At 39.6% G+C, this 72,089-nt stretch overlaps 3 protein-coding genes across 3 annotated transcripts; 2 read left to right on the plus strand and 1 right to left on the minus strand.

Annotated features, from left to right (window-relative positions):
* The first annotated feature begins 2,567 nt into the window (after positions 1-2,567).
* tspan1 (tetraspanin 1) lies at positions 2,568-17,737 on the plus strand. Its single transcript, XM_087830999.1, has 7 exons — positions 2,568-2,624; positions 7,939-8,145; positions 9,161-9,235; positions 14,759-14,857; positions 16,206-16,349; positions 17,515-17,598; positions 17,678-17,737. Exons 1-7 carry the CDS (start codon positions 2,568-2,570, stop codon positions 17,735-17,737), a joined length of 726 nt encoding a protein of 241 aa, XP_087687125.1.
* A 3,880-nt stretch (positions 17,738-21,617) lies between these two features.
* On the minus strand, positions 21,618-38,421 carry pomgnt1 (protein O-linked mannose N-acetylglucosaminyltransferase 1 (beta 1,2-)). The gene is made up of 21 exons (XM_006803619.3): positions 37,914-38,421; positions 36,979-37,081; positions 36,078-36,193; positions 35,293-35,358; positions 34,893-35,006; positions 34,670-34,787; positions 33,940-34,038; positions 32,519-32,646; positions 31,671-31,741; positions 31,507-31,582; positions 30,305-30,388; positions 30,102-30,143; positions 29,567-29,625; positions 26,674-26,746; positions 26,398-26,526; positions 25,910-26,035; positions 25,685-25,749; positions 25,551-25,595; positions 25,321-25,456; positions 25,123-25,232; positions 21,618-23,528 (listed from the first exon to the last, which is right to left on the minus strand). The coding sequence occupies exons 1-21, from the start codon at positions 38,031-38,033 to the stop codon at positions 23,447-23,449; spliced, it is 1,962 nt and encodes a 653-aa protein (XP_006803682.2). The 5' UTR covers positions 38,034-38,421; the 3' UTR covers positions 21,618-23,446.
* Positions 38,422-40,179: 1,758 nt separating this feature from the next.
* Positions 40,180-41,599, plus strand: LOC102786102 (interferon-induced protein with tetratricopeptide repeats 2-like). The gene is made up of 2 exons (XM_006803651.1): positions 40,180-40,184; positions 40,300-41,599. The coding sequence occupies exons 1-2, from the start codon at positions 40,180-40,182 to the stop codon at positions 41,597-41,599; spliced, it is 1,305 nt and encodes a 434-aa protein (XP_006803714.1).
* Positions 41,600-72,089: the final 30,490 nt, after the last annotated feature.

Genomic DNA, 72,089 nt, shown 5'->3' on the forward strand with positions numbered 1-72,089 from the left:
AATGAAACTCCATCGAGGAATCTGAGAACTTTTAATGATCATAAGATCACATACTGGCTGATATTACATCGATTTTAAAATCAAGGTAAAAGATGAGTCGGTGCTCACATGGGATTTATAAGGTATGCATGTATATAACTGTGGTGGCTGCCCTGGAGGGCCACTGATAATACTCAGTCTAAATGACCTCATTAAGAGACCTTTGTTTTTTACCTTTTTCATCTCAGTGAGACATCTACAAAGCTGCCACTTCTTTCATCAGAGGTGATGAAAAATCACCATTTCTTTTTCCACACACAGTGGCTGCAGAGTACGTGCGTTCTTGGACGTGAGCAGAGATTATTAACAGTTTAATGGCTAACAAAGCCTGACAGGTGCTTTACTCACTGAGATTAAGGACCAGTGGGTTAACGACCCTGTGGGTGAGATTGTCATAACTCATAATAAGACCATTAAAGTGATATTACTGAGAAAGACTTTGGCTGATATGGACTCAACTTCCCAACAAGGTGGCACTAGATGGAGGGTTCCTGTCATTTTGCTTCCCTCCCTTCGCTGTAGCGCTGTAGAAATGTGTTTCAAATAAAGACTATCAGAAAGACACAAAGGGAGACAAGGAAGCTTTTGTTCTTTAAACATAAAAGACAATATGGGAAAACTGTCAACATACAACACTCCTAATTATATACTAGGTTTTATTTTGGAGAAGTATTATTTAGACAGTTACATTTGATTGGCTGCTAAAGGTGCACACGGCTAGTCAAAATGAAGAACAAAGACAAAGGGAGGCACATTCTTGTACTCAGAGAAAGACCAGTTAGCCAGTAAAAGTTGCAGGACAATAGAGACAAAGCTCTGACAGGTACCTCTGTAGTTCACTGCTCCCCTCTGGTGGTCAGGACGGGATGCTACAGTGCTTAGTAAGAAACAGAACAAAGAAAGCAGAGATGAACAATAGAGTTGACAGCAGGCAGCAGTAACAAAGATCAGATACTGCTGATCTGTGGCTCTGATAGTAACCATTAAACAGCAAAGACAAGGAGAGTGCCAACAAGTGTGGGCAACGTTTTAATGTGGTGACAGTAACTGAACATATGCAGAGTGTGGTTCATCATATAAAATAAGTGTACTTTGTTAAGTCCTGTAATAATATTTCCAAAAGATGCGAGAGAGAGGCTGTGTACAATGTAATGCTGAACAGGGCAGTTTGCAAATCAATTTGTAAATAATGCAAATCTATGAATGTTGAAAACATCAAAAACAAAAGTAATAAAAGAATAAAAACAATTATATCGTTTATTTGTTCTTTTATTAGGATTTACTGATTTCTTAAGACTCTGACCTATTTAGCTGTAGTAATGTAGGATGATGTATGCAACATATGTTGAGGTTGAGAAAACTTCTTTTATAGGGCAGGTCTTGCTTATACAGATGGACTCAAAAATATTGGATGTGGCTGAGGAGATGGAGCAAGTCATCTTGAAGGATCCTGGGGCAAGATAGTGAGCCCTAAGCTGGCCTGATGCATCTGTGCGTGTGCGTCAGCAGATTCACCTTGCTTATTATGCTCTGATTTCAAACACCAAGATGGGAACGGTAAAAATGTTCAGCTCGAGTACAAATGGGACCTCAGAGTTGGATGGTAAAGTATATGAACAGCTCAAACATCAACAAGTTTCACACAGCGTGACACAGCTGCAAGTTTTGACGAGCTAGAATTGAAAGGTTCCGTCTTCCAAAGTCGAATACTGCGCTACCTACAGCACCTTTCGGTCTTCACTTAATCTGTTGTCCTAGGATTTGTGGCTTGTTTTGATCTTTTCACAGGTTTAAAGGCCTATTGCAAATTCATTTTTCAATGCTGTGAAAAACCACAGACACATACATCAAGCCACAATCTAAAAAAAACAAACAAACTCAATAACAAATGAGTAAACAAGTTAATGACCTCTATCAGTCTGGAAAGGGTTCAAAAACATTTTTCTAAGGATTTGGGACTCTAGCAAACCACATGGACAGCCATATCCACAAATGAAGAAAATGTAAATGATATATGTAAGTGTGATGAATATGTAAAAATGGAAAAAAGGGAAAAAAGGAAATCCACTGCTTTGAATGTGTCCCTGTGCCTGCAGGGTTCACAACTGCCACCTAAGCAGCACCACACCTTCACCTGCAGTCACCTGTATCCTCCAAGACACACCCAGCACTCCTCTTGCTCCACCAAGAGGAAACAAATTTCAGATTTATGATCTCAGACATGCTCTTTTTACCTGCATCTCTGGAAGTTCCTGGAAAGAGATAAACTAAAGAGACAGATGATCATTTGTATTTAAGTTTCTGCTGCATTTTTAGCCACTATTTAATTCAGAAAGCCAACTGGTTTAATTTTTCTCTACTTTGGTTTTACAGAAAGAGGTAAGATTGCTGCCACTTTCGAACTTTATCTTTTCTCTAATTTTCCTTTTCATAACCTTCCAATAACATTTGCGTTTTGTGTTAGATAAGAGTCCTCAGTAATGTAAGTACAAAACCCTAAAATTAATTTCCTCCTATTGCAGATTAAAATGTGCTCCTTCATGTTTCTCAAATTCATGATGGTGTTATTCAACTTCTTTATCTTTGTAAGTATGCTTCCACTCTGATTACACATACAGCCTGACTAGGAAGAAGATGTTGTGGCATGGTTGTGAGACACTTATTTACTGAGTGACATTCGTACAAAAAAGTAAAAAAAACAACCTGGAAAATAATTTCCCTTTCCCATTCAGTGTAAAAAGAGATGTTACATAATCATCTCTGACCACTCTGAAGGCCTAAATAATACTCTTTCTATACCAAAGATTTTGCCTGGTTGTTGCAATTTTTACCTCATTAACTTTAAAGGCTGTACATTAATTATGCCACGTACATCTTCACCTCAGTCTTACCAATGTTAAGCTAAGTTTGCTTGGGGTCTGGGTTCCTGCTCTCCCAGGTGAGCTATAGATGAGATATAGCATGAGCCATTTTCCTCAAAATGGAAATCATCGGCTGAGTGCTGCTTGATAAATTTGGTGCTGCAGCTCTCAAGGTGCGGCGATTGTGATGTCCCTCTGAAATCTAAGACAGCACAGGAGAATGATGTAACAGTTATTTATTGGTCATGAAGATCTTGCTTTAATGTGAACGCTCAAACATATTTTTGCAACTGCAGCTCCCTTCAAAACACCTCTAAAGCAGACGCTTTTTCAAGAACTAAACCCTGTTGTTCATAGTGGCAGGAGAAAACTAAATAAGTGAGCACGTATAGGAACATTAAAGGATAGCAACTCAGACTGTGTTTCCTTATCTTTAGTTATAAATAAATAGTGTGAGTACATATGCATAAGTAATAAATGTAGTAAAAGCGAGAGCTATGAGCACACAAGCCCCTTCCTGCTGTTCAGGTGCATACAAGGTCCAGGTAATCAAATGCTAGTTAAAGAGAGATAAATCTCATAGGGAACAGGGAAGCAGCTAAAATATGTTACATCAGACAGAGAAGTGAAATGAGGGGCAGCTCAAAAGCCTAGTTATTTCAAAATGCTAATCATGCAAAACTACTATAGTAGAGTCCAAAAAAAAAATATGAATCTCACACTTAATCAAAGTGTTTAACTGTTCAAGATTATCTTAACATATGATTTGTACTTCTCCACTGAATCTTCTAATCTGTGAATGTGTTTCTCATGATCAAAACACTAGTAAGTGGCTTGAGAGTGTGCTAGGAGAAACGGCAAGCCTCCAGGATGGCACATCAATATGTTGCATTGCCAGGAGTTGGACTACCTGCCCAATGTCTGTAGGGTCCACATAACACCTTATGCTACCAGTAGTTACACCGGCCCTAAAAGGAAAATTTTATAAACACCAATGGAGCTGAAATGTATTAACAACCCTCTCTGCATCAGTACTGACTGATGGTATACTCTGAATAATAATTGAGATATTGCACACATGCAAAAATGCAGTCCTACATAATTGTTTAATGTGTGCATTGAAGGAGATATCCTGGTTAAAAATGACTCCAAGATTCCTGACAGTGTTACTGGAAGCCCATAATGCCATCCACCATGTGTACACCATGTTTTTATACACCAAGACTTTAGGGAAGAGTAGAATACTCATGGTTTTATCTGAATTTTGAAACAGGAAATTAGAGCATCTAGGTCTTTATGTCTTTAGGATATTCCTGTAGTTTAAGTATTTGATGTATGTCATTTGGCTTTATTGATAGATAAAGCTTTGCATCATCTGCATAGCAATGAAAATGTATGCTACATCCTCTAATGATACAGCCTAAGGGTCCTAGCACAGATACCTGTTAACCTCAGTGTGTGAAGAAAATGCTCCATTTACATGAAAAAACTGGAGTCTATAGATGGATATGATTCAAAACACTGCAGTGCAGCAACTTCATTACCTATGGCATGTTGTAATCTCTGTAATAAAATATTATGGTCAACAGTGGTGAAAGCTGCACTGAGCTCTAGCAGGACAAGCATAGAGATAAGTCCACTGTCAGAAGCCATAAGCAGATCATTTTTGATCTTCACTATTGCACTTTCTGTATGTGATGAGTTCGATCAAACCAGTTAGCTGTTTTACAACTACTCTATAATTTACCCTATAATTAGGCCAATATCCAAAATTATAACTCCTGGGTCAAGTGATGGCTTTTTAATACTGCCACCTTAAAGGCCTGTGGTACATAGCCCATTAATAAAGATAAATCTATCTGTCTATCCTTCTATCACTTTCCAAGCTTTTCAAAGTGAACTAATTCCCCTGAGGTTGTTCTCTTTTTCATTCCCACTCTCCCCTTATTGGAGCCTTTATTTCTCATTCTGCAGCCTGTTATTCAGTCACAGTCCACTAACTGTAAGACTCTTTCTGTCTCTATAGATGACAAAGACATTGTTTCTCTGCCACTAGCACCAATTCTCAGTCTCATAAAACCTGGTTTACTCCCAGTCCCTTTGCAATGTAGCTCCTGAAAAAGACATCCAAATGCATATAACACACCGTCAAAGGTCTCAAAAAAGGTGAAAACTGTGCCAGCTGTGATAAGTGTATTTATAGCTGGCACACTTTTCACCTTTTTGTAGATGGGGCATGATGGTGACAGAAATGGGGTTTGAGGGGAAATATGCTTCTTGCACCACATTTAGTCGACAATGCTATGATGTACTGAACAGGCTGAAGAGACACCCCAGGGTAAGAGGTGGAGAGTGAAAACAAGAATAAATGAGAGAGTCAAAAACAAAAAGAATGTGTAGGAAAGACAAAGACAGGAAGCAGGAGATTTTTCCCATAAGGGACATGTCAGTGTCTGAAAGAGTGCTGGAGTGTGGAGTGCTGGTTCCTGATGTGGAGCAAAAGAAGGTCCCATGACTGAAACCAGTCTGATAGAGCCTGACTGCTCATATGAGGCTTCAAAGTAGGGTGAGTGGAGGGTGAAATACACAGAGGGGATGGAGAAGGTTAAAAGGGTATAAAAGAAAGTGAAGAGAAAGTCAAAGATGGAGACATGAAGGAGGAGCCGGAGAGATCATGGCAATTACATTTTATTTATAGAGCACATTTCATCATACATACATATAGTTAGAGTCCTGCAAAGTGAACAGAAATTCACCAGAAAGTATCACGCAGCAGTGAAATCAGCAATTGAATAGACTACTGACTTATGACAGCAAGACATGATATAAAATGTGATCCAATTCTAAATTTGCCATGACTCTTTGTCATGTTAATGAAAATGTATTAAATATTTTTTACATGATTAATACAGCAGCAGGACAACATCACATTTAGCCCTTATCATATTGACCTTTTTTCAATTGTTATCCATATTTATCTCGCTCACCAAACCTAGAGACTAATATTCACTGGGCTTCCCTTTGATGTTGTGTTGTAAAGCACCTGGAGATAACAGTTTCTGTGAAACAGCGCTGTTAACTACTAAGCTATTCGGTGAATGCCCATGGGGATACTGGACACATACGTAGTGTCCAGTTTTTGTAAAGCTGGAGATGGAAAAATTACACTACAGTCCATAAAATTAATGGAGGATAGTAACATTCTCTCTTTGTTACGGGCAAAGCCGTAATCCCGGAGCCTTCCTCCAGAAACCTGAAGGCTGGCTTTCTCAAACAGCATTGGATGGTTATTGAATCGGTTCCTGTTCAATGAGCCTGTGCGAAATAAAGGTAGTGACATAAAGATGCTGTCATTTTGTTCACACAGTTTTAAAAATGGTGAGGTTTTGACTTGACCCAAGTCCATAATAGGAAGCTCTGGCAACAGCAAAGTTAACAAAGACAACAACAACAAAAAACAGCAAATGCAGATGCCTTCACACAGGTCAGAGAAACCCTATTAATCCCAGAGGGAAACTGAGTTGTCATAGCAGCAAATATACACCAAACATCAAGCACTCACATAAAATGAGTGTAGAAACAGAGATATTGATAGAATAAATATTAAGAAATTTTAAGAATATTAAATATTAAGATAAATATACATATAAATAATAGCAGCGGGAAGGAACGACCTACTGTAACGTTCCCTCAACAGCGAGGTTGAAGGAACCTGTTCCTGAAACTGCTCTTCAGATTGTCCAGTGTGTTATGGGGGGGATGGGAGTCATTGTCCATCATTGCCTGCGGTCTTGCCAGCATTCTGTCACTGATCACCTCCTGCAGGGTGGCGAGCTTCATGGCAACAACAGACTCTGCCTTCTTGATGAGTTTGTTCAGTCTGTTTGTGTCCTGTGCTTTGATGCCTGCAACCCAGCACGCTACAGCAAAGAAGATGGTGCTTGCAACAACAGACTGATAAAACACATAGGGCAGCCTGCTGCAGACATTGAAGTTAATTGGGATTTTTATAAGATGGAAAGAGGAAAAGAACTTTTATTTTTACCCTCAGGGGCTACTGGCATGAAATCTAGACACAAAGACTACTACACTGTCTGGTGACACCTGACAGTGTCTGGATTCATAAGACATCATTAAATAGTCGAAAATTGTGGTTGAAAGAATTTATCTGTTGTCTGTAATGCTCATGCATCAATCTAATTGGTGCAGCATGTAATGTGATGTAATGTGGTTTCTTAAGTAACGGCAAAGGCTTGATTGTGGACCAGTGTGAGACACTACAGGTTGAAGACATCGTGAACCAAGCAGTTTTTTTATATTTTAAGCTGGTTTCCTTCTATTAGGCTACATAACCATTTTTCTCATTAGTGCAAAGAAATATCCAAGATACACATTTGGGTACTTATTTGACTACACTCTGTGTATTGGAAATATATGCAAATTAGTGCATAATAATGATGATGACCCCATTTGCCTTTTCAAACATAAAAAATGCAGGAAACATAAGGAATGCTACAAGTAAGTGTCATTGTAGTAGTTATTTCATAATTTCTTTTTACCTGTAAATACTACTTTACAGTAAACATTACAATGCATAGCTTAAGCTACAGTCACCCCGGGGAAAGCAGTAATCTGATATAACAACAAGATCAGTGTGAGGCTGTCTGTCTGAGATTATAACTTGTTTATTTGTCAGCTCTGTAAAAAAAAACAATGTAACCAATTAATGTATCCAATAATACAATTTAAATGATTCTGTACTAGTAGAATATATTGAAAATAACAGTGAGAGTGAGGGAAACAGAAACCGACATACTATGTTAAAATTGATGCACTGCTCTTGACGCATGGCAAAGTAAATGCAGAAGTCAATAAAGAAATAAAAAAGTGAACTGAACAGATCATCCCATTTTCAATTAAACAATTTAATTTACTTATTTTTGTCAAATGGGAATTACTTGCACATGCTTAACAGAAATTTGCAATGGACACAATTTTTTCCTAAGTGTACAGTATATGGATCTTGTTTCTCCTACAGATGGGTGGCCTCACTCTGCTGGCATTGGGGATCTGGGTGAGCAGTGATGGGGGTTCCTTGCTCCAGATCTTGAGACCTTTCTCCAAACAAAGTACCCAGGTGGTCAATGTTGGCTTCTTTTGCATTGTCATCGGGGCTGTGCTGATGCTGCTGGGAATCTTGGGCTGTTATGCAGCCCATAAGAAGAGCAAGTGTCTACTCCTTACAGTAAGTGGACAACTCCTGCTTTAGACCGTGGCTAATAAAGTACCTGAACACTGGCGTAACAAATGAGTGTGTAGCAAACAGTAACAAAAAGGAAAAGAACAAAGACTGGAAGGAAAACCATAGGGTGCACGCAGAGTCACTCCCTGTGTGCATTCAGATGGAGAAACTCACTTGGTGTGCAGAACTTTGAAGCTGACAATAAGTCACTAAAAGATTTTCCAGGCTCCGGGGGCCTAGACAATCTTCTAATATTTTTACTACCCTGTCACGTCAGTCACTGATTTCATGCACAGCTTCTGGTAGTCATTTCAGTCTGTCTTCAGAGTCAATAAAACTTTGTCACCTGTAATTGCTTAAATATTATTTCAGTGGAATCATATCTCAATGGAAAGTTTGAGCAACTAAAGAAATAAGACTAAATGTTAAATTTCAATTCATTAGATGGAATAAAACAGCAATCATGGATTAGCAATCTATATATATATTGCCTCACTGCTTTTAAATGAGGACACTGATATTAAGATCAAAAACACTAAAAATGATACTGTGTGGTTTCATGAAGTGGCCCACATTTTTTTGGTATTCCACCCATCCTTGCATTTACACTGGGTTCATCAGCCACCCTCCTTTCTCATCCATATCAGCAACACCACCAGCCCTTGTACAACACATTGTACATTATTACACTCATTAGTGAAGACGTTAACTACCTCTTAGCCCACTGCAGTGAGTAATGAGGAGCACAGGCAGCACATTTTGCCCCTGCAGAGCCCCCATCATGTCCACAGCTCCTGGTGAGTTGAATGACAGCAGAGGAGTATATTCTACAACTGGCATCACAGTTAACAGCACATATTTGGCCTATCTGAGAAACTGCTGTAATGAACTAAACATAAAAAATGAAGATGGATCATCACTGTCCATTGATTTTACAACAATACGACTATAGATGAGCTTTTTTTATCAGTATATTTGAAAAACCTTGACACATTCCCCTCTTCTTCTCTCCCTGCAGTTTGCCTCCATCATGCTCATCATATTCATTTCTGAAGTGGCTACTGGAGTCGTAGCTTTGACCTACACCTCGTTTGTAAGTTTTCATTTCCTGCATCCATCCTTTTTCTCTTTGTCCATTGCTCTCATTCCTTTTTCTTTTGTCTTTTTTTATTTTTCTCATCTAGTTCTGCTTTTTCTCCCACCCTTTCACCTCTTTGTGCCATTGTCTGGATTTTATCTCAATATAAATTTTCTATCTTACCAGTGGACTATTATTGAATTATGGGCTTTACGTCCACCTCACTACATTTCTGCTACTTAATGACTCTGGGGTAGCCTGGGGCTGTGTGCACTGTCTCTCACTTTGAACAATATATTACTCTGAAATATAAAACCTAAAGCATTTTATATGCAAAACAGCCTATTTAGATATGTGTTCCCCTCTGTCTGCCTTCTCTCTCTCTCTCTCTCTCTCTCTCTCTCTCTCTTTCACTCACATACACACACACTCACACACACACACCTGCATACATGCATGCTCCATTTTCATTTAGTGCCACAGCAAGTAAAAATTAAAAGGAATTCAAAGGCGCTGTGAAAAGGGAGGTTAGTGAAGACTGGGGTCCTAAGAGAAAATCGGTTGTGCCTGAAATTCCAGAGGCAAGAATGGTAATCTAATACTTGGCTTTCTGCAGCTGGGAAATGGGGAATAGAGCAGAAGGAACTCTGCAGTGCTTGGAAATTTCATTTCATTTGTTTGAACTTCTGCTGTTGATAAACCAGTTTAAGCTGCAGGTACACACTGCAAAAGGTATCACAAAAAAGGACAAAAACAAGCAAAAACAAACAAAACAAGCAAAAGAAAGTCCTGTAGATTATAACTGCTGAAATATTTCCCAAAACCAAAAACTGGAGGACATAAGACTTTTTGGTAGTCTTACATAGCTACAACACATGTACATCCTGATCAAATGATTGCTGGTTTGAACACAAAAAGTGATTAGATCTAAGAAGTGAGTACAGTGGAACCCTGGCTTACAAAGACCCCATTTAACGAAAAATTCAAGTTATGAAGGCACTTAACGGCAATATTTCTGCCCATGGTACGGCAAAATTCCCACATAACAAAATAGATAAAATAGAAAATGTAAAAAAATAAATACATTTAATTCCATAATGTTATGTACATGTACACGTACATATGTATGCATGCATACGTATGCTTTCTTCAACCTCCGCCAACTCTTCCACCAAGAACTTCGTCTTCAGCCAGCATCGCCTCACTCAAAAGGCGATGGAAAAAGGTGCTTTGACTTACAAACATTTTGACTTACGAAAGACCCTCTGGAACGAATTAATTTCGTAAGTCGTGGTTCCACTGTACTTAGTTCAGTTTGACTGGCTCATTATTATTTGCCAAGTGGCTGCTGCATTTATTTCTTTAACTTACTCTAAATTTCTACTGATTCTTCTTTACTAATTCACTCAGTCACATACACATTCATACAGCACTTACTACTCTATGACATAACATTCTCATACTCACACACACTGACTCCAATGAATGTGGTTGTAACTCAGAGGGCAACTCATTATTTTGCCCAAGGATACTTCAACATACAGACTGATCCATCCACTAGGCTCCAATTAGTTGATGACCTATTGTACCTCCTGAGACAGAGCTGCCCCATATCATTTGTATGATAATCCAGTGAAAACAACTATCTCATGTATAGGCCTACTGATGATGTCAAATGGTGTGCAACCTAACCTTTAGAATTGGTGACAAAGGGCATCTGTGGTGGAAACCAAACAGACTTAATGTTGGCCATTATAATTTACCATTAGCCCACCAGCAGGCCCATTTTACAAGCAGTTTTTAAATGTCCATAACTCTGTTACCGTTTGTGCTAGAGACAAAATGCTTTGGAAAGAAGAAAAAGTGAGCTTTACATGGATATTGTGTTGTCATGGTAGCAGAAGACATCCACAAGGTAGTACTGTCTGAACATGGACGTAAAAAGAAAATCAGGTCTGATTAGATTATTTCACATGCGCTTCACGTTTTCATATTCCTCAACCATTTTGGGCTAGAGAGAAAATTCAAATGGTTCCTAAAAGATGTTAATTATTTTTTCATTTTGCACCCAAAATAACAAAATAATCCATTGGACCTGTACAAATCTTGGCCAATAAAGGATAAACTACCTCAGTGATCTCGTCCCCAGACTCTGCTTCCTCTACAGAAGATGTGTCAGTGAGATTAAGGAGGTCCTCAAAGTATTCCTTCCACTGGTTGACTATATCCTCAGTTGAGGTCAGGAACACCCTCTGCACACCTGATTTTTTGGCTTCAGCTACTGCTGAGCCGCATTCTGTTTGGCTTGCCTGTACCCATGAGCTACCTCTGAAGTCCCACAGGGTAACCCGCTGTTCCGACCAGTTACACCCCTCTAGGTCTCACTGTTGTTGCCCACAGTGTTAAAGTCTCCCAGTAGGAGAAGGTTTGGTATTCTGAACTGCCATTCTGTGCATAAGCACAAATGACAGAACCCATTCTCCGACCCAAAAGGCAAAGGGAAGCGACCTTCTCGTTCACTGGTGTATGTGTGTGCAAATACTTTAAAACTGATGCTTTTGAATCAGCAGTTTTTGAACTAAATTGACATATATACATATATATATATATCAATTTTTTGTTGAGTGATTTTAATTTTTTATGCAGTTGCCCTGATGTTCTGTTAAAGATTATTTTTGCAGTGTCCAGGTTTGCATTTAACTTCTTTCTCTGGGTGGAATGTAATATATTATGTTGCTGTTCAATCCTGAGTGTGCCACCTATCAAACAAAGAAGCTATAGGCAAGTGTGTTGGTGGTTGTCCTTGGAGACTGAACATTGAGCTGCTCTCCTGCTGTCGTTCTCTGAGTTTGTTAAATTCAAACTCTCCACTCTCATTTCCAAAAGCTGAGCAAACCAAAGCCAGCCATGTAAACGGCAACTGGTGAGAGATGTTTTGAAAACAGAGAGCATGCTTGTCTAGAGAAAGTGAGGAGTGGGCCCAAGCTATTGCCTGAACCCCCATTAAATGTAAAATATAACTCAGCTTTGTTTTCATTAAAACAATTTAATGTGCTCTTTGTTATCTTTAGCATCATTTGTTCATTGCTAGCTCCATCGTGGATATTAATGTGTGAGACCAGCTTTCCATCTCCTGCTTTTCATAAGACACAATAAACACTATACCAGTGGAATAATGAAAATGGACAATATACATCTAATATGCATATATATAGCTGCCTGTGTAAATATGTAAAAGACAGAGGCGGGTACAAATAAAGGAGGATATAAATAAAGCCCTGATCCATCCTGTATTACTCATCTGCAGCATAAATCTGCCTTTTGGTTTCTGGGTCTCTGCTGCTCATCTAACCAGGAAGTCAATAACCTTCAGGTAGTCAGAGTAACTGAGATTTCCAGCATGTATTATGAGAAGCTGTCAGTGGTCGTTGTCATGGTTCTGTTTGTACAAAGTGACCAAAATGGAGATATATTACAGGGCTGATATGATATGAGTTTTGAGTACATTAGTGAACTAGATGTGCTGTGATGTTTAGTGACACAACAGTTGCGCCACTTTAATTCTTATCCTTACTTAGAAAATGTTTGAAAACCAAATGCCTTAAAAAACAAACAAAAAAAACCCCAAAAAACAAGAGGAATATAAATGTATGTTGTACTGATACATGTACAACAGATTTTTAAAAAAGTATTGAACATGCCTCCAATTTTCTAAGTAAATATATTTCTAAATGTGCTATTAACATGGAATTCTGATTAGATATTGGTAACATCCATTCTAACTCACACATGCAATAAACCAAAACATACATGTCCATGTTACTAAAAGACTTTTAGTAAAAGTATTGAGCGCAAGGGTAATTTCACCATAAACCAGCCATGGTCAGGTGTTCCCCACAAGATTTCACACAGAGCAGTGAACACAATTCTCAGAAGGGTTAGAAGAGTCAGAAGAGTTTTCCAAGAATCAAGGACCACTTCTGGAAAGCTACTTCTTGCTGGCACGTATGGACGTATCCAGTGGCACAGTGCTCCCAACTACCGTGCACCTTTTTGTGCATGGTAGTTGGGAGCACAGTGTTTTCATGTTTTTATGCCTTTTTATTGCGTCTTCCAGCAATGCACTGATCATTTTTAGACATCAACCTCAGACAGAACCCGGACTTTACTTTGGATTGGACAGACAGTATCCCACCTGAGTTTGTGAGACCACCGAGAGCTCTGTTGCTTTTTTTAGGAACAGAAGGCGACACATAGGTGGTGAAGCCACGTAGGTGGAGCCAAAGGCAAGATATGCTTCATCATATTTTCTAATCTTTGGCTTGGAAAGAAGTTGGTTTGGAAACATATTTGATGATGCTTCATCTCACTCCTATGAACAAAAGACTATATCACTTTCTTTGGAAGTAGTTGCTTTGATTTTTATTTATTGCTTTCTTCTTAACATGTAAGCCATACAAGAAAAGATACTGTTAATTATTTAAAAAACAGCAACATACTATAAAGCAAGAGATCAATAATTTAATAAAAAATGAAGGTGGAGATTTTGATCATGTGTAAATGTGTTCATACCACTCTACATTGATAGGTACAGTGCTAACATCTCCTGCATCACTGAACTGTGTATTACTTCAAGCTCTTTGTTGCTTATCCACTGTGTGTGTGTGTGTGTGTGTGTGTGTGTGTGTGTGCGCGCGCGCGCGCACGTGCATGCATCCAACAGAAAGTGACAAGGTGCAGGGCAATTGACAGTGTTGAATTAGCCTCCTAGTAATATATCTTTCTGATCTTAGCCTCACTTGGGGGGCATATTTAATTGTGACTTGTATCGCAGCATCCCCTTGGGATACCCCATGTATCCCATTCACTGTGCACGCATTCAAACATGTCCACCCACACAGAGAAGCTAAAAAGGAAAAAAAATAGGGCTGTACATGGCTACATGCATTTAGAGTACATTTCTGACCCTCCCTACCCATCAATTAGGTCTTTTTGACAGTACATGATAGGTTTATTTATCAAAACAGAAATAGCAATCTGCAAAGGAAAGGAAACAAAGAAGGGAGGACATGAGGGCAAGCTATCCTTGTCATGATGCGGCTCTGTGCAGGCAGGAAAGGCAGGCAGGACTCTATCGCAGACTACACGGAGGCAAGAAAGTGAACTCAAAAGGCAGCTTTATTGCTGACACAAGGGGAAAATGGTACAAAAGTAAACTGCGAAAATATAACCTAAACACATGGAGAGGCACACGAGGAAACACACAGCCATGGATCGCGACACGGAGCACAGGAAGACACAGGCACTAAATACAAGAGGGATAATGTGGGAAGTGAGGACACATCTGACACAGTTTACCTAGACATCACAAGACACTAAAACTAAACATAACAACCTAGGGAGTATAGAAAGAAAGGATTGTCACTGGGTAATTTTGACCCAGTGACTTTAGAAATAAAATATAAAATTCAGACTAGATGTGTCCAGTGAGGATATATTTGTTTATATATGATGTCAGTAAATCTTTTCTTTTCACAGGCTGAGGGGATCTTGAGAGCGTGGGCGACTCCTGCTCTACAGAATCAATATGGTAATGATCCTGCTGTCACTAAGCTCTGGAACAGCACCATGACACAGGTACAGGATATTGTGTTTTCATATTCTTGTTATATGTGTTTAGAACTTTATATATAAACTGTATATACATTCACCACCGATTTATGTATACCTGCTTAACTGCATATTAACATATATATCATGTTATAACATGTTCTGCCAATCACATGACAGAAACAAATGCATTTAGTCATGTACAAAAGTGGTTTAAGGGACTTGAACATGGCATAGGTGCTGATGCTAGACAGGCTGGTCTGAGTATTTCAGAAATCGCTGATCTACCTGTATTTTAGAACATAGTCATCCTACAGATAATGATCTTCAAAAGAGAATATATCCAGTGAGTGAAATTCCTTGTTAATGTTGGAAGTCAGACAAGGTTGGCTGGGATGCTTTGAGCTGGTAGGAAAGCAACACTAACTCAAATAACAGACAATTCCAAACACATTGTCTTGTCGGATGAGTCTGGATTTCTGCTGCCTGAACAGGATCTAGTAACCATCACAGTGGCAAACATCCAACAAAGAGTGTCAAGCATGAACAGCACCAGTTGGACAGTACCAGGCCCCACCATGATTCACAGCTGGTTGCTGAAGAACTAACTGCACTCCATGAGCACCTGGCAGCAGAAATGAACCGGTTGCTAATGGACAACACGTAGCTGGAATAGATAACTGAAGGCTGGACAGTGCTGATCCCCAATGTTCCCAGATCCTTGGGGATCAGAGGGGCAAAGCATCAGCTACTGCTAAACAGAGCAGTTGTTCAAGATGCTCTCCCCCACTGTTCTTTGTAGGCCTGAACTCTTTTATCCCAAGTGATTGACAAGACTGATTACACACACTACCTACAGAATAGAGCAATCGTTAGCCACCTCCTTTACATGGATGATATCAAGCTGTATGCCAGGAGTAAACAGGACATCGATTCACTTATCCATCCCACCAAGATCTACACCAGTGACATTGGAATGCTATTTGAACTGGAGAGGGAACAAACAAAGAGAGTGATGGTAGTCAGAACTGAGGGGATTGCAAAACCAAAAGGGAACATTGCAGACACTAAGAATAGCGAGAATTACCGGGCAATCTCACAAGGATGTGGGAATCATGAAGCGGTTGCCAGGAAAGTTGCAACCACCAAATACCTGCAGAGACTAAGGCAAGTCCGGAAGAGTTAGCTGAAAGAGAAGAATGAGATTCAGGCAAGTAACACCTACACCCTGCTGGAATATGTGTCCGAAAGAGGAGATAGAAACCACTAACATCATGACAAGACAGTGCCTTTAAGAAAGGATCATTATGTAGATAACCCTCTTCACATATTTTCCTGCGGCATGAATAACACAAGAATGTCATCCTTCTTTCAGCTACGTTGCTGTGGTTTCTCCAACTACACTGATTTCATAGGCTCTAACTTCCAAAATGCAACTGGAGGCAGCCTGCCTTCCATCTGCTGCAGGACCAACAACAACACTTGCACCCCAGCCCAGGCAGAGTACAGCAATGTGCAGGTGAAATTACCACATTATACATTGTGCAGCTTTGGCATGAAAACAATGGCAATTGAAACAAGCTAGTGTTTAGCAGGAATACTGTTTGCCATGCTCTGTGGCCTTCCAGGTCCAGTTCACTGATATGTAGCAGACAACTGCCAGCTACATATGTAGCTGTTAGTGACCACTAATTAGAATCAAAATAGAATCAAAAGAAGTGAAAACAAATATTCTGTCATGCTATGAAGTTGTCTGGGGACTGTGGGCCTGGAAGTAAAGCAGGTTGCCTACTAATTTGAAAGTTGGTAGTTTGATTGTCGGTTCCTCCGGTTTACATGTTGAAATATCCTCGGCCAAGATTCTGATGCCTTTTTATTAGAGTATGTGTGCTAGACAAGATGGTATGGCATAGAATAAAGCACTGTATGAATGTGTGAGTGATTGGGAGTATGAGGCTTGTATTATTAAACTGCATTTTGAGGGTTTAATTCTAGTACAAAAGTGCTATTTAAGTATGGTTGTTAGATAAGAACTAACTATAGAGACCAAAACCTGTAAAAGACCTTTTTAATGCTGTAATATTAAATATTTTTACATAGACATAAATGGTGTTAAGCATAAATAAAGTGTATATTCCCGGTATTGAAACCATGCCACCCACATTGTAGTTCATTACTGACACATGGAGTGGTGTGAAAATGTGTGGAACATCCTGCCCAATGACAACAATGTCCAGTAAAAACAATGAAAACTGTCTACTGCAACTATTTTTTTGTTTTTTGCCATGCGTTTTTAAGCTTTAACATTTTTTCAGGTTAACTTATCTTCAACTGAAGTCTCATTGTCGCTCCTGCATGGATTGAATTTCATCAGTCATTCTTTCTGCATAATCTCAGAGCTATGCAAACAAATGAAAAACACCAAAATGTCACTAAGATTTTAACAGTGGGGGACCATGTATGTCTAAATTCTATGACGGTAGCAACAGTTAAAATATTTGATTCTGGACCAAGTGTTGACTGCCCCAAGCATCTTGATTCTGGCCTAGAAATGTAGTGGATTTTGAGCCAATCATTATTTTGCAGTTTTGCGAATGTTATTTTTGCATTAGTGTCTGCATGAGTGTCAGCCATGCGTGTTATGTTAATGCATTAGGAATTAACCAGAGCCCATTTCCTATCAGGGCTGTTTTCAGCAGATCCTGATGATCATTAAAGAGAACGCTAGCACCATGGGAGGCACTGCTGCAGGAATTGGATTACTGGAGGTAAAAACTCACGCAAAGCTTAAGGATGCATTCGTGTTTATGTCATTCTGTTTGGACTCTTACACTTTTGTTTCTCCAGATTGCTGCCATATTGGTATCCATTAACTTGTACTGCCACCTGGATAACGAAGATAGCTGAGAGGTCTTCACTGAGAACATTTTGGGAGTGACAGATAATTTAATTAAAAACTATATTAACATCACTCTTATTCTTTTTATGCAATAATTAGCTATAAAGTCATATTTATTATGTAAAAAAAACATCATATATAAGTTTCTGTTAGAAGTAGTACACTTTTACCAATATCATCCTTGGTTTTCAATGTTGCCTTTTCAAAAAGAATGTATATATAAAATAAAATATTTCAAACATTTATTGAATGTGTTTCAGTGTTGGGTTATTTTTTTCAACACCTTTTGGGATTTGTTTTTTTTTATTATTCGCATTTAGTGGCCACAGTTTCAGATCCGCAACAAAAGTCAGAAAGTCAACTCAGTATAAGGACCTAAAGTTAGAAGCAAACGAAAAACTGTGAGCTGGAGAGGTTCAGTCAGCGAGCACCCAGAACAAAATGATTTAGTTTAACTAACAAAAACCTTTACCCATATTTAGTGGAGAGTTGAACAAAAGTCTGTTGTGGAAACAAATTGCTTCAGGTGACATATGCTAAATGTGGTGTGAAAGAAACGTAACATCATATTGATGATGAAAATGAAAATCTAAAGTACTGGAATTTACAATAAATGTTTTGTTGTTTTAAAACATATAGATGGTAATTGCTGCATGGGTAATCATGTTTGTGGAAGGTTTCATGCAGATCGCCTCTGTCAGTGCGCCCCAGGGTGGTTGTGGCTACAATGTAGCTTGCCATCACCAGTGTGTGAATGGGTGGAGGACTGGATGTATAAAGCGCTTTGGGTTTCTTAGGGACTAGTAAAGCGCAATATAAATACAGACCATTTACCATTTTACCATTAGCCAAGCTGTTAAGGAGTTCCAAGGGTACATACAGACATATGTACCTAAATATGCTACAATCATATATAGTAAGAAAATTAAGAAGTGTTTTGTTTGGAGAAGGGGAAGTACTGGATTCCTGCATAAAAACCTGATCCCATCTGTGACATACAGTGGTGGAAGAATGATAGCTTGAGCCTGTTTTGCTGTACAACACCAAGGACAGGTCAGTATGCTTGCTGGAATTGAAAAATATGTTGTTAATTGATCTTAAGAGCATATTTTAAGCAATGGATTCAGGGAAAAGTTTTTTACATGTGCTTTTAGATTTAACAGCTGCTTTTGACACAGTGGACCACAAAATTCTTATTACCAGACAGGAAGAGTGGGTGGGCATAACTGCCTCAGCTCTGCAATGGTTTAGGCCCTACTTCTCTGATCGGAGTTTCTGTGTCATGATGGATGATTTTCTTCCGCTGCTTCTGACTTCAACACAGCGTTTAATAATGCTGATCACAATAATTACATACATCTAGTAGAACATGATGTAGGTATTAAGGATACTGTGCTGCAGTGGTTTAAATAAAATCTATCTAAAAGGATTTTTAGATAGGACCAATACCATCTGCATTATATATGATTCTTCTATGCAGTATAATTAGAAGGCCTTGCATAAGAATGCCACAACACAAGAATGTGGATGACATATGCAGCTTGAATTGTTCATGAAACCACATAACACGCACCAATTATTTAAACTACAGGAATGTCTTAAGGAATGATGATTAAGATGATCATTAATGTCCTGCTTCTAAATTCAAGCCTTCAGCTGATCCAAAATGCTGCAGAGAGTACTGATGTAACTTTTTGGCTTCTTCTCACTGGGTCCCTGTTAAATCCAGAATCAAATTTCTAGATGACGACGTAGTCTGAATGTTTATGTTTTCTCTGTATTATTGTAATATTGTCACTTAACATTTTTACCTTTTTTAAGACATTTTTCCTCTATTTTAATTTCAACTGCTTATTCACTGCTCTTGAATTAATGCTTTCAAACATTATCCATTAGCCTTGTTCAAACAGTCATTTATAACAGAAAAATAACAGCAAGAAGTACAGACATGGCTGACTTTCAAATGAAAAAGAAACAGCATGTAAGATATTTGATCAAATGAGATCATGTTATATTTATTACACAGTTATACTACAAGTTGTAGAGTTCTGTATAAATTGATCGAGTTCCTTCTGTCATGGCTTCAGTTGTGTAGTGAAGTGAGAGTGAGGAGACCCTTAAATTTTTTAGCAGGCACACTAATCTATAATTTAGATGATGCATGAACAAAATGTCTTTGTATGCTATGAAACATGTCACACATAATGATGAATGCACAGAGAATTTCCATTCATCTCTGCAAGTGCTCTTGTTCCCACAGAACCCCCTCATCTGCACCAAGTTTAACAACTAACTGATCCGAGACCACAGGTGAAGATCCTTTTCTTTTGCTTTTGTTACAAAGTCAGTTGAAAATAATAATAATGATAATACATGAAAAATTAAAGAATATTATCACTGACATGCATGGACTCCACCATGCAATTCAGTCCAGATCCCCCTTGTCATGCCCAAATAATCTCAGTGTTTCAAAAAATTTCACAACGTTGAACAATGGTTCTTTAAAGAGGTGTATGTCCTCTGCGGCATCTACAAGCCTAACTCTGATGAGTGTAAATCCTCAGATCTGTTTCATTTTGATTGCTGGCTTAAATATAAAGCAGAATTTAAAACGCCTCTAGAAGTCTGCCTCCACACACATACATGCATCACAACATGTGGCTCTCCTTGAACAAAAAAGACTGATGTCAGTGGGACTAATCACCAAAAACAAACAGTTTCGCTGCAAAAGTTGGACCTCAAAGGATAGGAAGCCGCACTCATCCTTGGTCAGCCACAATGAATACAGAAATCCACCGAGTCCTGAGGATTTGCATACATTTCCCTATGTGGTTTTTGCCTCTCAGTTCCTTTGCATGCCTCTCATGGGAAATCTGAAGGCAGCTCTCTTCTCTCCCACACACACTCTCAGAACAACAAGAGCTTCTGGTTTATTCCATGAATATTATACACACACATAATAAATCTTTATTTATGAATTATTAAAATATTGTACAGTACAGCCTTGAGGTGGGGGGGAAGAAAAGCAAAAAAGCATGAGAGTGAGTTTAAAAAAAAATCTTTATTCATCTCCAAGATAAAAGAAACTCATACATGTCAAACTGCATTCAAATCCACAAATCCTCCTCTGTCACTCATACAAAGCACTTTCCAGTATTTTCAGAATCCTGCCACAGTATTAAATCAACTGTATTGCTATTGAAATAATGATTCAATTTAATTTAACCTTTGAAACCCAGAAAAGCAGCAACACCACAAAGTGAAATGAAAGAACAAACCAGAGGGGAAAAAAGGACAATTTGCAGAGATCTAAAACCAGAGAAACACACTAGGACTTAAACTTAGCCCCAACTTCAGTGGTTCATTCTGACAGGTAAACACCTTCCAATCAAATAACTGCAAATACTAATAGAGAATTAAAATTCACATTCATTTGGTTAATGCATTCTTACATCAGCTGGTAAGAACATGTCCAGTATCTCTTCCTCACACTCACACACACCTCTCTGTTAACATGGTTGAAAACTTCACGTTCTTTTAAAACGTCTGGCAGAATATCAACATCTGGATTAAAAGTCTGTGTTTTCAGACATCAATTGAAACAAATATTTAAATTATCTTTTCATTTTTAATTGCCTGAAACATCCATAACAGTTGTTTGAAAAGATAACATGACTGGTACAGAGTGAATAAATGCTTAGCCAGTTCTATAGTGTGACTTTCAAAATAAATGTATCCATAAGCAGATAATACTTTGTTTGCTTTTGCATGTCTTACCATAAATAATAACATTTTCTTAAAGGGTTGGGTTTCTATTTGACCACCAGTTAGAAAAGCTTTACAAGAGAAATCGCTCTCTCTCTCTCTCTCTCTCTCTCTCTCTCTCAGGGGATTGAATGCGGCCAGTGAGATTATCAAATAAATCTTCTCACGTATTTACTACTCTTAAAAATGAAGAACACTGCAATTAGAAACTCAGATAAATATATGTAACGAAGATTTAGTACTCTTTTCACATTGCTACCTTCAGTGGATGGAAGTGGTGGAGCCTCTGGCCTCCAGGATGGTTGAGAGAGACCAAAATTTATACGCACACTAAGAAAAAAATACGTTTTTAACACATGCTGCATCCAGGAAGTAGCTGGTTGCAAGTACCTGCCTGCTGTGATGTCTGACCCACCATGATCTAATTAATATATGACTAAAGTGCTAGTTTGGGGATTTCATTTGGTACAAGCAGAGAAATTGACTCGGTTCTTTAGTGTTTATACCAGGTGTTCTTGTTATCTGAGCCCTTCTCCTACGTGACTGGATGGCTGTGTGAAAAGTAACAGTGTTGAGCTCAGTTTTTAGTAGCTTCAGTAGTTGAACGCTGTTCAATCAGGAAACAAAGAAGCAATTGAACGTTCAGCACCTTATGCAGCTGCCGCTGTCTCTTGTATCTCAAAAACAGCAGCAGCACAGAAAAAAAGTGTGTCTGCTTCGGGAAAAGGCAAAACAAAAACAACAACAAAAAAATGTGTACACACGTAAATGCTGTGCTAGGATACAAATATCCTGAACTGTTTGTTTAGCACACACGTTTGCATATTTAGATCTGATCCTAGACATGGATTTTCCTCCTTTTTTGGGGTACACAACAAAAAGGTTTCGTTCCTAATGATTGTTAATTAGGATTTTCAGTTCCTGTGTCAATTATTACTTGTTGGTACTGGAAGGGCCACGTGCTTTTTTTCCCTGACAGAGCAAAAGCCAGTAGTGAACTATACCAGAAACGGATAATTACACGGAAAAAGATCAATTTACTTAAAAAACAAACAAACAAAAAAACCCGAATTTAAAGTGATTTGTTCAATGTGCATCGTTTTGTAGGTGAGCACACATTAACATCGCAGCCTTTGCAATTTCTCTGGTTTCAGATGCAGCACATGTTGTTAAAAGTATGACTTTTCAGGTTTTTGTCTCTCAGCCACCTTTCAGATTACATCATCAAGCCTAATCCGAGGCAAGTGATCTAAACAGTCAATAATGGTACAAACCCATGGGGCTTTTACACTCGATATCTAATGCTGAGAAATATGCCAACCTTTAGATTTTACTTACACACACACACACACACACACACACACACACACACACACGTTTACATTTTTTCATTGTAAAAGTCAGACTCTTAAAAATGCGTTGAACTTGATCAAAGTGGATTTTCTTATTTAGAAAAAAAAGCACTAACTTTTGACAGATGTAAAATAAATAGAGATTCGTTAAAATGTATGTACAAAAATGGACAAACACTCAGTAGTTAAAATACCAAACTATAAGGAGCACTGCCTTCTTTCAGGTCAGTGTGTTTACGTCAGTTGTACTGTTCTGTCAAAGATGTAGCTTAGTGATCGAGCCACAAAAAGACACAGCTGTTGGCAGCTGTACACTGTTGTGGTTGAACAATCACAATTAACTATAACTAGTTTTAGCATCACTGCTGGACGAACTCACCAGTGCTGTTTGTAGTGTTATTTCTTCCTCCAACATAAAAAATAGACTCGGTGTCCCAGGTATCCTCTTATACCCAAGTCAGACCTGTAGCTCTGGGCCCCAGGCTGGATTATTAATGTTCGTTGATGGAGAGAAGTAGTAGTGTTAAGGCCAGGGCTTGTTGAAGTCTCTGTTTGTGTGTGTGTGTGTGTGTGTGTGTGCGTGTGTGTGTAACATCAGATCTACATCTGCTCCACCGGTGCTCCCTCTTCTTTAGGAGGAGGCTCTAAATGAATGGGAGTGACATTCGCTGGTTTCCTCACACTGATCAGAATAAAAGAAGAGAGCACACATGAGGTTAAAAAAAGGAATTGGAGAGATGATAACATTAAGCAGAGATCAGAGAACCTACACAGAAATACAAGTGAATTAAGGCAAATTGTTTTTTTATCTGGTGTGAATTTACCCAAGATGGTTATTAAAATGAGAATTAAAAGCAAAAGACTTTAGGAATGCAACTGTAGTTGGCTGTTCTGGTTGTTGTGAATCTGAAGCAGATTAATCAACCATGGTGATTTTTGTCTCTTGTGGTCACTGACAAAGAGAACATATATTGATAGGAAAAATTATCAGTAAATCAGTAATTAATGCAAAGACGGGGTAGAAATTCTCACTCCAACTAGAGATTCTGTTAAAGGGCTTAAAGTTATTTTACTGAAATAAAGTTTTAAAAAACAAAAACAATTGGATGGTTGAAGAAAGGAAGTGTAAACAATCACAGGAGTTATCATATTACTTTTGAAATAAATTCCCTTTCTTCCTCTGATGACTGGCACAGTGCAGCAGGAGTGACTTTGCTTCTTTGTATCCTATCGTATTCACATCATGTCTTGAGGTGGAGTTTATATAACCTTTATATAATTATATAAATTAAGTTTATGGGCAATGGAAGGAAATCAAATATTTTCTTCAAATATTGGTGCTAATTAATTATTTATGAATTATTCCCTCCCCTCTAACAAGGTACCTCTTTAAAAGAAATGAGCCAGGGTACTCAAGAGTGTTTCAATAGTCTGCCTTCCTGAAATGCTCTTCTCATTAAAAGCACCAGTTGTAACCAGTAACACATGAACTCTTAGATCCTTCACTTAATCATGTTTACAATTAATAAATCTGCTCCTTGTGCTGCTATGAGAATCAATCTAACTATAAACAAGTGAGAGATGCAGCATCTCACCAAAAATATCAACAATAGGGCTAAAACTTTAACCTACATATAAGGAGAATGCACCTTCTAAGCATTTCAAAGCTAAATACCAACTGTGTAACAGAATGTGTGCTGGACTGCCAAACACTTGAGACCTGGACCTGAATACATCCATTCCAACAGAAGACTGCAGGTGACAGCAGACTGACTGCCTGATATCATAGACAGGCAGCAAACAGAGACAATATGATGTTTAGATTGCATAAGTTATTTGCATAGCCCTTTATCTATCCAAAGTACCTAAAACTTTTCCTTTCTCCCTTTCCTGTCACGTAAAAGGTCATTGTTTGCCTGTGTTTCCACTGTGTTGAAAACCCTGAATTATTCATGTAACAACCAGGCCACATCTCTGCTGTTTGCATCCCTCTCCATCTCCAGTTTCTGTTCTGCATTTACAGGCCGTCACACAGAACCTGCTGCCCTAACAAACAGAAGCTGCTCTTAGGTAATAGACAGGATCTTTTACGGTTTCCTCTCAGGGCAGTGAAAATGTTTCATCTTGTTTCATACTGCTTTAGGGTGCAACTGCTGTAAAACATCAGATAATGGTCATATGATTTCCATGTCTCCATCTCTGACACATTTCTTGATTTCCCAGAAAGCACAGAAAGATTACAGGTATGGGCTACATATAATCTGAGAGTTACTTACGAGTACGGGGAGATCGGAACAGCCACGACCAACACATGGTTCCTTTTTCTGAAGAGCCGCCATAGACCTCTGTGGTATCCCCGAACATCTAGATCCCAAACGTGCAGGCACTAAACAAGAGACATGATTGAATTTATTAGGGCTTAAATCACTGCCTGTAAAAATCACAAGCAAGACCACTTATGTAAATATGACCACCTTGGCAAGCTCAGTCCAAGTGGATGTGTCTGTTTCAGACTCCATCTTAATGAACATGATGTAGATCTTCCCCTCAGAGTCAGGTAGGAATGAGTCCTCACATGGGTTTTTGGTGTGGTCTAGCACCTCTGCCTCTCTGGAATATCACACACACACACACAAAATTTACTTTTTGTGGTTTACAACAACCATAAGCAAACACGTTGAGTGATGCCAGAGTTTGTACTCACTTCAGCAGGTTCTGGATCTCAACTTCATAAGCATCTTTCTTCAAGCTGTGAAGCCCAATTAAAACCAAGTCTGTCACCATGTAGCCAGATTACTTACAAAACACAATAGCATTTAATCACATGGCTGTACACACCTGCCCACGTTCTTCAGCTGTACATTGGGAACAGTGTTGAACTTGTGCTTTTTGAAATATACCTCCTATGTGACACGATAAGACAAAAACAGCAATCTTTAACAGCGGGCTAAAAAGATGCAGCTGACTTAACTGCTCTAGTGCTGCCTTCAGACCTGTCGCTTTGTGTCAGGAATACACAAATGAAAAGCTGATAACAAAAAGCATTTTCCTTTCAGATCTTACGTGAAAATAGCCATTCATGTTGAGGCCGATGATACCGAAGTGGTAGGAGCGGGATACATCAGGGATGATACACTCTCGGCCTTTCCTCTGCTCTGGCATTCGCATCCACATGTCCCAGTCCCACAGCTACAAGCCAGAAAGAGCGCAGGCACGCACTTAGTCACAATCTTTTCGCCACGGCCTCATACGCATGCACAGCGTGTTCCTGCATTTGTTTTTACTTGTCAGCTAGACACTATTCTTTTTAAGGCCTACATAGATATTATTCAAGATTTTTAGAATTACAACATGACAGTAAAATCAACAACACAATATATTAAAAATCCTTTCATGCAGCTCCTTTTAATCACTTTTCTAAATGACAATCAAACTTTATTTATATTTAAAAAGTTAGTGAAGATTATTCACTTCACATATCTATTTATGGCCACTGGAAGAATCAATCGGTGACAAAATATCACAACAAAAGAAAAGACAACTTCAAGCACCTTTTCGGGTGTAGGCCATTTTGGCTCCAGCTCATCTTTGTAGAGGCTTTTCTTTAGCACCCAGCCCAGGCCGGGCATACTCTCCACCCTGTAGAGCAGGGCCGGGTCCTCTGCTGTGTGCTCATAGCCCTGATCAACACCACATATAGGGGAGCGTTATCATCTACATAACAAAGACTGGCGGGACAATGTTCATAAAAAGCAGGCTTAGAGAAGTCAAATAGTAAAGTCACTTAAGTGTGTAAATAAGGAATACAGATGATAGTCAGCACTCACCTGGTCGTTCCAGGCTGAAATACAGTACAGGCTGTCATCCTCATCCAGCAGGTGGATGGTCTGACTTAGAAAGCTACAGAAACAGAAAATATTGATAATGTAGCCGTTTTCTGACAATAGACTGAATATAAAAAGGTGTCTAGTTTGCAGTTATGATTTTAGAAAAAAAACAAAACAAAAAAAACATGAAGAAAACTTTGATCTAAACAGAAGACCCGAACATACAGACGCCTGATCACTGAACAGGAACATTGTTGTGGTACATCAACAGATTACACTGAGCTTTTCTACCAGACCTTTCATAGCAAGTGGTCACTGTGATTGACAGCTGACACAGGGAGCTTCTGAACTGGACTTGTAACTATTGGACATAAAGAAGAAATAACAGGCTTGTTTTTGTCAATAGAACCAAGCTTTAATTTCACTGCTCTCTAACTGAAAGCTTGAAGCTCAAAAGCAAACTGGCGCAAACACAGATGATGGCCGCAAGTTCTTCTCCACTATTGAAGTCAGAGCTTCAAACAGATTGGTCAGCCCAGGAGGGAAGCTGGAGCTTTCACAGCAGCAAACACACAGTTCAAAGCACAGCCTGTCCAACAAAGGAAGGCTAGAGGTTCTAACAGAGCAGAGCATTATTATCACTGTCGATCTACTGCCATCTGGTGGTGAATCTTGCAGGTCAGCGTGTTAAAAGGCCGTCTCAGCTGACATTATAGAATCAAAAACATCTTTAAAATGTCACAGAAGAGCTGAGGATGCTATGCAGAAAGTTCTCTTTAACAAAAAAAAAAATAATAAAGATGTATTTCCACTTTCTCTCCTCATCATTTCTTAATTAAATTGTGGCTAACTATAAACCACAGCTTGCTGCAAAAGCAACAGCACACAGTTTGGACACATATTCCTAGTATACATTTGGGTCCTTAAGAGTAAGCATCCCATTTAATGCACAAGCTCTCTTTCTCGAAGAGAAAGAGATTGAGCACCAGTTTTAATGTGTGCCTACATTCAAAATTTTAATAACGTCTCAGTACAGAAGCTCAGAGATCACAAATTATACAGAGAGATGTAGTGGTGCAACGGATCACGGTTGATCCGTAATCCGAACCGATCCCACTCCACGGTTCGGCACACACGTTATACGAAGATTCGAAAAAGAAGGAAAAAACGTATGTGTATGGTGCGCGTGGTCAGTCTGTCAAGCGATAGTTATGGCCAGCGCTAGCGGTCCAAGTGGAGGAGCAGAGGAGTTCGCGGTATTTAAGCAGCCCTTTGCTGCCCAATCCGACCGGGCTAAAGCTATTACAAAAGCTACTGGGGTGTTTAGCTGCAGATGGGAGGCCGTACTTCCTTGTGCAAAACAAGGGGTTTAAACTATGATGAACGTGCTTGAGCCACGCTATGATATCCCGTTCGCGTCCACTTCAGTGACAAGATTGTACCCAGGCATGTATGAGCAGGAAAAGTTTAAAGTTATGGCTGAACTGTCCCAGGCATCTTCTGTTGCCCAACTACAAACGGGTGGACCTCCAGGTCAACGGAAAGCTACGTGACCGCTCATGATATCACAGCCGAGTCGTAGATACAAAGCCCTGTACTGCCCAATATTGCACCTTAATTTGTTTTTAGATAATTGCGTGGAATGAGCCTTGAGTTGAATGTTTTTAATAGGCAAAAAATACTTAAAAAGTTAATAAGTAAATGTTAATTTTTTTTCTTTTTTGCTGATCTGAAAATTGATCCTATCCGTGACTTAAAACCGCGATCTGATCGGAACCGTGAGATTTTTGATCCGTTGCACCACTAGAGAGATGTTGCAACAGTTTGACTTTCTGTGAGGTCTTTGCTAATCCTGGTTTTGACTTCTTTTCCTTTTATACCAGCGCTGACAAGTACTCAGTATGTGCTGGTATAAATGGTACAGAGCTGTGGCAGCATCACTGTCAGAGTGCAAAGCAGCCAATGTAGCAGGAATCACGGGTCCCTTATGGAGACCTTTTAGAGGATCACCTGGAATGGAACTAATTGGTGTTTATTATCTGGCTTCATGTATAGATAAAGCTGGGTATCATCTACATAGCAATTAAAATGTATGCTATGCCCTAAAAATGATACTGTCTAAGGGAGGTTTGTATTGTATACATTGTTTAGGCAAAGTTACACACTGATGCAACATTAATTTTAATGCCATCCAACTGATGTAACCAGGTGTTATTAATACCAAAAGGAATTATAATATTACAGCATTTACGTTTATCCTTAGCCAACACTTTCAGGGTTTCTTCAGAATCGCCTGCTTTGGGCCCTGGAAGACAATCTGTTATGGTTGCTGGTGTCTCTAATGCCACGTATGTGAAAACTGAATCACCAATAATCAGAGTCTGTTCCTTGGCGGGTGTGGCGCTGAGTGGGGAAAAAAAAAACCCCAAACAATTCAAGATGGTGGAATACCGTGAACTTCTGTTTAGGCCTATTCTTCATTCTAATCATCATCCAGCCAGCCTGATCTCCAGGCTACTCAGGACAATACAAGGGGAGAGCCACCAATCATACATTTTGGACTTTTAACTGCAGTTTAAAGCATTTACAGCTTACTACACTTAAGTAATTAAGTAATACATAAGCAATTAAAATAAACTTCACAATAACATTAAATGTAAAATCAATTTAAAGGGAGTTTGCTCTGAAATAATGGAGAATGTTTAGCACAGGTTCCATAAGCATGACTAGAGTCTAACAGAATGAGACTACCAGGTTAAGAACCAAAAACAGCAGCTGCACAAAAAGTTGTCAGTAGAGAGTGACTAGATATCAATCAGTAAGAGCCCTTTTCTGGAATTAACATGGACATCTGGCTGCTTTTATTAGTGGTAATGTAGACTGGAAGAAATACCTGAAGAAGTCAATGGATATATCAAGATCTTCTTCTAGTACAATGGCATAATTAGCATCCTGGGAAAAGATAAAACAGACACAACAAACTCCAATGAGCGCATACATATGGTACATACAGACTCTACCTGAGGCAACTGCACACACTAAAACACCCACAGTGCATTCACAGAGTTCACTGCATAAAATCATAATGTCAGTGTTGACAGTAAGAGTTTCAGAAGTCTCATTAATATTGAGTGGAAGCAGAAATTTATATGTATACAGTTACAATTCAGACTTATGTTAGAGGGTTTACCTCTGGTTAAGTTGCAGGTTAGTTATAATGGTCAAACAAAGAAATTGAAGCAACTGAGTGTGCACTGTGAAACCTCTGTTTGGACGTGCCAGATGATTTTTTTTCTTGATTAAAGAAATGCTGAAGTGCAATGTAAAGTTGAGGCTGTACAATGGACTTATTATAAAAGATGAAAAATTCAGAGTTATGACAAGCTGCATTAACAGGATACAGTTGAGTGTTTGATGTTGGTACTTACTGGGTGAAGATTGAAGGTTGCTGTCAGACTCGCTTTGTAGTGCTGTGGTTGAGGAAAGAGATGTTTGAGTTTCACAGTAACAAAGAATAATTTAATAACAACACTGCTGAACGTTTCTGTAAAGGAAACATTGGTCCTTTAAAATCTATGCTTGTATTGCTCTGAATTATGTGTTAACACTTGAATGAGAAGCTGTTGCTTACCTGAGACACTCTGGCATTCTTGATGCTGATAGGTGTGTGTTGAACTCCCTTCAGTCCAAACAGGTCAACAACATCCATTGGCTCCTGAGTCAAAAATGCAGATGTTTGAGAGCTACAAAAAGATTCTTTAATAATTTGCAAAATGTTTCCCTGAACAAAATCCACTGAGGTGCTGAGTATAACCTGAAATGACAATTCTGTTTCTAAAAGAGAAACCTAAAGAGAGAACACAAAAACACCCAAAAAACTGGATTTCTGTAGTTCTAGTTTAAATTCTTTTAATCTCACAAAGGATGCAGTTTAATCCTATTCTCGTGGTAATTATGACGAGGATACACTGTAGAAATTAAATATTATTTTTTTTAACCCTTAAGAGCCCAGACCTATTTCTACTTTCATGAAAATTACGGGGGTCTTATATCAAATGAATCATATATAACCAAGTCTCTAAGTGTAAAGAGGCAGTGACACCAGTGTCACTGTGGGTCCTTAAGGGTTAACATTTAACAAGATAATTAATTTATAGATTCAGTTCATTCATTTGGTAAAACACACATGATCGTTAAAAGTCAAACTGACTCCCAATAAAAAAAAAATAAATTGGGGGGCAGTGGGCAGTGGTACCCCTTCGTCTCCTAGAGAGATATAGTATCAATTTCAAAAGCCTTGTTTTCAAGTCATTGCATTCACAAGGCTTTCTAAAAAAACTTGACCTCTGACCTTGAGGTTGAGGTCACTGATATTCAAACTCATCCAACATTTTTATTAGGAGCACCAATATTATCAATTTCAAATTCCTACGAGTTACTTGAGTTATCGCATTGACAACTTCGGTGCCAACGCTGCCTGCCCGGCAGGTTAACAACAAATCTGCATCAGCCTCTTACAGCCAAGGTGTAAAAAGTTATCAATAACTTCAAAGTCTCTGACAAGGAAAAAGATATATAGATACCTAAACGATCTATAAAGACTTCTGCAAATAAAATTATGTTTGTTGTATTTGTTTAAAATAAGGTATTGAAATATGATGTCTTGATTAAGATCTTAAAATTGTATGACTTTGATAGTCACATGACCTGACACCAGCAAAGGTACACCCCAATCACTGGCAGAAGTAAACTGCAGCAATCCAAATAAATAAATACATACATACATAAATAAACAAACAACAACAACAATAATAATAATAATAATGAAGGTACCTCATAATATCCATCAATGAAGACTGTGATCATCTGTGGGTTAACACCATGGGCTGAAAGAAGTGACCTCAGCATACTAAATAACAACAAAAAACCAAACAGTTATATTTTGACAGAGATTTATTACTTCCCTGTATGACAGAAGAGTATTTTTCAGATCTTACCGGTAGAGATAGTTAGGTCTGTTTCCTGCAATAACGGCCACTGGGACATTGAAAACATTATTGATGGGGAGCTGCAAGGACGAAACAGTAAAAATGTGATCATACTTAATCTATACTTGTACACAAGAAACTCAAATTAGTCGACAAGAAGACAAGAATCGGTAAAGCAAACACCTGACTACTTAAATCCAAGTATATGAGCATTTTAACAATGACACTTTACATAGACTATACAGCCTCATGTATTCGGACAGCTGGCCAGGTAAATTCGGCAATTTACCTTTATTTTTCCATCTGTCTAAGAAGTGGTTGTTTTACTACTAGACTCTAAGCTAACTCAGTCCTTCCTGTTCTGTGGCATCCTTCGGGCTTGTTTGTCAGATGGAGGCCCCTTATGTCATACAACTGTCTTGAGTCCCTCGCAGAATGCTCAGACAAATTCCAGCTCCACCATTTTGGACTGCAGATGATGACAGTCTGTTCTGTTGTGGAGATCCATTGCAAACTGGAGGGTCACTCTAACTGAGCCTGAAGAGCACTAACGCCAATATCCTGGGCTCACTACAGAGCAGCACAGGAAGTATCATCGAGACAGTGAAGTTGAGCATACTCAAACATACGAGCAAGTGTGCTCAGTGCCTCACTACTCGCTCAAACGCTACTCTCACTTCTGTGGGATTCTGTCTTCATCCAAGACCAAAAAAAACATACAAATTATAGCAAAATAAATAAATATCATTTGACTGATGAAATGACAATACTCCCTCCTTACAGCTTGGCATTCCTGTGCTTCCCCACACAGGAAAACCATGGTGAAACTAAAGAGTCGTGTCTGTTACATGTCTTACAGGGTCAGGATTAAACTCTACGGGTGCCGGATCTTTGCAGCTGCAGATGCTGCCGTATCCTTCCACCTTGCTGCAGAAGAGTTTCCTCCTCCTGTTCAGCTCCGTGTCTGCCCAGTGGCACTCTGCCTCTGCAGAACATAAGATCACACCCCAAATTATTTTACAGTTTTTTGTAAGATAAAATTATTTTGAACTTTATTCCCTTAGGGATTCATAAAGTATTCCGATTCCTATATCAGCAAAAAGGTTGGGGTGGGGAAAAAGGCTGAAGTAGTAAATAATACTAAAAAGTTAGAGCAGGCGGAACATGTTGCAATACATTAGGTTAACTGTCAACAGCAACATGACTGAAAAGAACATGTTAGAGAGGCAAACCTGTATCTGTGTCATCCATAAATACAGCTTAAAGCTCTATCATGCAAAAGAGGAAGATGTATATGAACATAATCCAGGAATGCTGTGTTCTGCTCTGAGCCAAAGCTCACGTAAAATGACTGAGGCAGAGTGGGAAACTATTCTCTTGTCCGACAAATCCAAATGTTAAATTATTTTTTGCAAACATGGCTGCCGTTGCATTCTCTGGATTAAAAAGAACTGGGACCATCCTGCTTGTTATCAGCACTCAGTCCAAAAGCCTGTATCTCTGATGGTATATAGATGGGTGCATTAGAACTGGCAACTTGCACATCTGAAAAGGCGCTATTAATGCTAAAATGTGTACACAGCTTTTAGAGCAACATATGCTCCCAAAGAGAACACGTTTTTTTCCATGTGAGGCATATTTCAGCAAGACAATGCTAAACCGCAAAATACATTGGTCAGAATTATAGGTGTTGAACTGGCCTGCCTGCAGCCGAAATATTTGACACATGATGAAATGAAAAATACAACAAAGATGACACAAGACTTTTGAGCAGCTCGGCTCCTGTATCAAACAAGAATGAGCAACTTTCCTCTCCCCAAAGTTCAGCAACTGGTTTGAACTAATATTTTTTCTCAGTTTTAACATTTGTGTTATTTTGTGCATAAAATGTGTTTGAGACCTTCAAATTTTTTAAATTTACATTTTACAGTTTCCCCAACTGTGGCCAAAATGCTAAACCTACAAAATGTGAAATCCAAAACTACCGGTGACTTCAACCATCATTCATATACAGTCTTTGGCTCAAACTTTTAACCCATCTGGTCCCTACACCGTCGGGACTAAAACATCTTAATATAAGCAGAAGCAAATCCCCAACTTTGACTTTTTTTTCAAGGACCCAACTTTTACTGCATGTCATCGCACTTTCAAAAGATTATTCATAAAAAAAGTCTTTTAGTGAATAAAATACTTTTTTTTTTATAACATTTTGTGCACGAGAGGGGAATCAAGTTTAAATATTTCACCCTTTGTCAAGCATGCTAAAACTGGCTCTTACCTTCAGAGGCAGTAAGTTGCACTTCAGTCTTGAGCAGCACTGGGTCTCCCCAGGTAGACAGAGCTGGAGACTTTGAATGCTTCTCTCCATAAACCTGACCTGAACACAAAAACAACGTCAAGTCAAGAGAGGTAATCTCAGGGCAAGCATAAACTCTTGTTTTTCCTTTTGTCTCTTCCCCCCTACTGACTGATTTATTTATTTGATCAAAGATGCCTTATTTATGGTTTATACTGATAACTTCTCAACAAAATCCAAGTTTATGTAGAAAATAGTGATGAAAAACTGCACAGACAATTAAATATATCCATCTGTTTTGTTTCTTGTAAATCAAAGACGATTAAGTTCAGCCTAAGAAAAAGTGTTTAGCCATTAGTGACAACACCTCAAGCACAAAGGTCAAGACACAAATGTGAATATGTAGAACAAAAAAGTCTTTCTTTCAGTCATACACAGTAAAGTTGTCGTGGCCCAGAAAACAATCTAAGCTGATCCTAGTTAAAAAATAAATAAAATAAAATAGAAATCATATGTCAATCCAAAATAAAATGGTGCACTTTGGGCTGACCTTGTGAAATCTCATAATCAAATCTTCTTAATGTTTCTAAACAACCAATCATAATTCTCCCCAGCTCCTCAGATGTTTTGTGATTGATCGATTTAGTGAAGCTCTTCCTGTATAATGGCTGTCCTCAATGTTATTGTTAAAAATGAAGGTCTGCTTTTCTACCTCCTTTCTTCACCACTAGAGTCCACATGTCTCTCCAGCTCAGATTGAGGGACACCTGGCTGCCCAGACTCTTGAGCAGGTTCTTAGCAGCATCTTTCAAGTGGAATGTGCCCTCATCCTGCAGGACAAGTAAGCCCCCAAAAAACAAAACACAGTTACAGGTATGGTTTATGACTGGACATGAATATCCCCTTCACTCCTCAGACAGTTAGAAGCTCCTGACCTTTATGGTAAAGATGAGGATTCGACCACGAGTCACCATATTGAGGAACAGGATCATGGCTTCATCCTCATGGGGAGAGTAGGTGTCAAATATCCGCTTGGCCATCACATGACCCTGTGAGACACACACACACACAAGACCGCTTACTGAAAAATCAGAAATTGCTAAAAATCTATTACTGACATTTGATAAGTTTAACTTCAACGTTGTTTGTATTGTGATAAATACAGCTATACATACAGAGAAACACAGTTAGCAAAACAAATCATGATAATATGATGCATCCATTTTTTCCTCCCACATCTAGTATGTACAGTAATTGCAGTTTGTTATATTTACATATGAGTTGCCAGTGGAAAGACATGCGTCATGATATAAAGAATAAGCAGCACATGCTCACAGTTGCTTGGTTGAGAACTATCACATGGATCCCTCTGCCTTGTTCTCGCATGTCATCTTCCAGCACCTGCAGGAACAAGTAAAATAAAGAAAAACAATATTTTTACTGAGCCAAGTGTGTCAGACACTAATCCCCAGGTATACTCTACATTGTTTTATTTCTATTTAAAATACAAAATACATTTTATTTATTAGCGGGATAGGGACTTCATTGCCAGTGGCAGTCTAAGATGGTAAAGTTATCCACATGATGAGAAACTTACTGGAGACTAATTTGTATTGTTGTTGCTGTACATGGTATTATTTATTAAATACAATATAATTCTGTGAGAAATGTGGCATGTGAATGCTCGGCCAGAAGAAACAGTCTGACGCTTTGTGTCTATCATTAACCAAATTCATTATAAAGGATTATTACCATTTTGAACATGAGTTCAATGACATTAAAAAGACAAAATTTAAACACCTTGCATTGCCAATATTTCCCTTGACAAAACAGAACTCAACTGAAAACCTAACAACAAAATGAAGGTTAGTGGGAGGAAAGATTAGTCTAGGATGTATAGCTTGTCTTGAAAACTGCGATGGTGAGAGGCCCAAGAAGCAGCAGCTCACTCTGTCTGAGTAAGATTGTTGTTGTCTTCAGGCACCTGGAAAGTTAGTGAGACCAAACCCTCTGTTGTTGTGTGAGTCGGTTATATTAGCTAAGCCCCTTTGAGTATTAAAGCAGTATGTCTCAAGTAACCTGTCAGTAGGCATCAGCCAGTTAACCAGTTAATCACCCACCGTGGTGCCATCTACTGCCACGTAGACCTTGGAGCGGCTGGAGTACACCTCGATGTCGAGGACTTTGCGTCCATTAGCCGGCCTGCGTGCTGTCTCCATGTTAGGAATAACATCCTCTAAATAGAAAAAAACAAACATCAAGATCAAGATGATGCACTTCATAATAAAACTACACTTTAATGGAACACTTTGTGTATCAGAAGGTTAATGAGTGATGGGTGGATCTGTCAGATAGCAACAGACAGATCAACCCTCAACTCTTCTATTAAACTGATTTTGTACATATTTAAATACAGACTGTTACATTAACATACAGTAAACATTTCAGAGGAATTGACTGAAAGCTGCATTACTGTCCAGAGAGTCACAGAGTTAGACATTTGGGGACTATAGACTGTACTGTATACTGTATACACATATTGTAGATGAGATATTTTACAGAATCACCTTGAGGAAACTATATAAATAAAACTGAATTTAAATCCATGACAAAATCGCAGCATCTGTCCAAGTATACTGATGGGTGAAAGACTGTAGTTAAAGTTTACTCTGAAATCACAAATCAAGATAAAAAGTTCAAGTTGACATGTCAAAGGATGAGACATCCATCTATCAGGCCGAAATACTACTAATCACAAAAGTCTGCTACAACTCAAAGCTAAAGCTGTGGTCACTCGCCAACATTCATCATGGGTAGACTGTCATGGTAACGAGTTGCTTGTAGCAGTTTTTTTTGCGGAGTTATTGTACAGCACAGACCTTTAAAGTCTTAGAATTAGACGCAGAAGTGCGAATTCATTTAGGGTCAAAATCGTACATACAGGCTTAAATTTATACATACACTCACTTAAACCTGAGTGTACTAAGTATAAGTAAAATGACATGTGAACATGTTTCTCACCATATTCTTGGGCTGCTGCATCTTCACTGGCAACTCTTCTTGTATCCAGGATGAGTTTAATGTTGACTATGACGGTTATCAGCAGAAACAACACGGCACCGGCCTGTAGGATAAAAAAAAAAAAAATGTACCGGTGTTCATCTTGATGTCTGTAGTTAGTTAATTTTGATATTATTAAACTCTACAAATGGTTCACTTAATTGCTGATCTGGTGGCACTAATGAGTCTTGATTTCTGTTGTGAGATTCTGATGGTATTTATTTTACTGTCATTTAAATGCGACACCCAACAAGTATTATTGCGGACCACATCCCTCCCTCTATGACTACGGTGTGCTTATTCTGACGTCTATTTACGGGACAACAAACCATGTCGCAAAGCTTAAATCAACTCAAACTAGTTTCTTGAACATGACAATAATCTCAATGTACTCAAATGGCCTCCACAGTTACCAGATTTCAATCCAGTGGATTGCTATTGAATGCAGTGGAATGGGAGATTGAGATGAACGTACAACCAACAAATCTGCAGCAGCTGTGTGATGTCATCACGTCAATATAAATCAAAATCACTGAGTGTTTCCAGCATCTTGTTGGATCTATGCCATGAAAAATTAAGGAAAATAGGGGTCCAACCCAGTACGAGTAACATGTAAGCTACAAAGTGCCCAGTGAGTGCATCTAGGAACGGGCACTGATATAATCAAGCCAGGATATGTCTTGCAGCCTTTACTTTGAAAGAGCACCTGACATTTCCTTTACCAAAACTTTTTGGCAATATGAAACCTTTAAATATGAGCTAATGTGGCTTGTTAAATGCAAAATAAGCGAGAAAACAGGACAATTATCCAGGACAATACGTTTACTTTACTGATTTACAGCAGCAACATCGCTCTTTTGCTGAGCTCTATCAGCACAGACCGTTTAACTATTTACCTGACAGAACCGGCGAATCGTCCTCTTGTTGGTCAATTTGTATTTCCAGGTGAGATAGAGACTCCTCTGTTGACGGGGGATGAAGGGCTTAGCTCGGGGATTGGGGGTCCAGGTCTCCATCCCGGACACCGACAGCCGCCTGGACACAGCTCACGCCCTCCGCCTGCTCTCCTCCACTTTCTGCAACCGGGACATGCACAACTCCACACCACCAAAACACGGCCGACTCTTACATGCTCACCTGAGCTAAACAAGAGACGCGAATAAAAAGGCACTGTGCACAAATAGTCACCAAGTTTAGCCGACGACACCAAACTGCCATGTGACTGTACGGGGCTTTAACATGCTCCAGCCGCTTCTTTTCTGTTCACGTGTGAACATCATTAATCACGGAGTCATCAGTAAGTCTTGTAGTGCCATTTATATTCCATAGTAAGCAGCTGCTTCTAGAAAAGCAGCTTTAAACCGCAACATACACAGAGTTTCTGTCGCAGAGCAAAATACGTCACAGAGGTCCTCTTCCTTCTTCGTTTTTTAAAATAGGCAGAAAAGACATCGGCGTATTTCTGCCCTCTACCGGTTGTTAAAGTAAGTAAGAGTCCGCTTTCCTTCGTATTTTAAAACTTAGAAAGACTTAATGGGAGCAATAGCATTGTGTATTTCAAGATGAAATGTCACAACAACAACAACAACAACAAAATAGTACTGGAACTTTTACAGTCTTTCTGTGTAGAGCTTCCACAATCTCTCCAGGAACTCCAACTGGTGATTCTAGATTGGCTGTAGGTGTGGATGTAAGCATGATGGCTGTCTGTCCATGATAGACCATTGACAGACTCTAGACCTGGCCAGGGTGTACTCTGACAGCCAGCATGGGCTCCAGCCCCATATGACCCCGAATTGGATAGGAGGGGGAAAAAAAAAGATTTACTTATTATTTACCAGGCCACCTTTTGCCAAGTTTTCTTAGTTGCTAATGTTTAGAGAGGTCACATATTTTAAAGCTAAACATCCATGTGCAAAATGATGACTACTGCAGAGACAGACTTTCATTTGAATAAGTTTCAAGTGTTTTTAGTCATATACAGATAACAGCGGCACATCACTACTGGCAATGGAATCCTAAATATTGTACATAGAAAAAACTCCAAATTGCACATAAAGTAACACTCATGTATATATAAAGTATAATAAATAAAATATATATGTTGAGAAACAGAAAATTAAAAATATGAGATGAGGTGCAACTCCCCACTCCAACCACTCATAAGAAAAGGCCAGCTTCATAGAACAACTGAAAATGCCTGGCACTAGTTTATTTGGGACAATGTAAAAACAGCAAACAAAGGTTTAAGTTCCCTCGTCTTCCCTAACTGAAAATAAAAGGCAAAGAAAGACAATTTTTATTACCTATGCTCCTAACCAACAAAAAAGAGACAACAGGATTAAATAAAAATGGCTTCTTAATCCCACTACTGCTGCAGTTTATAACCACCTACTGGAAAAAAAAGTCTGATGGTGGCATTATAATCCAAGCTCGTACATAAAGGTACCGAATGACCGGTGATGGGTGGCCCAACACCCCATTTCCATACATAGAAGGGATGCCTTCCAAGAACATTGTAACAAATTAGGACGATTTCTAGCTAACCAGTCAAAATAAATTAAAAAATGACTATATGTGCCATTAAAGACTCATCTGGAAGCCCTGAAAAGTATGCCCAATAATAAACATAGATGAATGAATAAACATAGATTACTTAATTTGATAGACACAGTAAAAACACTGAAACCACAGTATTGTTTCTAAATGTAGAAAAAGCATTTGATAGAGTTGATAGGGTAGGGCTCAGCCTTTAACTGTGTGAACTTCATTTATTTAAACTGCACTTTGAATGGAACGACTTTGAAAAATAATTTCAAGAGGAATTCAGTTTAGACATCACCTAGTATGACCTCACCTGGATTTTAGCCTGGCTTAAAATATCTTACGTCAGGTAAAGAAATCAAAAAAGTATGCAATCAACACTTCAGTTTTCTAACTAATACTTTGGGTAACACCCAAAATTAATCATTTGCTAACCTGTCTTAATTAAACATACACGTGGCGGTATTTTTTCATGAGAAGTAATAGTTCACTAAGTTCAAAGTTCATCATTTACAACAGTACAGAAGTTAAACATGACTGCCTTTTATGGTGCCACACCCAAAGAAACAGTCCAAAGAAAGGACACCAGTACTATTTAGAAAGCAACTGAGCTGGAAAATGAGGTGAGTAGCTGCTTTTCTGGGGGTTTTTTGTTTGTTTGTTTTTTATGTGATTTGAATATTTAGAGAACATTATATTTCTTGAATGTGCATGTGTTTTAATTTTGAATCCACATAGTTTTTCTCAGAGTCTGTCAACGTTGGAGTCCAAACTGGAGGCTCTGCAGTGCCACTTTAACTGGAATCTGGACTATAGCAGGTCCACACTTTTCCGTCTCAAGTACAATTTGGAGGACATTGGCACCGAAGAGGGGTACAGCTGGTTGGGTCACATTTATAACTTGCAGGGGTTCATTCACTACCAGCTGGGCTTCAGAGAAGATGCCCTGCGTTTCTTCAGCAGGGCCACAGAAGCCTTCCGTCAGATGAGAAACACAGTATCAGATGAGGGTCCCTGGCTGGTAGTGAACTATGGGAACCTGGCTTGGCTACACAACCAACAGGGAGAACAAGTACAAAGTCAGAATTACCTGTCAAAGATTAATGCGCTGATGAATGAATACCCACCTCCATCCCAGGATGAACTCCATCCAGAGATCTATGCAGAAAAAGGCTGGACCCTGATGAAGTTCAACAAAGAAAAAAAGCTGCTGGCTATAGATTACTTCCAGAGAGCCATCAGGATGCAGCCTGACATGGTGGCATGGCGGACCAGCTATGTGTTAGCATTAGTGAATGCTCATAACAATAGCGACCATGCCATCGTGGAAAAAATGAGAATCGCCAAAGAACACGATCCAGAGAACTTGTACCTTGCTGCTATTTACCTTGATGCATGTCCTCAAAAAGGAACAAAAATGAAAGATGAAGTATGCACATTGGCCAGAAGAGTTTTAAAAAAGCCAGTTAGCAGCTACAGTGGTATCAATCCGGTACTTATGCTTTACAGTAAATATTTATCTGTACATGAAGCTATTGATTTGATAGAAGAAGCTCTGGAAAGACATCCAGATGAACGTTACCTGAAGTGGTGTGCTGCAAACTGCTACAGAAGTAGGATCTTTTCCAGGCAGACAAGGACCGATCTACTCGAGCGAAGCATGATTGACAAAGCCATCAGTCTCTGTAAGGAGGTGATTTCGCTTTACCCTCATTCTTCACTTAACATGAAAATAACTCTTGCAGACATGTATGTAAAGGTAAATAAGCAAGACAAAGCTGACCAGATATACAATGAACTGCTAGAAAGTGACCTGGAATATAAAGAGCAACAAATGCTTTACAACAAATATGCAAAACATTTATATTTTAATGGAAAGTTGATTGATGGACAAAATCCAATAGAATATTACAAGAAGGCAGCAGCGATACCTCACCAATCCATCTATCGTGAAAACAGCATTACAATGCTGGAGAAATACACTAAAAAATATGGTAGCAGAGAAATAGAGGAATTTCTAATCAAGCTGCAACAGTAAGAGCTCACACTAAGGTTATAAAGAAGAAAGAGAATAAAGATAAAGAACATTTACTATGCTGGCAGTCTAAATTTTTGTAACGAAACTAATAATTAATTATTATTGATTCAGATATTGTTATAACAGTAACAATAACATGCATGACCTGAAAAAGAATATTGTTCCATTAATGTTGCTGACTCTTACCCAAGTTTTGCAGTTTGCATTTGTTTTTTGTTCATTCATTTAATTGTGTTTTACATAAAAGGTCTAATTTTGAAAAAGTTGAATAATTTTTTTAAGAGTTTTTGTATTTGTCTCTTGTTATCCTCTGCGGCTGAGACAATCAAATGAAGTTACTGGAAAATGATCTGGAACAGTATGACACCTTCTGAAATGAGATCATAACAGTTATGTGTAAAGGGATGCAGAGTGATCAGCGAACATCTCCAAGCTGGCACGGGCTCATGATGCGAAAAAAGAAGTGAGCAGCTGCATGGTGGATTTCAAGCAGTACTGTCCTCAGCTTCTCACAGACAGTTTACAAAATGTGCACATCGCAGGCCACATACAGCCACTTTGATCTTAAGTGGAACAGTGAAACCCTCTTTTCTGTTAGTGTAAAGAAGTCACATCTTTAACTGCTTTTCTACATGATAAAGAAAAAGCTGCTGTGAGAAAGAAAGAAATCTGTGACCACGTCTTTTTGGACTTGAATTGTAAGAAATAAATCTGTAAAATTACTGAAAAAGCTCTTAGAAAGAATAAGTTAAACATTTTTTAATTCTAATATAATGTGTAAAACACTAAATATTTTAAAAATGTGCACTGTTTTTGTGTTATTTTCAAAATCCAACAAAAGCAGGATCTAAAACAAGCAGTTCAGTATTAATGTGTTTGTGTTTAAGTGTATATTAACTATTATATTCTAACAATATAAACTGAATGAATGTAAATATCCAATTATTGTTTTTGTTTTTTTCACAGTCCTACACTTTTAATTTTTATCAAATCATATATTTTATGATTTAATGTGGGCCAAGGTGTGCATGGTATACTAAATTTGGAAGAATAGGTAATAAATTAAACTAAAAGAAGCTTAAACAGACAAGCTGGAAAAATAATCTTATTTTGCCCAGGAACATGACATATTAGTAGCGGGAAGGGGGCGGTCTTTCTTCATGCCACTGAGACAAAGGACACAAAGAGGGAGGCTGCCTGGCTTGAAATACTGTAAGACCCTACAGTAAGTATCCCTTAGTAGTTTAGCTTAATGTAATGAAAAAACATCATAGAAATGTGAAATTGTAAAAAAAAATGAAAATACGTATTTCTGAAGGCATGTGATGTTTTTAGAAAAATTATCGTTGTATGAGGAGAAGTTTTGAGTTCCTCTAACTGGCTAGCTAACTAGAGAGCTAAATCAGGGTTAAAACTTATTTAAACAAGCGATTTTACACTGAAATTCTAAGTTTTTATGTTTAAATTGAAAAAAATAAATAAATAAAATAAAAATGTGTTGAAAACATGAATTATTTTACTTTGAATAAATTGTTTTCTTGCATTTATTTAGTTTCACAATTTTTCTGCTTCATTTTCTTTTTTATTTCAAATCTAATTTTTTAGTTTCAGGTCATTTTTAATGCAGTTTCAGACTTTTGACCATGATTTTGTGTAACACCAAAGATGTTGAAAAATGTAAAGGCGTTTTAAAGTGGGGGATTTTATATACCTACCAAACAATCAGATCACAGTATTCCCTGTTGCTGGAATAAATTGTTTTCCCTTCACATGCTCGTTCTCATATTCAGTGTCAAGAAGTCTATCACACGCACACATATATGCTATTTTATGATTACTTGTTACGAATTTCATACATTGTTTGTCACAATTACACTAATATAAGAGGAAGGGAGGAGACTGAGGGAGAGAGATATCTGAGGGTAACCTCGAGTGATATTGTTAGATATTACACTTTTAATAAACAATGGCAGAGTATCCAATGTTGACATTAATGTGAACAGTATCTTTAAGTCCACCCTTTATGCTGCCCGATATGTGTGTCTATAATGTCATCATTAAATTAAGCCAATACAGTAGTGTTAAATAACCGCTGTTTGTTCCAGGAGCAATTAAAATGAACTTAGCCAAAGACTACTGGATAAACTTACCAATGTAACACAGTGTCCACCAGTAGATGTGAACTATTAGCAGTTTGTTGTGAACCAGGAAATTACACTGTTTAGGTCATTGTTAGGCCAAGCTGAGATGCCACAGGATGTTCTAACTGCTATAAATGAGATGTCAACTCTAGTCAACACAGCCGAAAACTGTAATCTGAACTTCAATCAGGTGCCACTATTACAAGGAGATATGGGGCAACGAAAATACAGTACATGTTAAATAATAAGATATACGTGTTCAAATAGTGTCAATTAACACACAACTGTTTTTTTTTTTTATTTCTATATGATAATTCTTCTTAATTAAACAATAAGAACAAGTAGTCTGATGTCCTATAAGTATTATGAAGCTATAATTTTAAATACAACAACACATTAAGTTTTTGTACAAAGTATTGGTATCGGATCAGTATCATCGAGACCAACTTCTTCTTTTGAGTTCTCTACTAAGTACGTCTGCACATACACAAGTTTTCTTGTAACTGCAGCTGTCAAAGCTGTCATCATGATGTTTAACCCCAATTTTACAGAATCTAGTTAACAATTATAATAAAGTTAAGAGAAGAGTGGCTAAAACACAACAGATACACTATAGATGTTGTTCTCTTTTTCCCTGGTTGGCTTAAATCTGAAAGGGTCAGCAATTCTGTCTCCTCATTTCTGTTGTGCTATAGTTCCTCATGTTCCATAGGTACTTCAGGAGACCCACTTTGCCATCCCTTAAGGTGACAATATACCGTCATTGTAGGGCTGATGGATATAACAATATATATCGGATGAGGATATGAAGACGTCTATTGTTTCATATTATGCTATAATTTGTTTCATGGTGTCGCAAAATAAACTGTACGGCAATATTTTTTTTTATCAGTTTGACGGTCACTGCAGTGGCTATATTAATTTCTTAAAGTTATCTTTTTCTCTTATATTTAAAATAACCTCACTACGGATGGACCAGTGACTGTTTTTACACGTTGACGTTAGAAACAACAACGGTGAACCCAGCGTGTGCCTCCGCCGTCCGCTTGTTTTCTTTCCCCGCATAAACCTTTCACAATAAAGCTGAAGATCCTGTTGACACTTTTCAAAATAAATTGAAATTATGACAAAATACATTATTCTCAAACATTTTAGAATATGCCTCAAACAAATTACCTGAAATAAAAACATACAGGCACCATGTGGATGCACTTTTCCACTGGACTGGAAGAGGCAAACTAATCACTTCCTCAAAAAACAGTTATGGAAGGCAAGATGCTATTGCAGTTCAATGCACACCTAGACTTAGAATGTAACAGTGTCTTCTCAGCATGTTGGGCAGAAGGTGACAAAGTTGGTTTATTTGCCCTTTGAACAAAGACAGACAATGTCAGAATTTAACCCTGTTGTAAGACCATCGGACCTTTGGGTGCTGCATTGCTGTTATTTCTGCATGTCTATACAGAAGTTTAATATGCTTTATCAGATCAAGCCTTTAATTGAACACGCACAAAACCAAAGCAGCCTGGACAGCTGGAAGCTGCCAGTAACACCGAGTCTTAGGATCTAGGAGCAGTGAGACAGTGAGACTTTTGTTGCATCAAAGTTGTAGCAAGCTACAAAGTTGATGCAACAAAAGTGTCCTATATAAGTCTGAGGTGTGTCAGGTGTTTTGGCATGTACTCATAGATGAAGTTGCTGGGAATGTGTGGTAGAGGCTTTGTTCTGTGAGATCTTCATATCCCACCCTTCACCAGAACTTTGACCAGATTCCAATGGATGCTAAATGGTACATGGACTGGTTCTTATATAGCGCTTTTCTACTCTGTCTGAGCACTCAAAGCGCTTTATAGAACTAATTCATTCACCCAATCACACAAGCACTTCTAAGCTTAAGTGCTAAGTATCTAACATTCATAAAAATTCACACTCCGATGGATGAATCGGAGAGCAACATGGAGTTAGTATCTTGCCCAAGGATATTTGGCATGCAGACTGGAGCAGCCTGGGATCGAACCACAGACCTTCTGGTTAGTGGCAGCATACATGCTGTGGATGGTATGCTGTTTTTTACTGCACTAATTCTCACACAAACTAATTTACCTTTTTAAATGAGACATGAATTCTTGATTTTCTATTTAATCAATTATTTTATTTCATAAAACATTCTTGACAGAAAAATGGCACATACTCATACCTCTGTTCACTTGGCACATCTAATCCATTCCGATTTATTTATAAAGCACTATTTTGACAAAGTGCTGTACAAATCACCAAAACACCATACAATAAAGCAGCAACAATAATATTAAACATGTAACGAGTTTAAGCATAACAAAAATCTCACTGACACGTTGCTCATTTGTGGTGTACTACTACTATACACCCTAATGATCAACATGTCAATGATATGTCATTGACAAGTCCCAACAACATTGTTCCAATAAGTCTTACCATTATTATTGCCTTAAAATGCTAAAAATATTATCAGATTATCTTTGTTGAAAGGCTACATGGTGACTTAAAGTTGCAGTCATTAAAATATGCATAACATAAATAGCCTTTTCTTGACCAGATGTCTTGCATAATCCATTTCTAACCTCTTTTACTGAAAAATTCAATAGTTGTCCTGAAACAGCTGAAGGATGGTTTATTTGAAGACACTTCAGCCATGTAACAGTTGATAGCAAATGAAACAAAAATGGATGCAGGAAATGAAAAGGTCAGCTTAAGGTTTAACCAAAAACAACACTGCCTGATGGTAGAGGAAAGTCACACTTTCCCATTAAAACTGTGTCAGGTTTCGTCACTGGGCAGTGTTACGGATTCAAATATTGGGAATGGATACAAGAGGAAAACCAAAATAACAACACTGGTCCGGCCGGGTCAAGTCAAACGATGATTTAATGAACACACGCGTGGGAGATGGACACCATACACAGACAGCATCAGATCTCAAAATGGTGGAGCCTTGATCAAACTCTTATAGCCTCTAGTGGCCCCCACCTAATCATCAGAGCCTAAACATTCTTTCTCACACAGCGCCTAAGCTACGACCTTGGCTCCCTGTTTATCTGCTCCTGCTGAGATGGGGCAGTATGCTCTGTTCTCTTCTAATCAGACAAATGAGACGATGACTTTCTGTGAACAGTATTTCTTATAACTCAGCAGTATAATGCATCATAAAACAATATCATTCATTCACAATAAATCAACAGTCTAATGTAATGCAAATCAGTTTACCAAATGTAATAATTATCACCTTCTTCTAGTTCAGGAGCATAATGCAAACTGAAAACTACATAATAATTCACAATCTTTAATTAGGGGTCTAACATGGCATAAAATAATATCATAATCCCACAATTCCCCCTGATGAGCTCTTTAGACATAAAGAGCTCACTTACACCCTGCAATCCAGTGTTGCCGGGTTCATTTCTCCTTACTCCTGAGGCCTTTTGTCCCCCTGTTGGGTGAACCATATGTGAGATGACCTCTGTGTTTACGCAGTTCAGATGCAAGAAAAACTTTTATTACAACAACAACAGTAGGTACAGATGATACTCCCATCACTCCCCAGTTCTCCCACAGCTTTATTTCGGTGCTACCTTATACCCTCCAAACGTACTCAGACTAGAACCTCTGTCCGAGGAGCTTTTAACCTTTATTTTATTGCTGTAGGCACCAGTGTCTTCCAGTCGGGTATCCTCTGCTCTTGTTTCCTTCAACCTCAGGGGTTAGACAACCCTTCAGTCGTTGCACAGATCAGGGGATTATTCTGCCCCGATTTCAAACAATGATCTGTGTATTCTGGGATCACAGCTGTGTTCCCCAGGAAAAGGAACAGAAAGGTGTTCTCCTTATGACCAACAGCCTCTCGAACGTCGTTGGTGTGGTGTTCCTGGATTTCCGTCAACCCCTTCGTGGTTATCGCTGTGTTTATTTGATCCATCCTTTTTAGGTGACTAACTGGAGCCCAAAATGCCATGACACTTGAACCCAGTTCATGTTTCCCCAGTCACCGTGTCTGTCTCTGCTGCCAAGGATCCTCGTATATCTGTGACCTCGTCTGGTGTCTGTTCCTTTCTCTGTAAGAGACAGAAAACCAAAACACCTCTCTTCCTAGCTCTAACAATCTAATGTTGTTGTCTACTGATCTTTTGGTGGTTCAGAATTTGTTTAGAATATTCAGAATGTCCCAAGGACTTATCCTAATTTAGTGTATGTGTGTGTAAGCGTGTTTGCATTTAGCCCGCTGCACTCAAGGCATTTCTTACACTTTATCAGTCCGGACTATCGCCGAACGAAGCTTATGACCTTCAAAAGACCGAGTGCCAACTCATTATAAGCACATTTGCAAGATATGTATAAAAATGATTAAAACCACTCATTCTAATAAAAGACATAAAAAACAAATTAGCCATTTCTAATTCTAACATGTGTCCATTCAATTAAGCTAGAAAATTAAAAAACAAGGTTAGTGAGCTCATATCTTAGAAAGTATCAGACTTTCTCCTATCCAGTGTCGTTGGTCCAATCTTGTTATTCTGTGTTAGGGAATGAAATCAATTTAATTGTCATATTAGATCTGTTCAACACCTGGCTCCGCCCAGAGCCTGCGTCTTCACAATCGTCTACAAACAAAACCTGTATTATTATGAACTTCACTTCAACATGAACTTGTTGACTACTTTTGACACCTGTAAATAGAAGATTATCATCAGGTTATAACAATCACTGTAATACAAATGTTAATATGTCAATAGCTTCAATAAATGTTCAATGCAATGCTTGTTATATGATTCTAATGTAACAATAATGCTGATGCTAAAATAACAGTAAAACACACCCCTTTTTATCCCTTACTGACCACAGCAGGGGCCTCTATGTTTTGATTCAGCCATGAATCCAGCTCACCTGATTCATCACTGAGCCCCAGCGGCACTGGCATTTGACAGGGTGGCGCTGCATGTTCTTCCTTTAATGTCACTATTTTCAATCTGTTAATTAGAGTGCTTAAACATGAAGTAGACTACATCCACTACAAGTCAATACAACTGTGAATGTGGCCAATTATCAATCTATTACCAATCAATAACAAAAAAAAAAAGCTTTTATTTTATGCATGCTTTTAGTCAACCACTCACCCACAGGATCTCCAATCCCAGAAAATTCCTTCTCCTCATTTAATGAGTCTGTCCTCCTTCCATGCCCTGGTAACTGGTCCATCCAGAGCTGTATCATTATGAAATATACATACAACAAGCCAAACCACACCTTGGTCACACCAACCCTTTTCCGCCCTGAAGATGTCCAACGCCATCTTAGTCTGGACTGTCAAAGGTGATTTTAACGCTGATTGTTCCGACAATCCATTTATAACATTTCCTGGTCAGATTAGCCAATCCCTGCACACTAGAATAAACATAATCAACATGATCAACATTTTTCCTGCGTGTTATTTCCCCATCTTATTAATTCCAACGCTCCATCCTTATGTGATTTGTTGCATTATGTTTATCTAGAACTCCACTCTGTCTCTAAATGTTTGAAGAATTTTTCATGTTTGGGGTCAAGTTTTAAGAATTTGACCATACGTGAAATTAATGGTGTTATTGTAACATGGTAGACTAGTGTGCCCGTGTTAATTCAGCTCCATATTATTGTGTGAAGTTGCACTGGGTTGGGAGTGGTTTTTTGTGTGTGTGTCACATTTTTGGTTAGCCAATGGCTGGAATGGGGTTGGACTAATTAGAGGCAGGTGTACTTGATTGCACTGATACACTGGTCTACTTATAGCCCACACTGCAAACACTGCTGTGTCATTTTGTCTCTCTGTGCATGTATGTAATGTGATAATCTGATATGTTTGAGATGGATGGGTTTTGCGCTATGAATTTTATACTGAAGGTGTCATTTTATCTCTCTGTGCAGGCCAGGGCCTATTATATGCCACAGCCTAAAGGCATCAGAGTTTCACAGGCTCGAGTGATCACTGGCTATATGCTTCCAGGGTAGTGGGTCTCCAAGGACAACTTCTACCCCTGTTAAAGGCAACATGTGGAGTGCAACTGGCCGTGTGGCATAGCTGGCTCTGGCCTTGGGACTGTGTGTTTTTATTTGATTCATGAATGGGACACTGGACTGTTTTATCTTTTATCTCTTGATATTTTTTGTCACTAAATTATCTTTTAGAATTTTATTGACTGTCATCGTTTTGCCCACGACTGAGACGGTTGGTCAGACCTAAAATCTTTCTTTGGGTGTGTTACATTATCACCCCCATCGGGGCTTACCTTTCCCACTTCTGATGATATTCCTCCCTATTCTTTGCAAGTTCCCCCTTTTTTGTGGCGAGAAACTGTTGGTGTGGTCAAGTGGGCGCTGTAAAAACAAAAGCTCAGGACAGAACAGTTATCAGTCATGTACTTCATACAAAATTAGCATATATTGAATTTCATATTGATCCTCTGAGTGTAATGGTACATTTTAATTTTAATTTATCAAAGCTAAACACAATAATTTTTCTTTATTTTGCTCTTGTTCTTGTGCAGCACCACATGCCCCTGTCGGTTCTATCTTACTTTTTTTAAATTATTGACTATTTCAATTGAGAACCTAAATGACGTGGACCAAGGTTTGTCATTACATATCTCTATTTTGAATGTGACAAGTCTATCATTCCCCTGTTATTCATACACAGCAAATTCAAAAGTGTTAAATGTTTTGGTATTAGTAGTCTTAGAGTTAATTTTACTCTAAGTAGAGTCACATTCTTTTAATGTAACTCTGAGGTGTAAAATGATAGTAGTTAAAATCGAGTGTTAAAAATGAGTGTTTCTATTTCAAATCTGGAGGTGTTACAATGGAAACATTAACTCTTGACCTCTTAACTCTGAACTCCTACAGGGGCTATGACACCAATAGAGTAAATTCACAGACTCCGCCCCCAGCACGGCTCCAATCGAAGCTGAAGTGAAGCCGTTTCAAAACATTTTGCTCTACATATTTGAGTTGTTTGCCATGCTTGGTAAGTCATGTTTTCAAAGATTGTTTCAATTATTGTTATTAGCTTTTACTTCTGTGGCTCTTTGGAGTTGAGACAAAGCTGTGTGAAAGGCATTAGCCATGTTGCTCGGTGATAGCATAATATTCTGTTTTAGCTAGCTGAAAGGTATTGTTTGCGGGCAAATACCACAGCCTTGAAAAAAAGCTTGCATGTGAATTTTCTGTCAAATTACTTGGTCAAATACACTTAAAACAATGTCTAGAATGTGAAATGTTGATATAATGGTGCTACTTGAAGCCTGAAAACGATCTCCCATAAAAACGAGCAAACAGCAGTAGCAGACGTCCTGACTGGGTTCTACGTTAGCATTTAGATCCCTCCAGAGTTTTGTGCACACGGTTTTAGGTAAAAATGAAAAAGGTTGAGGTTTTACATTTAGTTCAGTATTACCTGTTGTCTGTGTCCTTGTCTTTTGGGAAAATACTTTACACAAGTAATGGCTCAAAAAGGATTCCTTTTTTTTTTTTTTTAACTGTGCTGCAATTGATTTGTGCCATTAATTAGTGTCAACTAATTTTTATTCAATCTCCACATAGGATATGCTTGTGAAGATGGAATATGGGGGAGAGCAGAAGTGCGTTGAAGTTCCACAAAGTGATGAATGAAGGACATGCATATTGTATTTTGTATTTATTGAAATAAGTGATGAGAATGCTGTTATTTGCATTTACCAGCTCACCTATGTCAGACCTTTTGATAAACGAAATTCTAATGAAAGTGAGAACATGTACACTGTTACATCTTTCAGAAAATGTTTTGAAATTGTGGTGCACAGTTCAGAATAAATGTTTTTCAAAAACCATTGCGTCTTTTTAGTGAATGTTTATTTCCAAAAGAAATTTCTAGAAGTTCAGAACAGTAAAATTCCCGCTTTTTAGAATTAATTAGAAGATAACTCTTACGTAGCCAAACTAAAATACTCTTTGAGAGTTAATATATAAACTCTTAACACCAAGTGCCAAATTATCAACTCCAGAGAGATTTGGTGTTTAACACTAAATCAGAGCTAACGTACCAACTCTCCAAAAAGAGTCAAATTAACACTCTCTGGTGTGGACCCATATAGACACTTTAAAAGTGTTGAAATCAAATCTGACAGTGTTAATTTGGACATGCTGGATTTGCTGTGTAGGTATCAATAGAGTTTTTTCTTGCTTTTTCTATCAAAATTGATTGACTTTTTACAGTGGCCCGCTATGGTTAATAATAACATGTTCAGTCATGAGTGAAATCAAAGCTTCTCTTCACTTTAGCATTTAACATTCCCAACAATATAAAGTGATACATTAATCGAAACACAGCTAATAAAACACAATTTTCTTGATGGAAACATCAGTAGCTCAAAATTAGCAACCAAAGGGTTAAGTCTGCAGTTCACACTCATGTGAAGCTACAGCCTCCCCCCCTAGTCTCTGTCCTCCTACTCCTGCAAAAACAAAACAAAGCGAGACAAAACATCCACCCTTCTTTTACAAGCTGGGTGAATTGTTTGTAGACATATACTAATCCTAAAGTCGGTATCGTTTTTGTCTCAGTGTCAAGTCAGTTTAAACATTTAGTCGTCAGTCCATCACAGTCCAGTCACATGCATACATTCACACACATTCATACCAGATATTGCTGATAATGGAGTCTCACACGCAACCTATTCGAGGCTCCATCACCAGCAAGATGACGTCATCATTTTAAAGGAAAACAGTTCCTTGTTTTTTTTGGACTGGATTGACTCGCTGCAATCCTTTTAGGCTCAGGACTTCTCATGTGATCAATGTCCCATATAAGTGAATTTCTCCAGAGCCCATTATAATTATGGAGAAAAATACTTTGCAACTGTTTCTAGTAATCATGTTTTATAGCGCTTTAAAGTTCAATCTCTCAGGCCTGGATTAAAGAGCTGATTTGTTAAATCAGGAACTCACAAAATACCAAAATATCACCACCGGTGGATCACTCCTCTCAGATGTTCTTATTTCAGTGCACTGTAACAAAAGCAAAGACAAACGTAACCAATAAAATACTCATATAATAACAAATACTGGGGCCCGTTGGAAACATGTCCAAGCATAAAACCATCTTTCTCTCTTTTAGAGAAAGAAAACAATCCAAACCTCACTGATAAAATCAACCTAGTGTTAAGCAAAACCCAAAATCAACCAAAACTTCACCAGAAAGTTTTTCTCCGTCCCGGGACAATATTGTGTAAGCATACAGGTACCGTAACTTCTTTTTGCACTGACAAAAACATGTTGGACTTATTTCAGTCAATAGTGGACACTAGTTGCACACAAATGTTTTGCTTTGGTAGAAACTTAAACAACTGAGTTAAATCAACACAACCTTTTCATATTCAGTAAACCTGTGCATTTTGAGTTCATATTACATGATTAAGACATGTTCAGATGGAGTAAGTTAAGCTCCTGGAATATTTTAATCCTTCACAATTCTGTCATTTTTTCAACACTATTCACTAACTTTTATCCAAATTCTACTTGGTCCCTTAAATACTACATGTTGTCTTCATATTGCCTACGGTTCAACAAAGTCTAAATTCTGATTACCATAAAAATTGAATGGGTCTACAACAACTACCATCCTCCTATCTTTATCCTAATTGCACGAGGGCTGGGAAATAACTCTAAAGTGATAGGTTACGAGGCAGGGTGCACCCCGAACAGGTCACCAGTCTATCACCTAGAAACAAACAACCATTTACACTTACATTCACGGATAATTTAGAATCATCAATTAACCTAACTCTAATAGCTTCATGACTTTTCACTGTGGCAGGAAACCAGAATACCCAGAGAGAGACTACTGCAAACTAGCCAGACTGTGGACTTGCACCCAGGACCTTCTTACTGTGGAGCAACAGCACTTACCAGCATGCCAACAATTTAGGAAATACAGGGAAGCTATGATTTCCTGTTGAATTTTATACAGATCTTTAAAGCCTGAGGCAATTGTGTTAAATACATGTAGGATGCTTACGTAATTCCGAGGGCTGGCCCCCTTTTCTTCTTTTATTTTTTTTATTATTATTTTTTTTAGTGTGTTCCTCCTTCAATTAAATCTCAATCACAAAAATGTGGTGCTCCGAAGTAAGGCTCACACCGTTAATTCATCATTTTCACTCTGTACCACTGCTCCTTATCAGGCTGTGTGAAGCACAGTAAACAATTCAGTTGAGGCCTTGAGCCATAAACAGACATCACTCACAGACATTGTTTTCATAACCAAACTGCTCCAGACCCTGTCCCCTAAATCTACACAAATGCCCTCTGGGTGACATGAAATGCATTTAACCAATTAACAATCAATGGCTTCTTGTTGTTGTAACAAATTCTGTATTTGGACGTTTGTGTGCAGCATTTTGCGTATCAGCATAGCATTTGTTAGTAAAGCATTCTTCATTGCAGCAGCGTGTGTGTATCACTCTTCATTGCACAAACATGTGTATGTGAGTGTGTGTGTGTGGATCACTTCTCAATGGATTGAATCAGCATTTTGATTTGTGTGCGTGTGTGTGTGTCATTTCTCAGTCAATCAACAAGTGCATATGTGTTCATATGTGTGTTTCTCTTGATTCTGAGTCAGTGTATGTAGATGTGTGTGTTTGTGTGTGTGTGTGTTTGTGTTCATCACTTTCCTGTTCTGGTGTTCTGGGTAAACCATGGCCTGAAGCGTGCTCTGGGGTCCTGCTCTCCTCCTTTTCAGTCCGTTTGGGTCCATTGGTGCTGCTGCCCAAAGTTCTCTCCATACTGGTTCTGGCCCCAATTGAGGCAGTCCTTTTCTCCAGTGTCCTGCATCTTCTCCTTGTCCAGCTCCTCCTTAACTTGACCCTTTTTGCTTCTGTAGGTCTTTCAGGGTTTGCTCCTGGTGTTGGAGCTTCTCGTCAGGTTTGACAACCTCCTGCTCCAGCAAGCTCCGGGCTGATTTCAAGTCCTGTATCTGGGACTCTAAGCCTGACTGATGGGTTCGATTAGCAGCCAGCTCCTCCTGAGCCATGCTCAGTTTCTGCTCTGATGTCTTGAGCTCTCACTGAGGGCAGAAACCTCAGAGTCTTTTCCGTACACGTCAGATTGAAGTTTTTGATGTTTTCCTTGCTTTGCTCCACGGCCTTCTGCAGTTCTGCTGTTCGGCTCTTCTCAGAGGTCAGCTCCTGACCGAGCCCCGACACTTGTGCCTTCAGCTTATGTTCTTCTGCTGCTTTTGTCCAATCTGAGGTGCCTCCTGACCTCAGTTACTCCTCGTGTCTCTGGCACGCCCTTTTTGCTGCCCGATCCTCCGTGTTGGTCCATCACTGTCCTGCACAGTTTTTTTTAATGCAGAGTTCTTAAGGTCAGCATTTTTTTGCTCGGCCTCACTTTTCATCCGGGCTTAATAGGCGTCTCGTCACAGCTCTGTCAGCTGAAGCTGTCTGGAAATCTCCCCCGTGTAGTGAAACGGGCCTTGGATTTAACGTTCTCCGTCTCCGCTGCATGAGATCTCTTTCCTGCAGCACTGTTGACATTCTCAGGCTGTTGTTGTGGGTCCAGCTGCTGTAGCATTTGGTCAGGGTCACATCAAAGATGGTAGAGAGGAGAGGAAAGATGATAGAGGGGAGAGCAGGAGTCCAGGTCAGCCTCGGCTTTCCGGGCCGACAAAGCAGCCTGTAATTAAGCATAAAGAGAAAAAACAAAAACAAAACAAAAACAGACGAACAGGAAAATGATGTTGTTTGAAAATAATGTTGTTTTGGCTGTGTTATTCAGAGAGGGGCCAGGCCCTGTGTCAGCCTTCTCCCCCCCTTTTTTTTTGTTTTTTCTCACTATATAATCAAGTCATAACCCACCAAGTTGACAGGACAACACAGGTACACGTTAAAATTCTTAAGATCATGTTTAATAATTCAAAAAAGGAATTTTATTTCATTCAGTAATCACTTATATTAATCAATCAGAGGAAAACATGTCACAATTTGACTCTTTTAACCACTAAATTTGTTGTTTCATCACTGGTTTGTGATTTACCAGTGTCTGTCTTTTTGAAGTCAAGTTGTTGTCCTGCAACCCAGAGAGTTTAATTGTTAGTAGTGGATAAACTTTATCATTTAACATTAGGTGTATGTTAAGTTTTGCTGCTTTAAGCTTGCTGGAAAATCTTCACGTGTTCATGAGTGTAAGCTGTTTCTTCATTGCGTGTATGTGCGTTTGTGGGTGGGATATTTTAACTTTTTTCTCAAACAAGGCATTTCTCTAATTGTGTATGTTTTTAATTTTGTTTCCCAAATTTTGATTTCCCACCTTAAGTAACAGCATTCCATGTCTTCAGCCAGGAATTAGAGCTTGCTTGTGAGATTCAGGGACACATGGTGCCAAAAACAATTCAGTGAAAAACTTGCCTGAAAATTTCCAGTGATGGTAACCGATAACTGGAGGAGAAGATGTCCTTTAAGCTTCTTTTTCGGGTGGGGACAAAGTGAGAGGTCAACCTGTAAAATTTTGAGCCAGAGCTTGGCATGTGTGTCGTCCCAATTTTATTAATCTATCCTTTTGCTGCTGTACTCAGGTCTCCTGGTTGAGAGAAATCCACCTGTATTAAGAGACTAAAACATTCATTTACTATTTTTCTTACAACATCCATTTAATTCATCCACCTAGATTTTACTCTCTCTCTTGGTGCATAGTTCACACAGTCAGGCAGTTGCCTTTTATGGGCATGCAAGTTTCCGGTCACTTACCCCCAACAGCTGCGAAGCCGTCTGTCCCATATCAAAATTCAGCCAAACATTAAACATTCACCGTAGTCATTCAAAACTTTATTTATAATATTATAATCAGCAAAATCAGCGTTTTAATTACAGGCATGTATCATTATTTGCAAATTATACTTATAAAACTCAATAACACGCTAAACAGGAAGTCCTCTGTGGGCTTCACAGCAGCCACCTCATTTGCATGTTCACACACTATCTAAAAATAGCTCGCAGCGCGCTGTCGTCACACACAGCCTCGTTTCACACTCAACTCTCTATTTTATTTTACAAAGACGTCTTATATTTACAATCACTCTCAGGCCTGAAAGTTTTAGCGCCTACACAATTTTGACAAATTTAAGATAACGGGTCCAACCGAAGAAAGTCCAACTTTTTTGTAATCAATTAACCAGTATCAGACTCTAACTGTATCTGGCCTGATCTCTAAAGTCCCTAAGTCAATTTACAGTGCCCAAAAAAGCGCAGATACCGTTCAACACGGTAAGGAGACTCTAACTCCTAGTTATTCTGGAGTGCCCCAAGCTCCACAGTGACCAACTGACTATCCCTCAAAGAGGACAAGGCCTAGGCGTCCCTGGCCTTGGCAAGCGTTACCTCTGAGCACTGCGCCTCCTAGTGGACTCTAACCACCGTTCTAACAAAATTTATAATACTTTTAAACCGCCATCAACCCTCTAAAACAAGAGTATGACTGACGCAGATGCAACGTTATGGACAATGGAGCCTCTAACTCTCAACATGGCCAACACAGATGCAATCTTTAGACCAATGGAGACTCTAACTCCCAAACTGACCAATTCCCTATCCATCTACCTGAGACTCTAACTCAGTATTATTACCTTTACCTGAGACTCTAACTCAGTATTTTTACCTTTACCTGAGACTCTAACTCAGTATTTTTACCTTTACCTGAGACTCTAACTCAGTATTTTTACCTTTAAGCTTATTTCAAGTTTCAAAACTCATGAGATTTTCATCACAATCAAAACAGACACTCACCGGCAACTTTTACTGAATAGACATTTAATTTCATCGTCCAATTCAGCACACTTCGGATCAAATCAACAGGCCTGTGCCTACCTCTTTTATAAAGGCGCCTGTCCACTCAGTTCGATTGCCGGATAATGTCTGCCCGTCTGACCACCTCGGACCGTCCAAGCCTCCAAAACTTCCATCCCAATACCACAGGACGAGCCCCCAAAACTGTTACGGATTCAAATATTGGGAATGGATACAAGAGGAAAACCAAAATAACAACACTGGTCCGGCCGGGTCAAGTCAAACGATGATTTAATGAACACACGCGTGGGAGATGGACACCATACACAGACAGCATCAGATCTCAAAATGGTGGAGCCTTGATCAAACTCTTATAGCCTCTAGTGGCCCCCACCTAATCATCAGAGCCTAAACATTCTTTCTCACACAGCGCCTAAGCTACGACCTTGGCTCCCTGTTTATCTGCTCCTGCTGAGATGGGGCAGTATGCTCTGTTCTCTTCTAATCAGACAAATGAGACGATGACTTTCTGTGAACAGTATTTCTTATAACTCAGCAGTATAATGCATCATAAAACAATATCATTCATTCACAATAAATCAACAGTCTAATGTAATGCAAATCAGTTTACCAAATGTAATAATTATCACCTTCTTCTAGTTCAGGAGCATAATGCAAACTGAAAACTACATAATAATTCACAATCTTTAATTAGGGGTCTAACATGGCATAAAATAATATCATAATCCCACAGCAGGAAAGCAGGACTCAATTGCAGGACTTTCTTAGCAGAAACACTGTTCTGTTGCAAAAACCAGTGTTCCAAAAAAGTGACATCCACAGCAGTAAAATCCCCAGCTCCTGGTGCAATGCTAAAAACACTCCCTCCACAGTTTCCCTAGAACTATAGGGATGGGAAGCTTGAAACAGCCATTTTAACACTGTAGCTGTGTCCAAATTCAGGGGAAGGATGCTTCAAATGCCATATTTGGAGGCAATGACGTCACAGTGACACGCCGAAGGCTGTCTTAATTCAAAGAGTCCTTCAAATGTGGCGACAAATGCATCTTACTTTTACCCGAATTTGAAGGATGGCTTTGTCCAAATTCAGGGGAAGGATGCTCCAAATGCCATACTTGGAGGCAATGATGTCACAACGAAGCCACGAAGGCTGTACTCAAAGAGTACTCCAAATGTGGCGACAAATGTGTCCTACTTTTCCCCGAATTTTAAGGGTGGGTCCGGTGTATCCTTCTTGTCCTACCATATCCCAGGATTCATTGCGGGCCGTTTTTTCTGATAACAATGTTGATCAAAGCAGGAGAGGAAAACACTATGAAAATCTGGTGGTACAAAAGTAAAATTTTTATAGCGGTTGTGTTGTTAAGCTATGAGCATCTGCATAGACATGATTTTTTCTAATTAAAATAACCGTAAACTAGCTTGTGTGGTGGGTTCTGCGGTTTTTCATGTATTGCTACTTACATACAGCCAATTTAGATTTTTACAAATTCATGTTTTGGTGATATGTTGTAGGGGACAAAGACCAAATGGCTCAATTGATTAAAACGAGGAGAAAGCGATCACTACTTCACTGCGGTGAAGAATTCACCACTGTGGCATGGAGGTACAAGAATAAATCAATTTACACATTTAACGTTTTTTGCGCCACAGACCAGTTTATGTCAGACAAGGACCGGCCTTTAAGGTGTCGCGGAAAAATACAACAAAATGAAATGATATGACCAAGACAAAAACTGTGGTATTTTGTAACTATAATAAAAAACATGAATTCACTGTGTAATTATGTAGCTTTATTAGCAGCATCCTCCTGAAATTCGCCAAAATTGAAAGTAACATCCTCCTCTCTGCCCCTTAACGCTCTCTGGTCGCTATTGTATCACGTAAATATTTCTTTCAAAATAAGACACACAACTATCACACGGGAAAAGACCCAGGGAAACCGAGTTAACGATAAAAACCCTGAAACCCATAAACTTCACACCTGAGCCTCAACTCTCGCGGCGGTACCAAATGACTAACGGACCGCTGCTGTACAGAACCTGTGGTGTCCTGATGGTATTCCTCTGGTGTTCTGCTGTAAAACCTTTTAGATTTAAGGATTAACATAGTTGCCATGGTTTCCTCTCTTCTCTTATTTGTTGTGTGTGTGATCAAGACAATTCTGGAGAAGATGGGCCTACAGGGAAAAGTCACCCACTTGCAGGCCAGAAGAAATGGGATAACTTAAAAAGAAATACAAAGTATGTATTTGTGTTATCAAGAAGAGGAAAAGAGACAGGGATGATGAGCTGCTAGACCTCATAAGTGAGGACATGAGGCAGCAAAGAGAGGCTGAGGAGAGGAGAGAGCAAGGAGAGGATGGACAGACTGTTTTCACTTCTTGAAACATCCATCCATTAGCTTCCGCTCTCCTTTTCAGGGTCGCGGGGGGCGCTGGAGCCTATCCCAGCTGTCATAGGGTGAGAGGCGGGGTACACCCTGGACAGGTCGCCAGTCTGTCGCAGGGCCAACACACAGGGACAGACAACCAATTGCGCTCACATTCAATCGCACATTCACACCTAATGGCAATTTTGATTTTCCAATTGACCTATCCCCACAAGCTGCATGTCTTTGGACGGTGGGAGGAAGCCGGAGTACCCGGAGGGAACCCACACAAACACGGGGAGAACATGCAAACTCCACACAGAAAGACCCCGGCCTGATGTTGGAATTAAACTCAGGACCTTCTTGCTGTGCGGCAACAGTGCTAACCACCGTGCCACCGTGCTGCCTACTTCTTGAAACATCAGTTCCAAAATGAGTTATGCATTAAGAATTGTATTTATTTGAATACATTTGTGACATTGTTATATATGTTGCATTAGTTTAAAAGTTTTATGTTAGTAATAAATTCATTACAACAAACACTAACTGTCACTGAACTCATTTTATTTACAGGTATTTTTAACATGTATGAACATAGCGCTAACTTTGAACAATTTTACATGGATGTTTATTTGATGGCAATAAAGTAAATAAGGATAACAATTAAACAAGAATATTTCTAATATGCCAACGATATTTAAAGAAGGAAAAATAGTACTTACCGTATTTTCTGGACTACAAAGCGTACCTGAATATTAGCCGCACAAGCTAAAATCAGGGGAAAATCCTGTTTTGTACATACATTAGCCGCACCTGACTAAAAGCCGCAGGTGTTTCAATGTTGACTTATCATATGTAAGAGAATATGCACGGGGAATATGCAAGGGAATTGTCAGGAAAGAGATGGCTGTTTGGAGACACATCCCATTTATTAATATTTTGAAAACAAGTTAGGGGTACTGTTAAAATATTTTACTTTTATAATTGCTTATGTTTAGCTTATTTGAATTTCACAGAAATGCCTGTACATAGCGTGTCAGCATTTCTTTAGCTGGAACAGAGTGACCACATGAGGAAGTTGCTCAAATTTAGACAACACCCACATGTATTGTTTTAACCCACTACAAGATCGTTAATCAACTTGTCCATCTTTGTCTTGCAAGTAGGGATGGGTATCGAAAACCGGTTCTTGTTGAGAACCGGTTCCCACTGTTTCAATTCCTTGGAATCGTTTGCCATTTTTGCAAACGATTCCCTTATCGATTCCAGTCGCCCCGAATGACGTCACCACGTTGCGGAGCGTCATTTACCTGGCAGGAAACATGGCGGCTCAAACGCTAAAAAGTTTGGTTATACTTTACGAGAACGGATGACAACAGGGCAACTTGCAATACTTGCAAAGTAGATATTTCATTAAGGGAGGAAACACTACGAATATGCAAAAGCATTTGCTCACAAAACACACGATAACCTTAAATGAATGTCGTGTTTTTAATTCCGCTCCGGACTCGTGAATCTCAACCCAGCAGCAGCGGTAACGTTTGCACGTCCTCTCCCGTTAATGCGGCAGGTAAATAATCAACTAACAGTGCATATTATGTTAGCGCGATCTGCCTTATTACAAAACCTGCCATTACTGTGCATTTAGGTGACCATGATGAGAGAGACAGACAGTCTGGCTCAGATGCTGGCAGTTCTTGCTACAGTCTACCGGTAGCGTCTCCTTTCAGGCCAGGATAGACGAATGTCACCGAGCAGTGACTAAGTTTGTGGTAAAAGGCTTGCACCCATTTGCCACAGCAGATGCCCCCGATTTTCGGTAAGTGAATGTGTTTAATTGTAGGCAGGGACATTATTGGATATTCTTGTGTAATTGCTACAGAAGAATATTTATTTTATTATTTTACATTCACAATTTTTTTTCCTGGGGACCCTGTGACACCCCATTGAAGAGCCGTAGGTTGGATCTGTTAAGATCTCACTGTTGGGTTTGTAAGGCCATGTTACTCCTAAATTTCTATCTTGTTCAAAGAGAAGATATAAAACAAAGATCTAAGCTAATTGACCTTAGTGTTCGCCTTTAAAAAAAAAAAAAAATCGATAAGAGAATCGATAAAGAATCGAATCGTTAAACAGAATCGAAAATGGAATCGGAATCGTGAAAATCTTATCAATACCCATCCCTACTTGCAAGGCTGCATCCTGTGCAGCCTCGTATGCAATCACCAGATAAGAAGTTGTTTTTTCCTAACTTGTACTCCACCCATGAGTGTTACGTGAGTAAGACAGTATATAATAAAGTCTAAGCAGATGCCTGGCGCGCATTCCTGCACTGACTCTGTAGTTGACAGATCCGTGCACAGGAATTGTCCATGTACATGAATTAACTCTGGGCCCGTGATTCTTTGCTTTCCTGAGGTTTTTCTCCTAACATTTCTATATTTGCATAACCTTTTAGATATATGTACAAGTACCGGTAATTACAAGTACAAAACATGTACTGTGCTTCATAAATTAGTAACAAATGTAGTACATAACAATAACCTACAGCACACCAGAAAAATAGATTCGGACTACCTTTTAGGCTCAGGTGCAGTGACACGGCTTTAACAAGAAGAAAAGTCAGTCATTCACCACCATCTTCCTGCGCACTAAAACCACCAAAGTCCTCTTCTCCAGTGTCGGAAACAAACAGGCTCAGGATGGCTACGTCATCCACTCTCTGCTTCTCTCCTTTTTCCGTTGTCACTTTCAAAACCAAAGAAATCCTCGTTGTCAGTGTCAGAGTCGAACACCCTCAGAAGGGCCATGGTGGTGTCCTCCTCTCCATCATGCAGCAGTCCAGCCCTTCGAAATCCATTGATGATCGTGGATGTTTTCACACTTTTCCACGCTGTCAGAATCCACTGGTGGAGTTGGGCATAACTTGCTTTTCGCAAGTCTATCACCGCTCGTCATCCACGCCTCCCACTGAACGCGTAGTGGGTTTAGCCCCATCTTCCAAAACACCAGACCATCATTTCACATGAGCTAGGTCTTTTCGCACGTGGAAGTAGATGAGACAGGCCACGGATAGCTCATGCGGAATTTTCTAACATTTTGGTGAGTTAAGCCCATGGGTTTGAAAAATTAATGTGTTAGTCTGTTGCTAAAAGTTGTTTCTTCTGTTCATACCGATTTGCGAGTGGTAATTTGCTGTTTAAAAACGGTTGAAATGCTGTTTGTGGTAGAATTTGTTTAGCATACTTGAAGGATGATTGGAAAAACTATTATCTTGCTAGTTATACCTATTAATCACAATTTCATGGTTAAAAAGAGAACGAGAAATTCATTTGTTGTTTTACATGTGGTTAAAATAATTTCATGTACAACGAGAGATATATTCAAAGCATGCATGTAATGTATTACTGTGGTAATGTGAAAGAAATGTGAAAAGAGATAAAGAACTAAAGCTATAGCTGTGATACAAGAGAAGAAACGGAGCTGGCTGTGTGCAATAATGTTAATATTGTTGTGCAGGCTAGGTTTTTTTCCTTGTTCGTGTGGAAGGAACTAAGATTTTGGATTACGATGGATTCTCTCCGGATGGAGATGGCGAGCCTGAGCCCAGACTGAACTTTGCAGAGGAACTTGCTCTTCTTCCTCGACGGAGACTCCCAAGTGGTAACACACAAACCACAAACGAAAGAGAAAAAGAACTAGACTAAGAATTTTTGACTTGACAAATGACCAAAGACAAAAAGACAATTGAATATTGAGCTCAAACGACTATTTTTGGGGTTATTTTTGTTTTGCCGGCTTATTCTTATTATTGTTATTGTTATTATTATCATTACTAGTGTCAATGTGGAATTTGTGTCTTGTTTATTTCATTTTTGTGTAAATAATAACCGTTGCTGCTCAAATTCCTGTCTCCAGCCATTTCATTCTGTATTCGCCTCGCTTTCTATTGTAGCCCCGAACCTAGCAACTGGTCTGTAGTTTGGCTGTCCTAAACTATTTAAAATGAGTCAGTGGTTACAAATGACAAAGGTTTTCTAGCTCCTCCAGAATTAAAAATGTATATAAAAACGGAGCGACATTTCTGCGTCCATTTAAAAGTTCTCGCACTGTGGTGCTAGCGACCGGAAAACACGAAAGTAAGGGCGGACTTGAACGAAGGCAGGTTGTCCATAGCTGTTTATATGTTGTATACTCATTGTTTTTTCAATAAAGTTTCTATGGAAAAAAGGGGGCTGTCCACAGCTGCTCACTTCCTGCCTACCCGTCTGTCAAAGGATACGTGATGTAGATAGGTAGAATCCTTCGGCGCATGGTTCCCCTGAATTCGGGCACAGCATGTGTTGAGCTTCTCAAGCATAGATGTTTTGAAACTATGCTCCAACGCATGGTTCAAAACACCCAGATCATGTGACCATGACTGAAAATGGTTTTGGTGTGCTTCCCACACTTTAACAGGCTCAATATTTTTCTTGTCTTGTTTGTGCAGGGATTTCTCCAAAACATGCGATGACCATCAATATTTAGAGTCTGGTATAATAAGTAGTTTAACCTCCTAAGATCCGAACTCTTTCACGGCATGCATTTTTAATTTCTCTTTGATATTTGGGCTGATTGGGACGATTTTACATTGTTTTACATTGATGAATGTAAAAACAAAGAATTACCAGATTTTTTATTACCTAATTTTTGTTTCTAAGAAAAATGAGAGCCACATATGAGGATATTGATTTATAATTTCGATAGGACAGTAGCAGTATAATGTCCTCATAAGTGGATATCAGGCCCTTGTAGAGCAAAATTGAGTATTTTGGTCTAAATAACCCAAAATGTGATGTCCACATATGTGGACGCCAGGTCCTAGGAGGTTAAAATTGTACAGGGCTTGCCTGTGTCATTGTTTCACAGAAACACACTATCAGGATTTGGCAGTTGTCAAATTGGGCAGCAGGTGTCACTGTGGCATTGGTTTCAGATTGTTTCAAAGCCTTGATACAGTTCATGCACAAATACTTCAAACATTGCAGTGTTTCACGAAGCCTCACCTGCCCATCTGCACTCTCTCCAATTCCATGCCACAGGATTCCTGGATATGAAGGAGAAAATGGGTAAGTAATGTTCACAAACAGAAAGGTAAATGGCCTGTATTTTGTATAGCGCTTTTCTAGTCCGTAAGGACCCCCCACACACACAGGCTACATTTAGAGAGTAGTTGTTTGAGAGTGAATATTCAGTAAATAGTGTATTTTACGGGTTATGGCGTCCACCTGAACAGCAGCAAAACTTTGAGCTCCGACCTCTACATCCTTCGAGTACGCCTACGCCTCAGTTAAAGCCATCCTTTTACTGATATCCTCTCTGACAGGATGCCGATTAAACGCAGAACTAAACCTAAAACAGCCGGAAAGGATGGATCACGGTTCATCGGCTTCCGCGTCTTCGCCACTGTCTAGCCGCACAGCACAGCGCATGGAGATGCCGGACTTCGGTGAGGAAGAGCGGCAGCAAGTGTTACGGGCTTATTGCGAGGAGGAGCTGCGTTGGAAGCCTTGGCTCCATCCCGACAGGGAGCTCTCACCTGTTGCCTCGCCTCAGCCGCTCGCCCTCAGCGCCCCGCTCAGACTTTACTTCCTGAAGCTGAAAGAAGAGTTGTTCAGAAGGGTCTACTAGGGGTGTCATGGATTCCGACCTCTATGAGCGACAGGAAGCAGCTTGTGCCCAATGTGAGTACAAGAAAATAATTATTATAATATGATGTGTTAAATTTGTTTAGATCAGAGGAATAAGGAAGGATTGGTCTGCACTGTTCCAAAAAATAGTAATGTCAAAGTATCTTACTGTATATTTTACAGTTTTGTACTGTCTTTCTAGAATATCATGAAATTTACATAAGCAGACTGTGATTTTACATGTCAAAGGTAAAATAACATAACATCACTGTACATATAGTAAAACCCAATTTACTTGTTTTTTAAATATTTTTTTTGTACATATGCATATTTAGAGAGGCACCCCAGGGGTGAGGGTGTGGCCATGAAAACAATGTGACATGCCATTGGATGTTGGGACACATAATAACATGACGCTAAGCATTGGCCAATGAATGTGAACTAACAACCAGGGTATGGCAGCACTGTAGGAAAAAATCCTAATATAAAAGTATTTTACTGTGCATTTTATAGTTTTGTTCTGTTCTTCTAGAATATCATTAAAGTTACGTAAATAGACTGTGATTTCACATTTCAAATGTAAATTAACGTTAAATCACTGTAATGTAATAAAACATAATTTTCATGATTATTAAATGTATCTGTCTGTACATATGCATATTTAGATTGTTAAAATACATTCACAAATGTATCATGATTTCACAAATATCTTTCCGTTATTTGAAAGATTGAACTGTTGAATTCAAATGTAACGCTATGGAAAAGTATATAACATGATTCCTATAAGCTTGAGTTACATCACAGTATTGTTATCATTGCTATTTAGTGGCTCAAGAGTTGGCAGTTTGCCTTGTGATCAGAAGGTTGCTGGTTTGAGCCCCGGCTCGGACACTCTCTGTATTTTGTCTGTGTTCAAGACTCTTCACCTACCGCCTACTGGTGATGGCCAGAGGGGCCGATGGTGCGATATGGCATCCTTGCTTTTGTCAGTCTGTCCCAAGGCATGCAATCCATTATTATTTAAACCAACTGTTAACTGTATATTTCTGTACATTTACGTATTATGATTCATATTGCCACATTCATTGACCTTGTTTATAGGTAATTTCATTGTTTGATCATGTTAAAATGTTCCTAATTTAATGTCTAAAAACACTTGGAAAAGGCAGAATCCCACGTGAAATTAGCGCAACAAACTCTATTTTCATTACTGGAAATAACTGTATTTTTATGAGGAAGTTATTTTCTGTTATGTTATGGGTAGTATTTTGGCGCCTCAGCTGGAGGAATATTACTGTTTTTTTAAGATGTTTTTTGTAACAGTGTGTGTTTCAGTTTGGGTTAGCTGTAGGCTTGCGAGTGTGTGTAATTGTTTAGAGGGAAAGGCATTTATTGACACTGGGGGTCTGTTGTCATAAAAGGAGACAGGGAGCTACAGTTGGGGGTTGCTGATGCTGATGCTTGTACCTTTAATAAAAACTCATAATTGTTATAACTTAGAAGTAGGTTTGCAGGAGACTCTCCACATCAGTATCTGTACGTGTAAGACAACAAGAGGCTAATGGCCCAGTGGATGCAGAGTGGGGGTATCAGTGTTTGTAATATGTTAATTCTGTTTTCTATGTTGTGTAGAGGAATTTGGTGTAGCTTGGGTGAGATTACTTTTATGGCCGTCAGGAAGTCACGTACGCAGAGACACACACACACACACACACACAGTACTTAAACTGTTACACTCACACATCCACATTCACACTCACTGGCGTGCACTCACACATACACACAGGTACGCGCGCACATTCACTTACGTCACTTACATAGACATACGGGTACGCGCACACACAGGCACTCACGTGCTCGCGCACACACACAAACACAGAGTTTGCCAACACACCATGGGGGTTTTATGATGGGGTCACTTCTATAAAGCTGACTGTAACAAACAAAGGAGTGGAAGCTCTGCAGAGGGACACTGGCCTGGCACATCTCCCCTTCTAGAAGATGCATGCTTAAATAAAGATGAATGAAGATAAATAAAGGTTTTGTGAAAATGACTACTGAGTTCCGGTGCCGCCTCTGGATGCCCGAGGAATAAAAAGAAAGAGAGAAGGAGCTCCAGGGAGAGCCGTGGCTCACCCCCGATTATCTGCACATTTTCCAGGGGACTCGCCTCGCTCTCGGGGGCCCCCTGAGTCACCTGAGACTCACACCACCAGTGCCTAGCTCCCTAGCCTCACCCACCTCTTCTCAGCTATTAGCTTTGCCAGTCCAGTCAGTTCACTTGCCTCCTGTTCAGCTTCCAGTCCAGTCAGTTCACTCGCCTGCTGTTCAGCTTCCAATCCAGTCGGTTCACTTACCTGCAGTTCAGTCTCCTGTCCTCCAGTCCCCTGCAGTTCAGTCTCCTGTCCTCCAGTCCCCACGCATTTGTTTTATTGGTGTTCATCAGCCACAATAAAAGGCTCACTTTTTGTTTAAGTTCACTCCCGTCTCCTCACTTGTGTTTGCACCTGGGTCCACCACACACACCTCCGCACGGTCTGTCTCCACAAACCGTGACACAAACCAAGAAATAAAAACCGCAATTGGGGCATTTTCAGAGAGGTTTACCTCAGCAGAAACTTGTATTAGCAAAGTTGAAGAATTTATTTTGAGTGTCTTCATAGTTTTATTTTTCAGATACACCAATTTTTATATACTGCAGAAAATAATGCAAATTTGCAAAGAAAACAGCATGTGCATCAAAATAAACTATTTAAAGCAGTGCAATTTGAGTTCTAAGCATCCTAGAAACTATACAGAGAGGCATAAAGTCAAATATGACTTTTAAAAACACCAGTATATGCTTTTAAGGCCTACAAGTAAAAAACTACATTTTACGTAGTTCCGGTTCTACGGGGATTTAAAAATAGTTACGCAAAACGGAGTGTGCCTGCTCCGACCGACTTTAAAGGGTTAAAGAATGGAGAACACAAACTTTGTCCAAAAACCTCTCATGTTTAGCTGTTTTTTTTTGTAAAAAGATAACAATGTTAGCCTTTTCTTCAGGTATAGGGCATATATGGTATCATATATGCCCTATAGCTGGTCTTGGCTGGAAGTAGTGCTTAAACAATGGAAAACACACAAACTTTGTCCTAAAACTTCTCATGTTTAGCTGTTTTCCATTTTTTCTTTGGTCATTTTTGCCTTTTTGGCCAGGGTGAAGGAAGTATCTGCCATCAAACATGATGACAGCCACATGTAACTATGACGGTGTTTGCTAGTTCACCTTACATGCATCAATTTAATAACGTGGTTAGCGTACACAACATAAATTACACACGAACAACATTAAGCTACTCACGCAGAGAAGAACGGATCCTGCTGCCATCATCATCCGTCATCATTTCTGCTACACTGGCAGGGCTAGGGCCAGGACTCTACTCTTCGGGTTCTTGGGGGATGTTGCTAACTCCAGGTCCGATAACAGGCACCACACCCGTCGTAGGTACCGTGCATTTCTTGGCTTTAAAAAAACCCGCTATGCGTCGCCAGGAGTTTTATCAGATTCGAGGTGTTACCTCCTTTGCACAGTATCACCTAAAAGCACTTGTTGCAGACTGCTGAGTTTGCATCTTTTGCTGTGAAGTACAGCCAGACTATTGACCGCTTTTCCTTGGGCATTTTTAATCTGTAGCTCTGCTCTAAAAGAACATATGTACCTGGGCCCGCCTACTATCCTTGGAAAGGTAAAATGTTTGGCTAGAATCTGAAGTGTATGACATCTCAGGGGAAAAAAAGCACTGAAATATCCATCCATCCATCCATCTTCTTCCACTTTATCTGGGGCCGGGTTGAGGGGGCAGCAGCCTAAGCAGAGAAGCCCAGACCTCCCTCTCCCCAGCCACCTCCTCCAGCTTATCCGGGGGAACACCAAGGCTCTCCCAGGCCAGCCGAGAGATATAATCTCTCCATCGTGTCTTGGGTCTGCCCCGGGGCCTCCTCCCGGTGGCACATGCCCGGAAAACCTCACCGAGGAGGCGCCCAGGAGGCATCCTTGTCAGATGCCTGAACCACCTCAACTGGCTCCTTTCGATGTGGAGGAGCAGCGGCTCTACTCTGAGCCCCTCTTCCGGATGGCTGAACTTCTCACCCTATCTCTAAGGGAGAGCCCAGCCACCCTTCGTAGGAAGCTCATTTCTGCCGCTTGTATCCGCGATCTCATTCTTTCGGTCACTACCCACAGCTCGTGGCCATAGATGAGGGTAGGGACATAGATCGACCGGTAAATTGAGAGCTTCGCTTTAACACTCAGCTCCCTCTTCACCACAACAGACCGGTGCAGTGTCCGCATCACTGCGGCCGCAGCACCAATTGTCTGTCGATCTCCGGCTCCCTTCTCCCATCACTTGCGAACAAGACCCCGAGATACTTGAACTCCTCCACTTGGGCCAGGAACTCATCCCCGACCCGGAGTGGGCTCTTTATCCTCTTCCGGCTGAGAACCATGGCCTCAGATTTGGAGGCGCTGATCCTCATTCCCGCTGCTTTACACTCGGCTGCGAATCGTTCCGGTGAGAGCTGGAGGCCATCACTCTATGAAGCCAAGAAATAGCCTAGAAATCTGTCCATAAAACCTATGAACAGAATCAGTGACAAAGGGCAGCCCTGGCGGAGCCCATCACCCACTGGGAACAAGTCCGACTTATTGCCGGCAATGCGACCCAAGCTCTTGCAATGGTTGTACAGGGATCGAATGGCCCGTAGCAATGGGCCAGACACCCCATACTCCCGCAACACCTCCCACAGGACACCCCGAGGGACACGGTCGAATGCCTTCTCCAAGTCCACAAAACACATATAGACTGGTTGGGGAAACTCCCATGCAGCCTCAAGTATCCTTGAGAAGATAAAGAGCTGGTCCACTGTTCCGCGACCAGGACGAAAACTGCATTGATCCTCCTGTATCTGAGGTTCGACTAGCGGATGAACTCTTCATTCCAGCACCCTGGCATAGACTTTCCCACAGAGGCTGAGGAGTGTGATCCCCCTGTAGTTGGAACAGACCCTCCGGTCCCCCTTCTTAAAGATGGGCACCACCACCCCGGTCTGCCAGTCCAGGGGTACTGCCCCTGATCCCCACGCAACATTGTAGAGGCGTGTCAACCAGGACAGCATACAACGTCCAGAGCCTTCAGGAACTCGGGGTGGACTTCATCCACACCAGTGACTCTGCCACCAAGGAGTTGTTTAACTGCCTCAGTGACCTCGCCCCCGGAAATTATCGGGTCATCCCCGTCATCCCCAGACTCTGCTTCCTCCTCTGAAGATGTGTCAGTGGGATTAATTAGGTCCTCAAAGTATTCCTTCCACCGCCCGACAATTTTCTCAGTGGAAGTCAGCAGCGCTCCGCCAGCACTATACACAGTGCAGGTAGAGCACCGCTGGCCCCTCCTGAGACACCTGACGGTTTGCCAGAATCTCTTCGAGGCAGTCCGAAAGTCTTTTTCCATGGCCTCTCCGAACTCCTCCCACACCCGAGTTTTTGCTTCAGCCATACCCAAGCCGCATTCCACTTGGCCTGTCGGTGCCATGAATGTCGCACTCGCTTATGTCATTGCCATGAGACACTCATAAAAAAAAATCACGGTTTTAGTAACACAGTAATGCAGCGTGTTTACGGGAAAGAAACGGTAATCTAATTACAACTACAACAAACGCGTTGCTGCCCATCTCTGGTCGGATGCCTCTCTAACTAACTTGAAACACTTGGAATAAAACTCCAGCCCAAAGCCCTGGAGTAACAAACTTAAACCTATTGTCTCACTGTGTTATAACTTTTCTTTGAGCACTGTCTGGTCCCTTGTTTTTGTGTGGTGGGTTGTTTTTTTGCTTTTCTCTTTTTGGTTTGTAACAATATAGAACAACAACACATATGCCAGAATGCTGTTTATAGACTTCGGTTCAGCATTCAATACAAGCCACCCCTCACAACTCATCAGGAAACTGACAGACCTGGGCATCAGTTCCCTCATCTGCAAATGGTTACTGGACTTCCTGACCAACCGCCCCCAACATGTCCGGCTGGATAACCGCTGCTCATCTACAATCACAATGAACACCGGTGTACCACAAGGTTGTGTGATGAGCCCTTTCCTCTACTCCCTCTTCACCCACGACTGCAGACCTGCTGATGGTTCCAAGACCATCATTAAGTTTGCAGATGACACCACGGTGATTGGCCTCATCAGTGACAACGATGAGGCCACCTACAGGGAGGAGGCGGATCGTCTGGCTGAGTGGTGCGACAGAAACAACCTGCTGCTTAACACCGAGAAGACCAAGGAGCTCATCGTGGACTACAGGAGGAATGCTGACCCACATCCACCCATCCACATTAAGGGGACGGCTGTGGAGCGTGTGAGCAGCTTCAAGTTCCTGGGAGTCCACATCTCCGAGGATCTCATCTGGACGACCAACTGCTCCA

The sequence above is a fragment of the Neolamprologus brichardi genome, chromosome 17, assembly GCF_056152115.1.
Source record: "Neolamprologus brichardi isolate AB-2024 chromosome 17, ASM5615211v1, whole genome shotgun sequence".
Taxonomy (NCBI): domain Eukaryota; kingdom Metazoa; phylum Chordata; class Actinopteri; order Cichliformes; family Cichlidae; genus Neolamprologus; species Neolamprologus brichardi.

Coding starts and splice junctions, on each gene's coding strand:
- tspan1 (XM_087830999.1), top strand. CDS start 2,568: ATGTGCTCCTTCATGTTTCTCAAATTCATGATGGTGTTATTCAACTTC. Junction 2,625..7,938: donor TATTCAACTTCTTTATCTTT/GTAAGTATGCTT, acceptor TTTCTCCTACAG/ATGGGTGGCCTCACTCTGCT. Junction 17,599..17,677: donor CAGGAATTGGATTACTGGAG/GTAAAAACTCAC, acceptor TTGTTTCTCCAG/ATTGCTGCCATATTGGTATC.
- pomgnt1 (XM_006803619.3), bottom strand. CDS start 38,033: ATGGAGACCTGGACCCCCAATCCCCGAGCTAAGCCCTTCATCCCCCGT. Junction 35,359..36,077: donor TGGCAGTAGATGGCACCACG/GTGGGTGATTAA, acceptor TTGTTCCTGCAG/GTGCTGGAAGATGACATGCG. Junction 31,742..32,518: donor TAGAGTTTAATCCTGACCCT/GTAAGACATGTA, acceptor TCGTCCTTGCAG/CTCCCCATCAATAATGTTTT.